Raw genomic sequence first — 72,089 nt, forward strand, 5'->3', positions numbered from 1 at the left:
CAACCCATGGGCAACTGACCACCTAAATACGGGTTTGCATAAATCACTGTCAGTGCAGCTGGTCAAGACTGCTCACATTTTTAAATTTTGGAACAAATCAGAAAAAAATCTCATGACTTTTTTGTGATTTCTCCCACCCCCCATATTTGATGTATACTAATTTTGAATAACAAACTTATAAAAAAATAAAATCTCATAAGGGATATCTCCTATGCCAGAGAGGAGGCCAAAGTCACTGGATACATTTTTTTGCTGTGAATAATTCATCCTATTCTCATACTCATATATTGTAGATATATTTAAATTATTTCAGTAAAAAATATGACATAGCTGATGGAGAAAAGTTAGAAAATGTTTTTCATTCCTTTTTTTTGGGCATATACTGCTTTTTGGTGGAATTATTACATGGAAAGATACAGCAACAAAGTGAAAATGTACAGCAATATATAGAATTACATGTACAGTGAACAAGTTTCTTACTTCCTTGTGCATTTCTTCTAAGTGACAAACAGGAAAGACTGGCAGATTCAAATTAGGGGTTAAACAAAGGGTAGCTAAGAAGAACAAGAAACAAATACCCTTGTTTAAAAATAGAATTAGATTGAACCTAGCAACCTGAGGGAATTGACATGAAGCAGATTATAAGAAAATTGAGAAGGTTCTTTTATTACAGTTTAAAACAGAGAAGAAATGAAAAAAGTACCTGCTTTACAAGATTCCAGCTCTGCCTTCAGCCATGCAGAAAAGCTAGTGGTAACAAACCAATAAAGATTAAAATGAAACTCGAAGACAAACAGAGATGGTCCATTCCACCATCTCTTTTTCTGTGTTCACCTTGTAACAATGCAAAGGTACAAAGCTTTATGGGATGTATTCTTGCCCCGCAAGACGATCGATTAAAAGGTTAAAGTGCATTAAAATTTTAGAATTAAAGCAGAAACTGAACAGCTTTTTTATTACAATTAACTTTAAGGGTTGATTATTCAAGTTAACTTTCCACACTGTTTCAGCTCCTCCTTTCATTTTCAAACCACTTGTGGTTGAATGCTGACATCTGAGAAGAGAATGGAGAAAGTGCAGTGCTGAATGTGAGAAGGCATTCACAGAAAACTCTCAAACAAACAGGCACCTTAGTTGTGTTTAATAATCGCGGGGTGGGGGGGATGTGAGAAAACCTGGATTTGTGCAGGAAATAGCCCAACTTGATTTTCATGCACATTGTGTAAAAAGTTGTCACTTTGGATGGGCTATCACCAGCAGGAGAGTGAATTTGTGTGGGGGGGTGGAGGGTGAGAAAACCTGGATTTGTGCTGGAAATGGCCCACCTGATGATCACTTTAGATAAGCTATTACCAGCAGGACAGTGGGGTGGGAGGAGGTATTGGTTCATATTCTCTGTGTATATATAAAGTCTGCTGCAGTTTCCACGATATGCATCTGATGAAGTGAGCTGTAGCTCACGAAAGCTTATGCTCTAATAAATTGGTTAGTCTCTAAGGTGCCACAAGTACTCCTTTTCTTTTTGAGGATAAACTGAAACGTTTCCGGTATACGATGTGGTTTCACAGTCAAGAAGCTATCTGCTTTGCTAGTCCAGATCATACCATTGATCCATCTAGGCTGATATCCTGTCCCTACAGTGTCTGTGCTAACTGATGCTTTAGTAGAATTTGAATTTCCTTTATAATGCACCTAGCCAATTGTGCAATGCTGAAGAGTGTGGGATTGGGTGTTTTTTGAGTGTCAATTCTTACACACCAGTGTAGATTAGGAGGATCAGGCTTTTTAGAAAGAGCTAAAGACAGCTTTGGGCTGACAAATGTTAGTTGGGCCCATTCATCCCATGGATGGCAAATATTAATGATGAAATATTGGGTTTCTTGTTGATGAAGGCTGTTCATTCTTAAGTGAGGACCGGGTATTGGTTTAGCTCAGATGGGTGTTTGCTAGACGGTAGGTCAATACATTATCTCTTGAGATTAGTAGTTTCTAGAACTGGCCAGAAAATTGAATTCTAGGGAAAATGTTTGCCTTTTTGATTAACACGAATTTTTTTCAGATTTCTGACAAAAATCCCGCCCCCCAAAAAAAAATTGGAGGAAAGCAGAAACTTTCTGTTAAAAAAAAAAAACAGTTTAGTTGAAAATCCAATATTCAGACACAAAAAGTTTATGGAAAAATTTTGACCAGCCCTAGCAAGTTCATTGTTGCCCTTTTGTCTAACTTTCCCTTTCTGAGAGAGGTTATTGAGAAGATGATGGAAAAGTCACTTTGGCAAAAACCAGAGTGTATGGTCCTCCATCCATCTCAGACTGGTATGGGGTCCACGTATGGCTTAGAGACTACACAGGTCTTAGTGACTGTTGATCTCCTAGCAATGGATAACAGTCAGATGGCCTGATCTGATTTTTTTTTTTTTGGTATATCATACTGTCTGCACCCTTTCTTATGGATGATTACGTAGAATTGATTACTTGACTGCACAGGCTGGCGGAAGTAGACAGGATGGCTCTTAAGTCGTTCCCGGCTTAAAAGTCCTCTCTGGTATGGTCCTGTAGGGTTCCTTTCTATCATCTCTCCAGGTCAGATAATAAGGCAGTTTGGGCTGAAGTGTATCAGCATGCTAGTGACACACAACCCTAAACTGGATTTTCACTGGCGCAGACAGTGTGATATCACAGCTTTCCCAATGTGTGGCTGGGACCCAAACAGGAACCAGCTGGCTGAAAATTTTTTTTTTGTAAGATGATTGATTGAGGAAAGCAGGGTGGAGTATGGCAGGGATGGTGTTTGCTCCCACAACTGAGAACTTTACCCATGGTCAGTTTTGGGGTACTTTTAGGTCTCCATTTGATCTTGGAGTCTTAGGTGGGTTTGAGGTCCAAAAGTGCCTTTGAACACCTGTGAACTCATCTGTTTTTCAATTTATGTGGAACTGCCGCCCACGATTTTGTGGCCTTAAGAATAGATAATCCTCCTGCACAAAACCTGTGGTTACCCTTGAAGACTGCTTAGAAGCTGCCAAATGCAGTGCCCTTGCAGCTAAGCACAATTGGCTAGAGGCCGCACATTACACTAATCCTCCATCTATGTCACTGGTTTCCTACTTGCTTCTGGGTTCAGTTTCCTAAGAAACAAAATACTTGGCATACCAAGGAGAAACTCTTATCCCATTATACATTAATAGAACTTAAATAGCAACAAAGCTGTATATCCAGCTAAATATAAACCTGAAAAATTGATGGAATAATGCAGAAGTTCATCTAACCACCCAAGTAATTGCTTTTTCCTCCCACAGCTATGAACAATAAATCAAACACCAGAGATCAAAACACGTATGGTTTGGTCCCTCTAACTGCCTTTGTATCTTGGCTTAGTTGCTGCCCATCTTCCTATGACACAGATACTTACTTATCCATTAATAATGGTTCTTTTTTCTAGATCGGTAAAAGGACAAGCTAGCTCCAAACTGGATGCCCACAACACAGATATTGGTTGAACCCAATGGGACACCTAAAAACAGGTAATACCACATCCTTAATATCTTGCACTGTGTGAGGAAGACCAGTATGAATTGACCTAAACTGAATTTTTAGAGCTTTCAGTGCAGGACTGTATAGGCCATGTACAACATTTATTTCAAAGGCTATTTGAACATGAAAGGTAACCTTTTTGCTTTGTACTGAATGCAAAAGTATCATAGAATATCAGGGAATCATAGAATATCAGGGTTGGAAGGGACCTCAGGAGGTCATCTAGTCCAACCCCCTGCTCAAAGCAGGACCGATTCCCAATTAAATCATCCCAGCCAGGGCTTTGTCAAGCCTGACCTTAAAAACTTCAAAGGAAGAAGATTCCACCACCTCCCTAGGTAACCCATTCCAGTGCTTCACCACCCTCCTAGTGAACAAGTTTTTCCTAATATCCAACCTAAACCTCCCCCACTGCTACTTGAGACCATTACTCCTTGTTCTGTCATCTGCTACCACTGAGAACAGTCTGGATACATCCTCTTGCTTTCAGGTAGTTGAAAGCAGCTATCAAATCCCCCCTCATTCTTTTCTTCTGCAGACTAAACAATCCCAGTTCCCTCAGCCTCTCCTCATAAGTCATGTGTTCCAGTCCCCTAATCATTTTTGTTGCCCTCTGCTGCACGCTTTCCAATTTTTCCACATCCTTCTTGTACTGTGGGGCGCAAAACTGGACACAGTACTCCAGATGAGGCCTCACCAATGTCGAATAGAGGGGAACGATCACGTCCCTCAATCTGCAGGCAATGCCCCTACTTATATAGCCCAAAATGCAGTTATCCTTCTTGGCAACAAGGGCACACTGTTGACTCATATCCAGTTTCTCATCCACTGTAACCCGTAGGTCCTTTTCTGCAGAACTGCTGCCTAGCCATTCGGTCCCTAGTCTGTAGCGGTGCATTGGGTTCTTCCGTCCTAAGTGCAGGACTCTGCACTTGTCCTTGTTGAACCTCATTAGATTTCTTTTGGCCCAATTCTCTAATTTGTCTAGGTCCCTCTGTATCCTATCCCTCCCCTCCAGTGTATCTACCACTCCTCCCAGTTTAGTGTCATCTGCAAACTTGCTGAGGGTGCAATCCACACCATCCTCCAGATCATTAATGAAGATATTGAACAAAACCGGCCCCAGGACTGACCCTTGGGGCACTCCGCTTGATACCGGCTGCCAACTAGACATGTCCCATTGATCACTACACATTGAGCCCGACGATCTAGCCAGCTTTCTATCCACCTTATAGTCCATTCATCGAGCCCATTCTTCTTTAACTTGCTGGCAAGAATACTGTGGGAGACTGTATCAAAAGCTTTGCTAAAGTCAAGAAATAACATGTCCACTGCTTTCCCCTCATTCACAGAGCCAGTTATCTCATCATAGAAGGCAATTACATTAGTCAGGCATGCCTTGCCATGCCTTCCCCTTGGTGAATCCATGCTGACTATTCCTGATCACTTTCCTCTCCTCTAAGTGCTTCAGAATTGATTCCTTGAGGACCTGCTCCATGATTTTTCCAGGGACTGAGGAGAGGCTGACTGGCCTGTAGTTCCCCGGATCCTCCTTCTTCCCTTTTTAAAAGATGGGCACTACATTAGCCTTTTTCAGTCATCCGGGACCTCCCCTGATCGCCATGAGTTTTCAAGGATAATGGCCAATGACTCTGCAATCGCATCTGCCAACTCTTTTAGCACTCTTGGATGCAGCACATCCGGCCCCATGGACTTGTGCTCGTCCAGCTTTTCTAAATAGTCCCAAACCACTTCTTTCTCCACAGAGGGCTGATCACCTCCTCCCCATGCTGTGCTGCCCAGTGCAGTAGTCTGGGAGCTGATCTTGTTCGTAAAGACAGAGGCAAAAAAAGCATTGAGTACATCAGCTTTTTCCACATCCTCTGTCACTGCGTTGCCTCCCTCATTCAGTAAGGGGCCCACACTTTCTTTGACTTTCTTCCTGTTGCTAACATAAGTATCATTTATTTTATATTCAGGAGTTTTATACTGCATTTTTTTTCAAAACCGTTAGTGAATCTGTTAAAGCTTAAAGAAAATATAACATTACATAAACAAAAATTGGATATTAAGGATAAGAATTTCTGATCCTCTTTCCCTGGATCTGCTAAACATTGTGGCTAGATACAAAAACTTTGTCAAAGCCTTTTTCATGGAGCTAAAAGGAAATGCAGTGAATTCTTGTTTTAACTAAATCAGCCCAAGTTATTATTCTATATCTGCAATGTAGAAAGGCCGGTTAATAACGCTGCCAGGATGCATTTCTTCATGTGCAGTAGTTTTTACAGTAAATATGATTTAACACTGGATTAGCCAGAATTTTCAAACATATTCCGAATAGTTTATAAGAAAAAGACTAACATGCTGAAAAGGGATTCCTTGCAATACTTAATGCCACTGAATGAGCAATTATGTTTTTTTCCTACTAGTTATTGGTAATTACTTTAGGAAGGCCAGAATAATATAAGCTTAATGCACTGCTCTGTACTCTAATCAAAGGCAAAAATTATATGTCATTCTAAAAGGTAAATATTTTTCTAACTGTTTTCCTTGTAGAGTTAGCCATGATAATCTAAACCAATATCAACTGCTTGCAAGCATTTGAACTCTATGGGAATCAAAGGGGCTCTCCCCTATGTGGAGTCCCTTGTAGGTTTGGGTTGTAGGATAAGATCTTTTTTAAGGGACCTGACTTCACCAAACATCCTGGTTTTCCCAGGAGTATCCCTTCCTGGACTGTCCTAGCCAATTGAAACTGGGGTTTTGTCCCAATTTTGATACATATCCAGCACCCAACCTAGTTACCAAAATCCTCCTAACCAGCTCCCCATCCCATGCCAATCTTGTTCCATATAACACTCCTCCAGATACCAAAACTTTCACACTACTCTGTTCCTGGTGATATTAACAATGTTGTCCCAACGTTCTGATTTTAAAACGTGGTTACCCAGCCTGGCTCTGCAAGTACAGCTCTGAATTCCTTTCCTGTATGTAAGTTCTTCCTTTCTTGTCCCCAGACTTTAGTCTGGAACACCTGGTTCTACTACCTTACATGCCTTCCCAGTCACTTGAGTCTTAAGTTTTTACAGTTCCACTGAGCATGCTACACAAATCATAATTTATTGCATGGACTATATGACTGAGGGAGGGAGGAAATAGGTTACTGTAATGAAGTTACACATTAATTCAGGTTTATTATCCACACATTTTGTTTGTACTCGATACCTATTCTAAGCGGCTTAACGTTATGTGTCCTCCTACTTTTTGTCTTTAGCCTGTTAACTACATTCCATGCTTTCAATTGTTCCGTACCTAGTTCTCAGCCCATTTGCTAACCACCCAGTCAGTTATCCACCTTCCCAATCCCTCCCCCACAAAATCTGTTATCATCGCCCCAGTACAGCTCTCAGAATTTTAATCTGCTTTCATCAGCTCTGGCTGCTGATATTGTTGAATCTAAATGGTCCCCATTGCAGACAAGTGTGACCAAAGGTTATTTCTTTCCTTTTTCCCCTATATTCTTTCAAATCTAAAAATGGGGCAGGCAGGACAGAGGGATATGGGCTGTTTCCCAGTATTTCCTCTCTCTTTTCTTTTCACTATTCCTATTCTCTTTCATTTGTTTTTAAAACGTACCTGCCTCTGGCTGCTCTCTGCACCTGGAGCCATCTGTCTGGAGAAGGAATTCAAAATGGAGGGCAAAGTATTTCTAATGGAAGCCTCCCCCCTCAGAGGAATTGTGGTAATTAGGGTAAGGGTCCTCAACACACAGCTCTAGTTGCAACAACCAAGGGCAGCTAGGACTTGATTTAAGAACGCACACATTTAAATGGAAGCTTTGTTGAAATGGGGGAGGAAGAAGGGTGGCTTTTGTGGGTAAGGTACTAGACTAGAACTCAGAACATCTGGGTTTAAGTCCTGGCTTTGCTACAGGATTCCTGTGTGACCTTGGGCAAATTACTTAATCTAACGTGCATCAGTTCCCCATCTACAAAGATGAGCATCATCTATTTAGATTGCATGCCTCTAGGAGGCAGCTATTTTTTCTTACTGTGTGTACTTGCTCGCATAGCAGGGTCATGGTTGTGGGGCTGGTAGGTGCTATGTAATACAAATAATAATAGCAAAGAGACTTAAACTGCTTACCTGAAGCTGGTCACGGCTATTGATCTTTTTGTGTGTATTCCCCTTTAGAAGTGTGGAGTATTTAGTCTTTATTCTTTATGTGAATTATCTGTGAACAGATCTTATTTTAATGAATTTGTGTATTTGATACGAGCCAGTGCTAACACTGGTGCTAACAGATTTTCACCATTTGGGATATTTGTGACAAAGGGTGAAATGTTATTAGAATCATAGAATCACAGAGCCATGGGATTAAGAGGGACCGGAAGGGTTATTTAGTCGAACCCCTGCCAAGATGCAGGATTTGTTGTGACTAAACCATCCAAAAGAGATGGCTATCCAGCCTTTTTTTGAAAACCTCCAGTGAAAGAGATTCTACGACTTTCCTCGGCCTTTGTTTCATTGTCCTACTGTTCTTACAGTTAGGAAATTTTTCCTGAGATTTAATCTAAATCTGCTACATTGTTGTTTGAACCCATTGCCTCTTGTCCTGCCCTCTGTGGTAAGAGAGAACATTTTTCTCCCTTTTTTTATGGCAGCCTTTCCAGTATTTGAAAACAGCTATCATTTCCCCTCTTGAGCTCCTCTTTTTCACATTAAACATAGCTAGCTTCTTCAGCCTTTGCCCCTATGGCTTGCATTCCATCCTTTTGCTCATTTTTGTCACTTGCCTCTGGATCCTTTCCAGTTACTGTACATCCTTTCTATATAGCAGTGACCAAAATTGGACATAGTATTGAAGCTGAGGCCTAACCAGTGCCAAGTAGAGCAGTATTATCACCTCTTCCGTTAATGTACCCCAGAATTGTATTTGCTTTTTTGTTGCAACAGCATCGCACTGTTGAGTCATGTTGAGGTTTGATACTCCACAAGCTCCTTCTCAGCAGTGCTGCTGCCAAGCCAGTTATGCTCCATTCTGTATTTGTGCATTTGGTTTTTTCTTTCCTGAATGTAGCACCTTACATTTGTCTTCGTTGAATTTCATTTTGTTGTCTACAGCCCAGTTCTCCAATTTTTCAAGATTCCTCTGACTTTGAGCTCTGTCCTCCAAAATGTTTGCAATCCCCCCTTAGCTTTGTGTCATATGCAAATCTGATCAGTATGCTCTCTATTCCAACATCCAGGTCATTAATAAAGATGTTAAATAACACTGGACCCAGAACACATCCCTGTGGAACCAGACTTACAATCATAGAATATCAGGGTTGGAAGGGACCTCAGGAGGTCATCTAGTCCAACCCCAGGCTGAAAGCAGGACCAATTTTTGCCCCATCCCTAAATGGCCCCCTCAAGGATTGAACTCACAACCCTGGGTTTAGCAGGCCAATGCTCAAACCACTGAGCTATCCCTCCCCCCCTTGAGACCTCCTTCCAGTGTGACATCATTCCATTAATAGTTACTCTTTGTTTTCAGTTGTTTAACAAATTATATATCCACTGAATGGTGGTTCTACCGAGCCTGCATTTCTCCAGCTTACTGATGAGAATGGCATATGTATATTATGTCCACTGCATTCCCCCTATTCAACAAACCACTTACCTTTTCAAAGAAGGAAATCAAGCTGGTTTGGGCATGATTTGTTCTTAGTAAATCCATTCTGGCTGCTAGTGATCACCCCTTTGTCCTTCAGGTATTTGCAGATTGAATGTTTTATACTGAAGCCCCAGTAACTTCTCAGGTATTGAGGTCAGGCTGACTGGTCTATAGTTCCCCAGCTCCTCCTTTCCCCATATTATTTAGCCATGTTTTTCAGTCATAGGCAAGGACACCATTTTGCTAGGTGCAGTACAAACAGAACCAAAAGACAGTCCCTGCCCTAATCCTTCCTACCCATATTTTCCCATTGAGTTAGCCCATCAATACCTCCACCATGACGAGTTATGAAATGAGGCCTAAACGAAATGGTGATACTGACATCTTACTGACAGAAGTAGTATTGCCAACCCCAAGCATTAAAAAATAATGAGTCAGGTCCCCAAGAAATTATAAAATTGGTTCAAAATCCTTGAGATTTTTAAAAAATAATAATTAGGTGGTGGGGGTCTTTTCCTTTGCCTTCTGGTTTCTGAGTCTTTGAGGTTCATGTTATCCAGCTTTGTGCCACAACTCTGAGGGCTAGGAACTTACTTTTATTTAAAAAAATCTGAGCTTCTCCAATAATTCAATGACTCCTGGAGCTGTGGCTTTTAGGAAAAACACATCATATGGCAAGACCACGATAAAATCTTGAGAGCTGGTGACACTGCAGGGATGATCGTGTCTTCTCCCTGGGCCTACTCACGTGCTTCAAGTTAAAGAGGTGATTACTTATCTTGCTGATACTTATCAGGTATGAGGACCATTTTCACACATTTATAAAGAATCCTAAATCTTAAAATTAAATATACCAGGATCTAGGAAAAGGACTTATATTTTATTCATTCCATTAATCACCTATTATTCAATTTAGCTTAACAAGACAAACAAACTACAAGGTGTGTCCTGTTAGCTTTTTATACTCCGGAAAAAAAAACAGATAATGTATGAAAAGTGTCTAAAATTGAGCAGCTTGTGGTTATGTTGCTATAGTTACAGGAAGTTCATAGTCTTTTGCCAGTAAAGGAAATGAACAGTTTCAAACAGTTTTGTATTGTGTGCATCTAGTTATTGCTGACATTTTCAGGAAGTAGGTTTTGATCTCCTTTGTGTAGAAGAAATTCAGGGGACAAATGAATTATGAATTACAATTCCTTGCACTTTTTGTCTAAGGATCTCAAAGTATTTTTCAAATGAGAATGGGAGATATTATAAATACTATTAATAGAGTTGTTAGAAAAAATTGTTTTTCCCTTTCCCCTCATTGAAAATTTTGATTTTTCATCAAACAACCCCAGGTCTGAAAATTTTTAACTGAAACCTGAAAACTTTCGGTTTTCAGCCAAAAATTTTTGTTTTCCACTGAAAACTCAAAATTTTCCATTGAAAGCAGATGACTTTTGTCAGAAAAGAAAAGAAATTGTTTACCTGAAAACCCAGTTTTCCATAAGAAACAGTTTTGAGGGAAAGTGTTCAGCTAATAATTGTCCCCTCTTTAGAAACTGGATAAACTGAGGTGCTGGAAGTATAAGTGACATGCAAAAGTTCACATACAGTAGTCAGTGTTGGAGCAGGGAGCAAATGTAAGAAGTCCTGATTTCCAGTCCCAGCTGGGACCACCAAAGGCTAAAAGAGACCAGGAGCTATACCAGTTTACACAACCTGAGAATCTGGCCCTGGACCTTAATGTCCCTGTGTATAAACATCCTGATGGCTATTTTTGCACCACTTTCCCCGAATGAAAGAAAGGCCTGTGTACCAAAATGATAAGGGTACAGAAATTTAAAAACACTTAACCATAATAGATAATATCCCTAATACTCTCAGCTCTACTTCATTGAATTCTCATGGTTTGTATGGTGGAAAAATGACCAAAAAAATTATATTTCTACCCCCGAGAGCAGATTTGGGGCTTTCCACAATCTCCACACCCCAGGGACATTTTCGGAGGTGAATGTTCATCAAAATGGTACCACCCTTCCCAGATGTTCCTAGTACATACAGGGGTCACGGGCGGAACCATCCTTTAGGATAATAATGCATTCTGCCTGATGTGTCTAGTCTCCTCTGCAGCTGGTACAGAGGAAAGCTCTTCCCATTCTTCTCCGCCACCTTTTGGAGTGATGTGGAGGAAGCAATGCCCTTGAACACAGGGACTGAAATTGTGACTGGCCCTTGCACTAGGCTTAAGGACCAGTGTCAATCCCCAATATGTAAAGTACTGTAGTCTCCCCTAGAGAGGTTAGCCTCTCAGGCCCAGATCCTCAGATGGATATAAGCATGTAGATCTCATTGACATCAATGAGTTAGGTGCCTAAATCCCTTTCAGGATCTCAGCCTCAGAAACCAATCCAAAGTAGCTGGCTGCTGGGCATTGTGAAGAAACTCACAGTGGAGCCACATGAATTTTAGGTGGTTTGAGCTGGGAAAAGCATCCCAGCATTCGTAAGTGCCCTTTCCAATAGCTTGCCCTTGCTGCCTGTGTTTCCTTTGGCTACTTCCATGAATACACAAGCCCCTTTAATTTATGCATCACAAATATAAAATGGTGGAGTAGCTTTACCATTGGGAGAACTAGGAGGCCATTTACAGGACTGCATTGTAGGTACATAGCAACTGCCGTAGCTGATCAGATCAGCAGTCCAACTAACACAGCAATCTGCCACCAACAGCATCCCAGCCCATACTAGATGCTTCTGAGGAGGTGCAATAAACCCAGCAGTACATTAAGGAATAACCCCCATCGTTAGAGACTGGCTTGTGCCATGAAACAAGTGAGTTTATATCCTTTCCAAAATGCATGTGCGAGTACATGAGGACTTGACGATAGCCTTTCCGGAGGGAGTTTGAGGTCACAAAAAGTTTTCCCATCTGAACACTCATTTAATTTCTTCTCTTTTTTCCCTAAAGTCTGAAGAAAAATCAGTTTTGCTGAAGCAGAAATATATAGGACCAGATCTTGTTGCTGTTGAAAATCAGTGGGAGTTTTGCCATTTATATCTCTTTTTTTTGTTGTTGTGGTTGTTGGTTAAAACTAACTTTTCCCTTTAACATATCGTTAAATAAATAAATATATAAATCAATAAAAGCACCACAATAATAATTTTGAAATAAAAAGTGTGCATGTGTCACCCGTAGAAATGTTCTGGCGGGGCTATAATTTCTTCGTGGCGGTTCCCTTGTTCTACGAACCCTGTTATTTATAAGTGAATTAAACAACATCATCAGATGACTTAACTGACTCTGGAAATTGCAGCGTGAAAAAAATGTGGAAGTGAAGTGCCAACCTACCAATTTAAATACAGCTCTAACAATGGCCAAGGCAATCAACGAACAAAAAAGTCCACACTTCTACTCCAAACTATCAATTAGGGAAAAGCCTCTCGTTCATTAACATGAACAAATTAGGCCAGAAATCTCCATTTGAGCTCTCTGGGGGCTTTTCAGGGCTGGTGAAAGTTACTAGATTGATGGGACAAGAAACTGAAGTCGTCTATTAATTTTGGCTAACATTCACCTCCTCTGCTGAGAGCCAGCATGTGGCCTATGAACCTCTTAAACACTTAAAATAAGACTTAAGTGCGACTTAATCAGTGCATAGATATTGTGCTCGGTGCTTTGAAAAGGGTGATATTTCACCCCAAAAGCAGATGCTAACAGTGCAAACTTTCATGACTCTGTCTCGCCAATGTATATCACCTTTGTTCTGGGGGAACCACAATTCCCATCTGTTACACTAGTGTAAAAACAGAGCAGCTACACTGGCTGCAAAGGAGTTATGCTGGTACAACAGAGATCAGTATCTTCCTTGTCTAAGGTACTTATATGACCACCACTTCCATAGTATCTGAAGACCTCACAATCTTTAATTTATTTATGCCCACCAAACCCCTGTAAGGTAGGTGTAAGCAGGGTCTGAATAAGCTCTCCCCTGCTTGCTAGTTGGGGAGGGAGAGAGACTTCAGGAGCAAACTGTATTTATATGAACACACCTGCTCTGTATCGGTATCTAGCAGACAAGAGCTGTGTAGCACCAAGTGATCAGCTTTGACTGGTTTTGGGTTAAAAATCACTTTATTACTGAAAGCAGGGGTAGTGAAATGTTGTTATCAATGTTGTTGTCTTTATTGTCTGAGTAAAGGGGAGCAAAACTGTCCCAAATGAGGGGGACACACTCAGCTGAAAGGACCTCATTAAGCCAGCGTCTTGAATGCCAGGCCCCTGTGAACATAAGAACGGTCAGATCCAGGGTCCATCTAGCCCAATATCTTCCAACAGTAGCCAATGCCAGGTGCCCCAGAGGGAATGAACAGAACAGGTAATCATCAAGTGATCCATCCCCTGTCGCTCATTCCCAGCTTCTGGCAAACAGAGGCTAGGGACACCATTCCTGCCCATCCTGGATAATAGCCATCGATGGACCTAGCCTCCATGAATTTATCTAATTCTTTTTTGAACCCTTTTATAGTCTTTGACTTCACAACATCCTCTGGCAAGGAGTTCCACAGGTTGACTGTGTGTTGTGTGAAGAAATACTCCCTTTTGTTTGTTTTAAACCTGCTGCCTATTAATTTCATTTGGTGACTCCTATTTCATGTGTTATGAGACGTACTAAACAACACTTCCTTATCTACTTTCTCTATACTAGTCATGATTTTATAGACCTCCATCGTATCTCCCCTTAGCCATCTCTTTTCCAAGCTGAAAAGTCCCAGTCTTATTAAACTCTCCTCATATGGAAGCCGGTCCATACCCCTAATAATTTTTGTTGCCCTTCTCTGAACCTCTTGATATTGCAAGCTTGCAGGATGGGATTTTCAGAAGCACTTAGTGCTTGCGTTGGCCTAACCATTGACGTCAGCAGGAATTTTATTCACTGAGTCCATGGGAGCAGAGGTAGGCCAAGAGGAATGCTTTAGAAAATCCCACCCTGAGGTGATTAATGGCCCCAACTTGCATTCCTTATGCCTCTAAAACCTTCACTGCACAAAGAATGCAGAACTAGGACAAGCATATCTGAAGTTAGTTTGGTACTTTATACATTATAGAGGGCATATATACATTTAAATCAGTATTCTTATTACAAATACCAGTTAGTGAGAACTGTGATGAGGTTTTTGGTCATATGAGCAGCTGTTCAAGAGGAACATGAGTTTCATCTCACATGAGTTTCTAAATAATTTTCAGATACCAATGATGTGTAGTCACTACAAACTAGCAATGGCCAGGTTGAGGGGACGTTGGCTATAAAACTGTGTAGGACCAGATTCACCAATATGTCCTTTGTGATGGAAAGCAACCAAGAACCCTGTCTGACTGGCCAGTTAAACTGGAGTAATCCTTACTCCCTCTGGATCTCTGGAAGATGGCATTTACCAAACTTCGTTTGTGACACAGTAATTGGTAGCAACCCCCAGGTGCACCATGACTTAGGGGCAAACACAGATCTTGACTCGATAGGTTCTAATACCTGACCGGTGCACTTCAACAGACATCTCAAACGAAAAGATGATTTACTCAGTGATAGAATGCATTGGGGAAAGAAGAAAGCAAAAAAATGCCACATCTCCCTTGCATTTTAAGGAGTTATATTGCCAAATAAATAAATAAATGCCAAAAATAAAACAACAAAAAATCAAAGTCCCACCAAAATGGAATTTGTGAACAGCCAAAGAAACACCCTGAAAAGTTGGGTGTATGAGAGAAAAACAGCAGATGGCATCCTCAGGTGGTGGAAAGATGGAAATGCTAATTTAGAAATTCCAAGAGTTCATGGCTGTGGAAAAGCATGACTGTTGAAATTCAGCAGCAGACAGTCTAAATGTCTGTTCGCAGCTTTAGGGAGGACAGCTGCTTGGTGGCTCCTGTCCTAGTTGTCTCAGCTGAAATCTAAAAATCCTAAAACCTTTTAGATAATCTAAACAAAAGGCACACACTTGCAATTGAGAATAATTGAGATGTGCCACACTCTAGAAATAATCCTCCAACATTCTGCAAGTAGTAGCTATGAATTACTGAGTCTTATGTTTGTCCATACACAAAGGGTGGACAAATACCGTTAGTAAGATTAGATTAAAGTAAAAAAAAAAACATGACAAAACAAAAGCAAAGTCTCAAGGAACTGTGTGTGTGTCTCCTTTGTGGCAGTCTGTGCTGAAATGCACACAAAACGGCCGATTGGGTCTACTGACAGTCGCCATTAGACATATGAAGGTTCAGTAGAAAGTAAAGAAAGATGTAACAGTTACACAGCTACTAGGACCAAACTCTCGTTCTGGCTCTGAAACTGACTCCCTAAGACAAGTCCAGTATTGCGAACTCCAAGTATTCAAAAACTTGAGTCAAGCCCCCAAAATCGTATGGTCGGATTTAAAATCATGAGTTTTTAAAAATAATCCATCTGAAGTTGGTTTTTTTTTTTTTGCCTTTTGACATTTGAACCTTTAGGACTCATGTTTTCGAGCTTCCCCCTGCAACTGTGAGGACTAGAAACTTAATCTTTTTTTCGTTAATTAAAGCTGAAATTCTGATGCAATCACATGACTTCAGGGTCTAGGGCTTTAAGTAAAACACCAAATAATGTGAGACCAATGATAAAAGTACAAGAGTTAGCAACACTGCAAGTTGGTCAGCAACTGTTCACTGCTCTGTTTCCTATTTGTAAAAGGTAGATAATACTTCCACCCCCCGATATTTTTACTATTGTGACTACTTTGTTATTATTTCAAATCAAAAACAAAATAAAACATCTTTCAATGCAATTTCTTGTACCACTAGAATTTAGGAATGCAAAAACCTGGAAAGAAATTTGTGCCAAATATTGAAGAAGCACAATAACTTTCAAGTGTTTCTCAGGAAAAAAAATAAATATGCAAAGTAAAACCACAAAAGATACTGTTGCCTGATTTTGTTAATTTTTAACCAATCATAATATTTACAGGAGTGCTGTGAGGATTAATTAATTAATGTTGGTACTAGTGCTTTGAAGATGCACATTTTATATACACTGGTCATGCTTAAAAAGTTGCAGTTTTACCTTTGATAACTAGATCACTTTCCCGGAGTAGAGGTGAACTTCACCCCATGTGCAGAGGGTCCTCAAAACAGGTCTTAAGTGGAATTTAAGCAGTGCACTGACCCTGTGAATTTTGTCACAGAGAGGGTGTGCCATAGATATTCATATTCTCTGGTATTCTTCATTTCTGAGGTAATACCCAAGGAAGTTAAGAGACCATCTGGTGCTTACTGCAAATACTAAGATAAAGTTATAAGAACATAAGAATGGCCATATTGGATCTGACCAATAGTCTATCTAGCATAGTATCTTCTCCTCTGACAGTGGCCAATGCAAGGTGCTTCAGAAGGAATGAACAGAACAGGGAATTGTCAAGGGATCCATCCCCTGTCGTCTGCTCATGCTTTCTGGGAATCAGAGGCTAGGGACACTCAGAGCAAAGGGTTGCATGCATCCCTGCCCATCCTGGCTAAAAGCCATTGATGGACCTATCCTCCATGAACTTATCTAAGCCTTGGTCTACACTAGGACTTTAGGTCGAATTTAGCAGCGTTAAATCGATGTAAACCTGCACCCGTCCACACGATGAAGTCCTTTATTTCGACTTAAAGGGCTCTTAAAATCGATTTCCTTTCTTCATCCCTGACAAGTGGATTAGCGCTTAAATCGGCCTTGCCGGGTTGAATTTGGGGTACTGTGGACACAATTCGACAGTATTGGCCTCTGGGAGCTATCCCAGAGTGCTCCATTGTGACCGCTCTGGACAGCACTCTCAACTCAGATGCACTAGCCAGGTAGACAGGAAAAGAACTGCGAACTTTTGAATCTCATTTCCTGTTTGGCCAGCGTGGCAAGCTGCAGGTGACCATGTAGAGCTCATCAGCAGAGGTGACCATAATGGAGTACCAGAATCGCAAAGGAGCTCCAGCATGGACCGAACGGGAGGTACGGGATCTGATCGCTGTATGGGGAGAGGAATCCGTGCTATCAGAACTCCGTTCCAGTTTTTGAAATGCCAAAATCTGTCAAAATCTCCCAGGGCATGAAGGACAGAGGCCATAACAGGGACCCGAAGCAGTGCCGCATGAAACTGAAGGAGCTGAGGCAAGCCTACCAGAAAACCAGAGAAGCGAATGGCTGCTCCGGGTCAGAGCCCCAAACATGCCACTTCTATGATGAGCTGCATGCCATTTTAGGGGGTTCAGCCACCACTACGCCAGCCATGTTGTTTGACTCCTTCAATGGAGATGGAGGCAACACGGAAGCAGGTTTTGGGGACGAAGAAGATGATGATGATGATGAGGTTGTAGATAGCTCACAGCAAGCAAGCGGAGAGACCGGTTTTCCCGACAGCCAGGAACTGTTTCTCACCCTGGACCTGGAGCCAGTACCCCCCGAACCCACCCAAGGCTGCCTCCTGGACCCAGCAGGGGGAGAAGGGACCTCCAGTGAGTGTACCTTTTAAAATACTATACATGGTTTAAAAGCAAGCATGTGAAAGGATTACTTTGCCCTGGCATTCGCGGCTCTCCTGGATGTACTCCCAAAGCCTTTGCAAAAGATTTTTGGGGACGGCAGCCTTATTGCGTCCTTCATGGTAGGACACTTTACCACTCCAGGCCAGTAATACGTACTCGGGAATCATTGTACAACAAAGCATTGCACTGTATGTTGCTGGCGTTCAAACAACATCCGTTCTTTATCTCTCTGTGTTATCCTCAGGAGAGTGAGATATCATTCATGGTCACCTGGTTGAAATAGGGTGCTTTTCTTCAGGGGACACTCAGAGGAGCCCGTTCCTGCTGGGCTGTTTGCCTGTGGCTGAACAGAAATGTTCCCCGCTGTTAGCCACGGGGAGGGGGGAGGGTTGAGGGGGTAGCCACACGGTGCGGGGAGGCAAAATGCGACCTTGGAACGAAAGCACATGTGCTATGTATGTAATGTTAACAGCAAGGTTTACCCTGAAAGAGTGTAGCCACTGTTTTATAAAATGTGTCTTTTTAAATACCGCTGTCCCTTTTTTTTTCTCCACCAGCTGCATGTGTTTCAATGATCACAGGATCGTCTCTTTCCCAGAGGCTAGTGAAGATTAGAAAGAAAAAAAAACGCATTCGCGATGAAATGTTCTCCGAGCTCATGCTGTCCTCCCACACTGACAGAGCACAGACGAATACATGGAGGCAAATAATGCAGAAGTGCAGGAAAGCACAAAATGACCGGGAGGAGAGGTGGCAGGCTGAAGAGAGTAAGTGATGGGCTGAAGACAGGGCTGAAGCTCAAATGTGGCAGCAGAGTGGTGAGAGGAGGCAGGATTCAATGCTGAGGCTGCTGCAGGACCAAACCAGTATGCTCCAGTGTATGGTTGAGCTGCAGCAAAGGCACCTGGAGCACAGACTGCCACTACAGCCCCTGTGTAACCAACTGCCTCCTCCCCAAGTTCCATAGCCTCCACACCCAGACGGCCAAGAACGTGGTGAGGGGGGCCACCAGCCAACCAGCCACTCCACCACAGAGGATTGCCCCCCAAAAAAAGAAGGCTGGCATTCAATAAATTTTAAAGTTGTAAACTTTTAAAGTGCTGTGTGGCATTTTCCTTCCCTCCTCCACCACCCCTCCTGGGCTACCTTGGTAGTTATCTTCCTATTTGTGTTATGAATGAATAAAGAATGCATGAATGTGAAGCAACAATGACTTTATTGCCTCTGCAAGCAATGATCGAAGGGAGGAGGGGAGGGTGGTTAGCTTACAGGGAAGTAGAGTGAACCAAGGGACGGGGGGGTTTCATCAAGGAGAAACAAAGAGAACTTTCACACTGTAGCCTGGCCAGTCATGAAACTGGTTTTCAAAGCTTCTCTGATGCGTACCGCACCCTCCTGTGCTCTTCTAACCGCCCTGGTGTCTGGCTGCGCGTAACCAGCAGCCAGGCGATTTGCCTCAACCTCCCACCCCACCATAAACATCTCCCCCTTACTCTCACAGATATTGTGGAGCACACAGCAAGCAGTAATAACAGTGGGAATATTGGTTTCGCTGAGGTCTAAGCGAGTCAGTAAACTGTGCCAGCGCGCCTTTAAACATCCAAATGCACATTCTACCACCATTCTGCACTTGCTCAGCCTGTAGTTGAACAGCTCCTGACTACTGTCCAGGCTGCCTGTGTACGGCTTCATGAGCCATGGCATTAAGGGGTAGGCTGGGTCCCCAAGGATACATATAGGCATTTCAACATCCCCAACAGTTATTTTCTGGTCTGGGAATAAAGTCCCTTCCTGCAGCTTTTGAAACAGACCAGAGTTCCTGAAGATGCGAGCGTCATGTACCTTTCCCGGCCATCCCACGTTGATGTTGGTGAAACGTCTCTGGTGATCCACCAGAGCTTGCAGCACTATCGAAAAGTACCCCTTGCGGTTTATGTACTCGGCGGCTTGGTGCTCCGGTGCCAAGATAGGGATATGGGTTCCGTCTATGGCCCCACCACAGTTAGGAAATCCCATTGCAGCAAAGCCATCCACTATGACCTGCACATTTCCCAGGGTCACTACCCTTGATATCAGCAGATCTTTGATTGCGTGGGCTACTTGCATCACAGCAGCCCCCACAGTAGATTTGCCCACTCCAAATTGATTCCCAACTGACCGGTAGCTGTCTGGCGTTGCAAGCTTCCACAGGGCTATCGCCACTCGCTTCTCAACTGTGAGGGCTGCTCTCATCTTGGTATTCATGCGCTTCAGGGCAGGGGAAAGCAAGTCACAAAGTTCCATGAAAGTGCCCTTACGCATGCGAAAGTTTCGCAGCCACTGGGAATCGTCCCAGACCTGCAACACTATGCAGTCCCACCAGTCTGTGCTTGTTTCCCGAGCCCAGAATCGGCGTTCCACAGCATGAACTTGCCCCATTAGCACCATGATGCATGCATTGGCAGGGCCCATGCTTTCAGAGAAATCTGTGTCCATGTCCTGGTCACTCACGTGACCGCGCTGACGTCACCTCCTCGCCTGGTATCGCTCTGCCAGGTTCTGGTGCTGCATATACTGCTGGATAATGCGTGTGGTGTTTAATGTGCTCCTAATTGCCAAAGTGAGCTGAGCGGCCTCTATGCTTGCCTTGGTATGGCGTCCGCACAGAAAAAAGGCGCGGAACGATTGTCTGCCGTTGCTCTGACGGAGGGAGGGGCGACTGACGACACGGCTTACAGGGTTGGCTTCAGGGAGCTAAAATCAACAAAGGGGGTGGCTTTACATCAAGGAGTATTTCAGGCAGGACTTCACGGAGGGTTCCAATAAGAAATGGTGCACCTAAGTTATTGTTCTTATTGGAACAAGGAGGTTAGTCTGGCCTCTGATTGATACATGGCTAGATTTACCTCGCTGCACCTTCTCTGTGAGTGACTGCAGTGTGACCTAGAGGAATGAGTCCCCTAGATGGGGGAGGGGAGGGAAGCAAATGAGTACAAAACAAATCTGGTCTATTTCTTGTTTTGATCCACTCCATCTATCTTTTACATCTTTGGCTGGCAGCAGACTGTGCAGAAGGACTGCATGCCATCCACATCTCATGGCTGCCCGGCAGAAGATGATGCAATAGGACTGCTAGAAATCCGTATCACCTGCCTGCTCACCATAAGACATTCAATAGGGCTGACTGCAGGACTAAAGAGAATGACCTGGTCAAGTCACTCCAAATTTAGTCCCTGCGCCCATGTCTGCCCAGGCGCTCCTGGCCGACGTGGCCAGGAGCACCTCGGACATGACGATGACGGCTACCAGTTGTACTGTACCGTCTGCTGCCACAAGGCAAGGGGTTGATGCTGCTGTGTAGCAATGCAGTACCACGTCTGCCAGCATCCAGGAGACATAGGGTGACGGTTACCTGAGTGGGCTCCATGCTTGCCGTGGTATGGCGTCTGCACAGGTAACTCAGGAAAAAAGGCGCGAAACGATTGTCTGCCCTTGCTTTCACGGAGGGAACGGGGGCCTGACGATATGTACCCAGACCCACCCGCGACAATGTTTTAGCCCCATCAGGCATTGGGATCTCAACCCAGAATTGCAATGGGCAGCGGAGACTGTGGGAACTGTGGGATAGCCAGCCACAGTGCAACGCTCCAGAAGTCGACTCTAGCCTCAGTACTGTGGAAGCACTCCGCTGAGGTAATGCACTTAATGCACTTAGAGCATTTTCTGTGGGGACACACACACTCGAATATATAAAACCGATTTCTAAAAAACCGAGTTCTATAAATTCGACCTAATTCCGTAGTGTAGACATACCCTAATTCTATTTTGAACGCTGTTATAGTTTTGGCCTTCACAACATCCCCTGGCAATTAGTTCTACAAGTTGACTGCATTGTGTGATAAAGTACTTCCTTCTATTTGTTTTAAACATGCTGCCTATTAATTTCATTGGGTGACCCCCTGGTTCTTGTGTTATGAGAAGGAGTAAATAACGCTTCCTTAATTACTTTCTCCACACCAGTCATGATTTTATAGACTTTTATCATATCCCCTCTTAGTCATCTCTTTTCCAAGCTGAAAGTCCCGGTCTTTTTAAATCTCTCGTCATAGGGAAGCTGTTCCATACCCTTAATCATTATTCTTGCTCTTCTCTGTATTTTTTCCATTTCTAATATATCTTTTTTGAGATGGGGTGCCGGGTAATACATGTGGTATTCAATGTGTCAGTATAACTTGGAGTGGCATTATGATATTTTCTGTTTTATTATCTATCCCTTTCCTAATGGTTCTGAATATAGTTAGCTTTTCTAACTGTCATTGCACATTGCGTGGATATTTTCAGGGAACTATCCACAATGACTCCAAGATCTCTTTCATGAGTGGTAACAGGTAATTTAGACCTCTTCATTTTGTATGCATAGTTGGGATTATGTTTTCCAAATATGCATTGCTTTGCATTTATCAGCATTGAATTTCATCTACCATTTTGTTGCCCAATCACCCAACTAAGTTATCCATCTAAGATATTTTTAAAGCAGCCACTGCTGTAGTGTTTTACTTACATTGTAAATTCTTTGGGGGAAGAGACCATCTTTTTGTTCTGTGTTTGTACAATGCCTAGGACAATGGGGTCCCAGGCCATAACTTTGGCTCCTAGACATTGCTACAATACAAATAATAAAAACAGTAACTTAAAGTCTCATGACAGGCACATCAGTTAGCACCCATCAGTATGAACAGACCAGTTATACTCCCCCTCACAGTTTGGAGAACAACTGAAACATCTCTCTCCTCCACTCCGCCATTTCCCTGGCTAGGCCTTTGTAAACTCCCATCGGACATGCTGGGCGTGCAGACCCCACGCTGACCTAAGGCAACTGACAAGTTTTTTAAGTTCAACAAGGGTAAATGCTAAGTATTCCTGCTGTTCTGAGGTGCTCTTTAAGACTGGAAGGGATTACGTTTCTGAATAATCAAGTAAAATTAATGCTTAACTACATGAACATTTTAACCATCATATCATAAGCTAAATATTGTCCTTTTTAATTACCTGAAAGAGTTGCTAACTTTTCCCCTACAAGGACCCCCTTTTCCATACCAGAAATGTCCTGGCCCCCCTTACACATCTCACTAGGATCCCTTTTCTATTTCTCAATATGGGAAGGGCAAGATGGCTGTGACTATGACCCCTGTTTGTGATTCCCTGGTTGAGAATGCCTGACGTAAAACCAGGTGGCAGCACTGTGCTTATTTTTACTTTAATTTTCTATTAGAAATGTTTATTTTACATTATATTTTCTGTCTATACTCATTTTATTTTATATGTTTATAAAATATTAAATAAAATCCAAAATATATAAATCAAATATAACAAATACAACACTGTGCATAAAATATAAACACAACAGCATAAGATACAATAAAACAAAAATTGTAAAAGGTTAAAGTCAAAATCAAACAGTTCTATTTTATCAAAACAAAATGTTTTGAGGAACACCATTTTTCTTTTGATGTTTCCATCAAAACAGCTTTTTATTGGAAAATAGCTGTTTCAACAAAATGGAAATTTTGGAACTAAATAGGTTTTTATTTAAAAAAATCATTTTTTTGATGAAAGCCCCAAATTTTTTGATGAAAAATGTTAATGGGCTACATTTTTCCTCAGGAAAAAATAATTTCCCAACCAGTACCAGTCATCTCCTCCACTTCTCTATTCTCCCATCTGCTATAATCTCTTGCCTATTCTGTTGCAATTTCTAACTCATTTAGGGTTCTAGTCTGCTGAGCAATCTGTCCCTTATCGAGTATTCAAGTATGTGCTTAACAGGTAGTCTAGAGGGGGGACTTGAACCAGGCATCTCCCATATTCCAGGTGAGTACCCTAACCAATGGGCAAAGTTATGAGGGAGGTCTCCCCTTCCCACCAGCTTCTTGCAAAAACATTATAGGTGCCTAATGCCAAGAGAGAGCTTGCATCTGAGAATGCCAAGCAGAGGGAGGCACCTCCTCCAGCCTGAACGTAGACGCTAACCTTCCAGAGGGGGACGGGGCTTAGCATCTCCTGTTGGCTATATTAGGGAAGGATCTGCCTAGCATGTTTGTTTTTGTAAATCCCATTCTGAGGCACCTATCTCTCCCCATTTATTGCACAGGGAGCTGAGGCACCTAACACAGGCTTTGTGAATATCAGTGATACTCTGGCTCAGCATCACCACCCCTAAGTTCCTCTGTGAATCTAGCCCTTTGATTTCTACTGCATTGTCTACCTTTTCCAAACCCAAGGTTAGGTAGATCTGACTTCTGTCGGTTTCTTTGGCTTTGATACCTCAATTGCCAGCCACCTCAAGTCTCGACACCGCTATAATACCTCTGACTAATAGTAAGCAGCTTCTCTTCTCACCTTGTCCGGTGGTCACAGTCACAGTCGTTGCACTCCCTGAACCTGAGGGATGGGGGAGTTTAACAGTGCTATCCATGCTGGACACATGGAAAGGGTCAGGGCTGTGACCATAGCTTTTCATGTCTTTTCTCACCAAATGAGAGGCTGAAACCAGTGAAGCCAAAAAGAGGTGTAGGAGCTGGCTCTGAGTACTCTACCCTTGTGCCAGTGGAAGCATCCAGTCATCTTGTTCCCCTAATAGGCAGAATGTCTCTGGGCACTGGTGCATTTGCACCTAACTCATAAGGCCAAACCTTATGACCCTACTGTATGGCCATACAAACCCTGGCCAAAGCTCCACCTTCAGCAGTAGGTTGATTGACACAAAAAATCCTTCCATTTCCTTAAAACTCATGTTGCTTATAATCCCAATTGATCTTTTGATTATTTTTCTCCTAACTTAAAGGACGAGGCTTGTCAAACTGCCAGTGAGTGCCATTGTTTCCAGTGTGTCAGAAAGCTCTCCAGGCTGTAGGGTATGGTGACAGTTACCATATCCCTTCCTTGCAGACATGACTGATAATGTTTCCCAACATTTACTGGTCCTAGAGTGATGAGAAAAATCAGACCAGACTATTGATATCGACAAAAAGCATGAGACTTTAAGGATGTCTCTATGCTTTGTGATAATTTAAGCAGAGAACACAGCAGAGTGACAGATTATCTTCTAAGAGTTCACAGATAGAGTCTGACGCCCTAACTCCCTCGAAAGAGTAAATGTGGGGAGAGTAGCTAATGAACACAAGTTCTAGAATCTATTGTAGCCATCTTATCCAGCAAGCATGCTGAAAACTAATAATATCTCTGTTATCCTTTACTGACCGATAACTTACAATTGTTGTGCACAGCTACTAGACTGATTATTAACCTTGCCCTGGTATTCACAGATCAGAGAAGATCTTCCCAGCTGATGGAGTATGTCATCTTTAATTTTCTATTTCTGACATAGATTTCATCATTTCCTTCTGAGGATCAGTCCTACTTCCATTGAACTCAGTGGGAATTTAATCATTGGCTTCAGAAGAAGATGACTTGGGACCCTGCATTGCAGCATACATGACTAGAGTTGTGCAAATAATGGATTTTTGTTTCACTGTCAATTCAAAATAATAATCATACAAATCATTTCAGGTTGAACTGAAAATGAAATTCTTCAAAAGTTTTAGTGAATTGAAAAGTTGAAAAAAAATTTTTGGGGTTACACAAAACATTGTTTTTGACCTAACCTGAAACATTTGCTTTTGCTTTTGAGCACTTACTGTTTTTTCTTCAATAATTTGAAGGAAATTTCCAAATGAAATCTCATTCCAAACCAAAATCAACCAACGAACCAAACAAAACTCCCAAAGTTTCATTCTAAAAATGCTGAAATGGAACATTTTGACTTTTGATAGAGTTTTTGTTTGTTTGTTTTTTCAATATGAACAATTTGGTGAAACCGACATGAATTTGTCAAACATCTTGTTGTTACCAAATCTGCATTTTTCATTAAAAAAAAAAGGATCTGTCAGAATTTTTCACCCAGTTCAATATGTGACATTAAAACACAGGTCATGTCTCCATATTCAAGACCTGATTCATATTCACACTAAGGTGCTGGCAGTGTAAAGGGGCCTTACAGTGAGTGTAGCTTGTAATTTACTTTAGGGCATCTTTATGATGCCAGAGTGCTATAAATTGGCCTTATGTTACTAAGAATTAGGCCCTCAGAGACCATTTCACAGCTACAGTGAATGTATGCTGCAAACCGGACTGATTTGCAACAGGTATCTGGTTTGCAGAATATATGCTGTTAAAGGTTGTGTGCGCTTTCAGAACAGAACTGGTTTAATGCTGTGTCATGTCAGTTCCAGGCTGCAAAATATGACCAAAATGCAAGAACTCTCTCAAGTCCAGTCTAATATAACAATTTACTTTTTAAAATAGAAGCCTTGCAATGTAACTTTTCATGAATCTTCAAAAATATCATTTCTCCCACTTGCTTTGCCAGCGTTGAGAATATGTTTTTAGTGATCTATCTATAATAGGGTCTTGTTAAAGAGATAATGGAACAGTCTATCTTGAAGCCAGATCCTACCATGCTTAATGATGCTGAATAGTAGCTCATTTCTTAGGTAGCCCCACTGAAGGCATGGCCTTTGGTCTTTAAGGGTGAATGCTTCCAAGGGCCTAGGAGAATTAGGAGCCTAATTCTCTGAGACAATAGGAAATATCACCCTGTAGCTGCCATGCATCAGTAAAATGAAGTGGCCTTCTCTGAAGTGCTAATACTTCAAGGGAGATGCATTTTGTCTGTCTTACCTGCTAACAGAGAAAAGGGTTAATATTGGAAAATTACTTCTACAAGGCCAATCTGTTGAGGGTATACGTAAAAGGTCCCCTTTTTGTCTTCTAGGTTCTAAAGTTAAAAAAAAAAGTTCTTTCTGTTTGTGTTATTGTCTAGAACAAAACTTTTCCAAGGAGATGATATAGCAAGTCTTTCACTGAGGTAAAGCAGGTTGTGAAGTACATAGATGACCTCCTATAATATCATCAGGGGGCAGTTTTTGCTAAGATCATTATGTAGTCTCAGTTTAATATTGGATATATCCTCCTTGGGAGACTATATCCTTTCCTTGGAGGGGGAATAGATTTGATGATCTAACTACTCTGATCCTCTGATAACAATAGGAGCACTTATTGTCCACAATATAATGCGACTCAAAAGAGCATTTGTGGTTCAGCAGAGGAAAAAAATAAAAAGGAAAAACACTAGAAAAGAGCATCCAATGGGGCTGGGTCCATTTGCTTGTTAAATGATGTAATAAAAACATTCTGGGTACAAATAAAATGATTTTTGCTTAATATTTATTTTTGATTATCTGCTTTTCATTGGACAAAGGGAGCAGTTTGGTAAATTGATTGAAAGGATGCCCAGTTGCACAGGAGGTTCTTTTAAATACCTCTTTAGCCTTTGCTTAAATCCCGTTCTGGGTAAACTGCTCACAGCAACAGCTCAGCAGTGAATCTAAACGTTCTGGAGCAGCAGCAACTGCTGCAGAGGTAAGGGTGAGTCCCACTTTCCATCATAAGCTTGATTTTAGTCACCCTCCCCTTCTAAAATCCCCGCTGGATGTCTTAGACAAGTCAATTAACCTCTCCGTGCCTCTGTTGCTCCTCCCAGCATTTCTCAATCTCTATTTAGATTGTAAAATCTTTGTGGCAGGGTCTGTCTTGCCCCATGTCAGTATAGCATCTGACACCATGAGACCCTGACCTCAGCTGGGAACTCCAGGTGCTGCCACAATATGAAAGTGTTTACAGCTTCAAATTTGCCATAAGAACATAAGAATGGCCATACTGGGTCAGACCAAAGGTCCATCCAGCCCAGTATCCTGTCTACCAACAGTGGCCAGTGCCTGGTGCCCCAGAGGGAGTGAACCTAACAGGTAATGATCAAGTGTTTTGTTCAATAACTTCATCAATGATCTGGAGGATGGAGTGGACTGCACCCTCAGCAAGTTTGCAGATGACACTAAACTGGGAGGAGAGGTAGATACACTGGAGGGTGGGGATAGGATACAGAGGGATCCAGACAAATTAGAGGATTGGGCCAAAAGAAATCTGATGAGGTTCAATAAGGACAAATGCAGAGTCCTGCACTTAGGGTGGAAGAATCCCATGCACTGCTACAGACTAAGGACCGAATGGCTAAGCAGCAGTTCTGTAGAAAAGGACCTAGGGGTTACAGTGGACGAGAAGCTGGATATGAGTCAACAGTGTGCCCTTGTTGCCAAGAAGGCCAAGGGCATTTTGGGATGTATAAGTAGGGGCATTGCCAGCAGATCGAGGGACGTGATCGTTCCCCTCTATTTGACATTGGTGAGGCTCATCTGAAGTACTGTGACCAGTTTTGGGCCCCACACTACAAGAAGGATGTGGAAAAATTGGAAAACGTCCAGCGGAGGGCAACAAAAATGATTAGGGGCCTGGAACACATGACTTATGATAAGAGACTGAGGGAACTGGGATTGTTTAGCCTGCAGAAGAGAAGAATGAGGGGTGATTTGATAGCTGCTTTCAACTACCGGAAAGGGGGTTCCAAAGAGGATGGATCTCGACTGTTCTCAGTGGTAGTAGATGACAGAATGAGGAGTAATGGTCTCAAGTTGTAGTGGGGGAGGTTTAGGTTGGATATTAGGAAACACTATTTCACTAGGAGGGTGGTGAAGCACTGGAATGCATTACCTAGGGAGGTGGTGGAACTCCTTCCTTTGAAGTTCATAGAATCATAGAATCATAGAATATCAGGGTTGGAAGGGACCCCAGAAGGTCATCTAGTCCAACCCCCTGCTCAAAGCAGGACCAATTCCCAGTTAAATCATCCCAGCCAGGGCTTTGTCAAGCCTGACCTTAAAAACCTCTAAGGAAGGAGATTCTACCACCTCCCTAGGTAACGCATTCCAGTGTTTCACCACCCTCTTAGTGAAAAAGTTTTTCCTAATATCCAATCTAAACCTTCCCCACTGCAACTTGAGACCATTACTCCTCGTTCTGTCATCTGCTACCATTGAGAACAGTCTAGAGCCATCCTCTTTGGAACCCCCTTTCAGGTAGTTGAAAGCAGCTATCAAATCCCCCCTCATTCTTTTCTTCTGCAGACTAAACAATCCCAGCTCCCTCAGCCTCTCCTCATAACTCATGTGTTCCAGTCCCCTAATCATTTTTGTTGCCCTTCGCTGGACTCTCTCCAATTTATCCACATCCTTCTTGAAGTGTGGGGCCCAAAACTGGACACAGTACTCCAGATGAGGCCTCATCTGTTTTTAAGGTCAGGCTTGACAAAGCCCTGGCTGGGATGATTTAGTTGGGGTTTGGTCCAGCTTTGAGCAGGGGGTTGGACTAGATGACCTCCTGCGGTCCCTTCCAACCCTAATAGTCTATGATTCTAAGTGATCTCTCTCCTGCCATCCATCTCCACCCTCTGACAAACAGAGGCTAGGGACACCATTCCTTACCCATCCTAGCTAATAACCATTAATAGACTTAACCTCCATGAATTTATCAACTTCTCTTTTAAACCCTGTTATAGTCCTAGCCTTCACAACCTCCTTAGGCAAGGAGTTCCACAGGTTGACTGTGGGCTGTGTGAAGAAGAACTTCCTTTTATTTGTTTTAAACCTGCTGCCCATTAATTTCATTTGGCGGCCCCTAGTTCTTAAATTATGGGAACAAGTAAATAACTTTTCCTTATTCACTTTCTCCACACCACTCATGATTTTATATACCTCTTTTCCAAGCTGAAAAGTCCTAGCCTCTTTAATTTCTCCTCATATAGGCCCCTTTCCAAGCCCCTAATCATTTTAGGTACTCTTCTCTGAACCTCTTTTAATGCTAGAATATCTTTTTTGAGAGGAGAAGACCACATCTGTACGCAGTATTCAAGATATGGGAATACCATGGATTTATATAAGGACAATAAGATATGTCCATCTTATTCTCTATCCCTTTTTTAATGATTCCTAATATCCCATTTGCTTTTTTGACTGCTGCTGCATGGAAGTCTTCAGAGAACTATCCACAATGACTCCAAGATCTTTTTCCTGATTAGGTGTAGCTAAATTAGCGCCCATCATATTGTATGTATAGTTGGGGTTATTTTTTCCAATGTGCATTACTTTACATTTATCCACATTAAATTTCATCTGCCCAAAATTTCATTTTGTTGCCCAATCACTTAGTTTTGTGAGATCTTTTTGAAGTTCTTAACAGTCTGTTTTGGTCTTAACTATCTTGAGCAGTTTAGTATCATCTGCATACTTTGTCACCTCACTGTTTACCCCTTTCTCCTTTCCCCATTTATGAATAAGTTGAATAGGATTGGTCCTAGCACTGACCCTTGGGGAACATCACTAGTTACCCCTCTCCATTCTGAAAATTTACCATTTATTCCTACCCTTTCCCCCCTGTTTTTTAACCTGTTCTCAATCCATGAGAGGATCTTCCCTCTTATCCCATGACAACTTACTTTACGTAAGAGTCTCTGGTGAGGGACTTTCTGGAAATCTAAGTACACTATGTCCACTGGATCCCCCTTATCCACATGTTTGTTGATCGCTTCAAAGAACTCTAATAGATTAGTAATACATGATTTCCCTTTACAGAAACCATGTTGACTTTTGCCCAACAATTTATGTTCTTCTAGGTGTCTGACAACTTTATTCTTTATTAATGTTTCAATTAATTTGCCCAGTACTGACACTAGACTTTCCAGTCTGTAATTGCTGGGATCACCTCTAGAGGCCTTTTTAAACATTGGCGTTACATTAGCTATCTTCCAGTCATTGGGTACAGTATCTGATTTAAAGGACAGGTTACAAACCATAGTTAAGAGTTCTGCAATTTCACATTTGAGTTCTTTCAGAACTCTTGGGTGAATGCAATCTGGTCCTGGTGACTTGTTACTGTTAAGTTTATCAATTAATTCCAAAACCTCCTCTAGTGACACTTCAATCTGTGACAATTCCTCAGATTTGTCACCTAAAAAAGATGGCTCAGGTTTGGGAATCTCCCTAAGATCCTTAGCCATGAAGACTGAAGCAAAGAATTCATTTAGTTTCTCCACAGTGACTTTATCGACTTTAAGTGCTCCTTTTGTATCTCGATCGTCCTGGGGCCCCACTTATTGTTTAGCAGGCTTCCTGCTTCTGATGTATTTAAAAAACATGTTGTTATTACCTTTTGAGTTTTTGGCTAGCTGTTCTTCAAACTCCTTTTTGGCTTTTCTTATTACATTTTTACACTTAATTTGGCAGTATTTATGCTCCTTTCTAGTTACCTCACTGGGATTTAACTTCCACTTTTTAAAAGATTAAAAAAAAGCCTTTTTATCTCTCACTCCATCTTTTACATGGTTGTTAAGCCAAGGTGGCTTTTTTTTTAGTTCCTTTACTGTGTTTTTTAATTTGGGGTATACATTTAACATGTGTGACCAATGAACAATTTTGTGACCAAATCTGAGTTCTCAGTTTCGTCATTTTAACAAACTGGAAGGTAGAAAATAAATGATAAAATAATTACAATTCTAATTTGGAAATTCTTCTTATGCTTGTTTCTTTGATCATATTCTAGTTACAAAACAACTGGTCTAGAATGTTTGAAAAGATGTTTATTCCAAAAAACTGATCTACGTAAGGTATGATCTCCATTAATGTAGTATTTCAGCACCTCACAGCTTTTAATGTATTTTTCCTCACAACACCCCTCTGAGGTAGTCAGTGCAATTATCCCCATTTTATAGATGGGGAACTCAGGGAGATTAAGGGGAAATTTTCAAAAGTGTCTTAGGGCCAGATTTTTAAAGGTATTCACGTAGCTAAGCACCTAGTGAGATTTTCAAAAGTTCTTAGGCACCGACCTCCCATTGAAATTGCAATTAAAGGTCATACTAGGTGCTTATCTGCATTTATAAACAGTGAATACCTTTAAAATCTGTCCCTAAATGTCTTAGGAGCCTAAGTCTCATTTTCAAGAGTAATTTAGTAGCCTAAGTCTAATTGAAAAATCAATGGGATTAGGCATTTAGGAGCCTAAGTCACTTCTAAAAATGGGTCTCAGGCTCATAAATCAAATAAGTGTTTTTGAAAATTTGAAGCTAAATGACTTGCCCAAGGTCACACAGGAAAACTGTGACAGAGCCAGGAATTTAATCCAAGTCTCACAAGACCCAGCCTGGCAGCCTAACCACTAGACCATCCTTCCTCCTTAGAAAGATGTAATGCAAGGGATCTACTTGAGCTGTTGTGAGCCATGACTGCATGGGAGAGGCACTTCTCATGAGCCTGTACCAATGCCATGGGTCTTTTAGGGCATGTCTACACTGCAACTAAACATCCGCAGCTGGCCTGTGTCAGCTGACTCGGGCTTGTAGGGCTCTGGCTCTGGGGCTGCTTAATGGTGGTGTAGACGTTTGGGTTCAGACTGGAGCCCTTGCCCTGGGAGCTCCAGCTCAAGCCCAAAAGTCTACATCACAATTAAGCAGTCCCAGAGCCTGAGCTCCACAAACTCAAGTCAGCTGACATGGGCCAGCCACAGGTTTGCAGTTGCAGTGTAGATGTACCCTTAGTCATCCTATCTTTGCATATGGTGGAAGGCTGCCGGATGCTCATATTTCCACTGTGGTGGATCTTAGGGTGTAGAAATTTCTTATTTTTGACATCCATCTCTCCCCATTTTCAGAACATCCTTTAAGACTTTTCATGTCAAAGGTGTTTTTTTTGTTTTGTATTTTGGCCATTATTGGCCCTATATTTATTATCTTCCTTCAGTGCCTTTCCTCCCTTCTCTTTGTATTGAACTTCCCCCTTTGTTTTTCTTCACTTTCAAACTTGCCCGGTTGATTTTTTTTTTTTTTGCTGTATTTTAATCTGTTTTGTACAGCATCCACAGTGCCTGCTTAGAAAACAGGTAAGGACGGAGATTCTTAATTTGAGCCAATGGAAGAATGGAGACAATTTTCGGGGTGGAACCCTGTGAAACATAGAATCATAGAATATCAGGGTTGGAAGGGACCTCAGGAGGTCATCTAGTCCAACCCCAGGCTGAAAGCAGGACCAATCCCCAATTTTTGCCCCAGCTCCCTAAATGGGCCCCTCAAGGATTGAACTCACAACCCTGGGTTTAGCAGGCCAGCAAACCCCTGAGCTATCCATCTCCGCCAGTTTTTTGGGAGGCAGAGTCAAAAATGTGAACACTTTTTACTAGCCCTTTCATTCACTATGATGATGATGATCATATTAGTATTCATGTTGTGATAAACCCCAAAGGGCCGGATCAGCATCAGAGCCCCACTGTTTTCGGTGCAGTTCAAAAACATAGGGGGATGTGACCCTGGCCTCAAAAAGCTTACAATCAAATTTGAATCACAGTGAGACACAGTAGGAGGGAGTCAGGAAGGAAGGATGGGATATGTCATACGGGAGGCCTTTGTCTATCTACAGCCCCTTGTGGCAAGATGTGGAGCTACACCAACCTGGGTCCATCTCCCATGCCCAAGTCTATGGTTGTCAAGTCTTTGTTATGCCCTGAGCTCATAGTGACTAGGTCCTCAACAGTCTCTGTCCCTTTCAGGATAGTGGGGATTCAGAAGTTTGATGGCTCTAGCAAGGGATAATTAGCCCTAGGTCCCCTGGGTTTAAAAACTTCTTCTTCAAAAGTGCTTGGCTGGAATAGGTAGGAGAACTCAGTGCCCTTGTTTGGAAGAATCAGACCCAGTCCTTCTCATAGGGTGACCAGATAGCAAGTGTGAAAAATTGGGACAGGGTGGGGGGGGTAATAGGAGCCTATGTAAGAAAAAGCCCCAAATATCGGGATTATCCCTATAAAATTGGGACATCTGGTCACCGTACCTTCTCAGTCCCTTGCTGCTCCCTGAATGGCTTCCTACCTCCCCTCCGCTGTTGGCTTCCCGGGCCTCTTGTCCTGCTATTCCTCATTGGAGTGTTAGTTTGTCTGATAGCATCTCACTAGGGTTAGCAGTATTGGTTGGACATATTCCTGGAGGTTTCATCACATGACATAATCTTTCACTAAAGATTAATCTTTAATTCCTGGAGACTTCAGGACAATCCTGGAGGGTTGGCAACCCTACTTCTCACCAGTCTGCTGGACGGATCTTCTCTGTGTAATCCCTCTGCCTCCCTATTAGCCACCCTGCCCTCCTGTCGTGCAGCTCTTTTATCCTCACAGCTGCTGTGGGGCTGCCAGTCAGCTCTGGCTGAGCAGGCAGGCAGTTGCTTCGTTAGCCCTTTGCCTGCATGAGGTGTCTAGAACCCAAGACAAGGTAACAACAATAAAAAACATATTTGCATGGGCCTGATACAAAAGACATTTCAGACAATGAAATCCTTCCATTGATTGACGTCAGTGACATCTTTCTGCTGACTGAATTGGATGTGAATCAGATCCTAGGTGCAAAACTAGGTATTCTATCTCAATCAGAAGTCATTGTTTTTAAAGTTAGTAAACAAAAATATCAGTGATCCCACTACCTAGCTGTTGGAGTTGGCAATTCCTGTAAGCTTCATGGTTGAAGAAATGGGTCTTGGGGAGGGATGTGAAGGAGGAGATGATAGTGGCTTTATGGGCTTGTTTGGAAAGGACATTCCATGCATAGGAAGAGACGTCAAAAAGTGAAAAGATTCTTATGAGAGATGCTTTAGGGTTCTTTGTAATGTGATGGGGCATTTGCTATGGGGACACTTTTCCTGCGAAAAGCGTTCATTCCAAAGTCATGGTGGGGCGCTTTAATAATCGCTCTATCCAAATTGGAGATGAAAGCCAATCTATCACGTCAGCGATTCTCCCGCATCACTTTGTCTTCAAGCCAGCATTCTCTTGAATGATTGTTAATGAGTCAAATCCTGCTCTTAATGAATAGTCAATTTCTCTTATAGAAACCTTGTTTCTGCCCACTGCACAGTACCACTGAACAGGGTTTCCCACTAACAACTCACATAGAGAATGGCTTTCAATCAAAGTTGAAGATTGGTGCAGGTTTTTATTGATCCAGGAGCTGCATATGAGACTTTATGTCATATAAGAATTTTGATGAAAATATCAGAACTGCTGTCATGTTGGATAGCACCAAAGGTTAGCTTGCTGATCTCTAATCAAAAGTTTCAGGTATGTTTCAATGAGAAATCCAGGCACGCATAAAGACAGTTTTCCCTGGGGTCCACTGTCACATCAATCACATCTACCTAACTGCTATTCCAACTACATAGAATAAGCACAGCTTCATCTATACAGACTATATACATCCTTCAGCACAGACACTTTTGTCTCCTTGATCATGTCCCAGAATTATTGTCATCATCTACTTTTCTTTTCTGACCCATCTCTTGTGTGTTTATAGCTCTCACATGCTTTGTCATATTGAATTTAGTTTACAAGTGCTTTGGGGAAGAAAACAGTGATTGCCTTATAGTGATAGACTCAAGGAGCTCAATGTATAAAGCTTAACAAAGAGAAGGTTAAGGGGTGACTTGAACACAGGCTATATGTACTGAAATGGGGAACACATATTTGATCATGGGCTCTTCAATCCGGCAAACAAAGATAAAACAAGATACAAAGGCTGGAAGTTCAAGCTAGACAAATTTAAATCGGAAATAAGGCACACATTCTTAACAGTGAGGGTAATTAATCACTGGAATAATTTATGAAGAGGCGCGGTGAATTCTCCATCACTGGCAATCTTTAAATCAGGATTGCATGTTTTGCTAAAAGATGTGCTCTAATTTAACTAGGAATTGTTTGGGGGCACGCTCTATGCCTGTGCTATACAGGAGGTCAGGCTAGATGATCACAATGGTCCCTTCTGGCCTTGGACTCTAGGAAAATGTGAAGGGGTTTTTTACATGTTCTACGAGGCACCTCACACTTTTTTGAACATTGGGGAAAAATAAAACTCACAAGATTACTTAGGCTGGCACGTTCATATTAAGATGGCTCAATTCTTTCTTCATGTATATGTGTGCATTGCCTTTCCTTCTCCTAAGTGCTCAAGGGCTTTACAGCAAAAGCCAGGTTTTAGGGGAGATTTGTATGAGGTGACTTGGCAAACAGGTTGGGACTTGCCCCCCCTCCCCCCAGATATAAGGATTAGCATGGAAGAAAGCACAGAAATGTTAGCAAAAGAAGTGGCTATCAAGTTTGGTATCACTGGCACAGTGGAGAGCATGGTGAGATATAGGTATGCGCTGCATATTGTTTACGCTTGAAGGAAAGGACCCTGGAAAGCAAGGACGAAAAGTTTCAGTTTTATGTGCAGCACAGTGGAAAGCCAGTAAAATAATTCAATCAATAATTCAACGACTTCCATCATTTTAAAAAAAAAATCATTGATGTAAATCAGATTTCTAAAACTAATTTTCAAAATTGAGTTATTATTTATATTAAAATGTATTATTAACTAAATGATCAATGCTGTCTTTTTAATGTCACTATTGGTGAGGTCTCTTATTTGAAATGTATGAAACTGCTAAAGGCAAAAAACTTGGGGTCTTGATCCTGCAACACACAAGCCAGTATGTAAACTTTATTGCATGAATAATCTAATTGACTTCAGTGGGACTACTCCTGTGTTTCAAACACCTAAGTGTTTGCAGCCATAGTACTTTTGTTCAAAACATTTCTTAGTGGCATAAAATCTGTATCACTTAAAAAGTTGATTCAGGGTTAAGAAGAGAAAGTTATTTAGACTTTCCATATATTAACAAAGTTATTGTGAACGTTTTCATGTACACAGGCCAGAAGTTTCAAAAATAGGGACCATAAAGATAGGCTCCTAAGCCCCTATGTAGGCACAAAGCTCCAAAAGCCAAAGCTCCATAATGACTTAGGAGTGCAAGTGTTGTGGATTTCATACTGGGAATACTGATGGAGGAGAACAGTCTGGTAGAAGCATTTCATTTTTCTTGACTTATGTAAGTTCAACATATTAGAAGTTCATGTTGGTTACAAATATAGAATAAGCTGTTTGCTTATGAGTTCTGTGTTTGAGTTCATGTTGTTCTCACAGTAAGGATGTTAATGAAGTCCCGCACTTGTCTTATTCAGCACAGATGAGCTTGTTAAGTGTGAAAACTCTTAGTAGAAAAAATGTCTATGTAAAGTCTGAAATTCTGTTGACAATTGGGAAACTAATTAAAGAACCAAGTACAAAACTTCCACTTTAGAAATTTAAGACTATAAAGTGGGAAGAAAGTAAAGAAGTATAAAATGTAAATCAATAATTTGATTTAAATTTTACGAAATAATGATTTAATTTTAATTTATTTTTGGAGGATTTTTTTAAGTCCACCTTGAATTCAAATGATTGAACAATGAAGTTCAGATCCTGACAAAAGTGGAGTCTCAAATCTAGTCGGATAAAATTATTAATATTCATTATTTTCATTGCAGAAGCATCCAGGAACCCGAGTCAAGGGCCAGGACTCCTCTGTGCTTGGCACTGTACAAATACAGAACAAAATGATGGTCCCTGTCTCAAGGAGCTTACAATCTAAGTATAACATGAAAGACAGGTGGATACAGACAGTCTGAGCAGTAGGAAACAAAAAACAATATTAGTCGGCATGATAGGCAGTTGTCTCAGTACATCAGTACATCAGTACATCTGTTGGCAAACATCTTGTAGGCATCACAGCAAAGGGGAATACTGAGGAGGGATTTGAATGAAAACAACGAGCTGGTTTTGTTGATGTTTATGGGTTGCTCCTCCCATGTGTGAGGAGCAGAATGGGAGAAAACATGAAGGTACGTGTTTGGAAATTTAAAAAGTGGACAGTGAAGGCTAACATCACTGGCAGATCAGAGGCAGGAGCTGACATCTCAATAGCATATGAGAGATGATAGGTAGCATGGGGATAGACTGTGAAGGGCCCTGAAAGTGAAGACAAGTAGTCAATAAAGAACAGAAGCAGTTGCTTTGACCTGTACCAGAGGAGCAGGATGTCATCTTCAGAGTGAGAGATCCTCTCTGCACCAAGCACCTCGTTATCTTCATGAGCATATAGAAAAACAGGCAAGAAGCTGAGAATATGAAACAATGTATTTTTCTACGCCTGCAAATAGAGTACATAAAGGGAGCTGATGTGATACAGAAGGTGGTGAATACAGCAATTTTCCCTGCAACTATTCATTCTAAATTTCAATTGAATTTGCTTCAGCCACGTTTGTTAGCCTTGTGTGTTCACTTTATGTGAACATTTGTGTAATTGAATTTTGTTCGCAAAAAGCTCCTGAACACTCATATGCAAGAAGTAAATTTCAGCCCATGTGTCTGAATACTTATGAGAAGTTCATTTGAATCTAGCTTCCCATGAGCATTAATTCAGAAACCTGATTATATTTAAAAGCCACACTCATCCAATCATCTATCTGCATAAAATATTCAAAGTCAAATGGACTGATAGAATAAGCAATGAAAAGGTTGAAGAAAGGTATCTACAAAAATACAAATAGTATGGAAGAAGAAATGGACATATCTGGGACATCTTTTAAGAATGCCTAATAATAAGCTACCTAAACAAGCCTTTTTGGGAAACCTCAGAGCAGGGGACAGAAAAGCCAACCTAGAGACAGTTTAGCCATTATAATGGCCGAAGCACCAGCATCACATCTGAATATAAAATGTCTGGCAAAACAATTCTAGGATAGGGAAAATTAGAACTGTTCGACTTGTGCCTTCTGCATCTGATGGTGCAGGAAGGATGATGGTGATGAACATAATGTAATCATTGTTGAGCCACACGACTCAAATTTTGGAAGATTTAATTTTTGAATAACTAGCCAGAGAATGAACAACATTGACAAAAATACCATCAAAGAATGAAGACGTTTAAGAACTGTGATCTATTCCCAGACTTTCCACACACAGAAAAAGGGATGAAATTAATTCAATACAACTACCTTTTGAATTATTAGCTTAACAGCAATGCTAAGAATTGTTTCTGATGTCATGGATCCTGCTCCTGTCTGGAGCTAATGAGTCTTCTGCAATATTTGGGATAGTCTATTGATATGCCAATGCACATCAATACATGTTGTATTAAGTACATCCCAGCTCCTTACTGGACTGCCCCACATCAAACGCATAATGAATCTGTGGCAACAGGACACACAGGGATATTTTCAGTCCTTTTGTGGACTCTTTGAAACCTTGTCAGCTCCTGTGCAGCTCCATAACTTCCACCAAGACTCATTCTTACATCTTATTTTTGTTGAGGCAAAATGGCATCAAGTAGAGTGAGGTTACTGGAAACAGTAACTTCATTGGCCACCCAGTACACATGTTCCAGGATCCAACCTCTCTCATTGGTTGTGGTTTCTGCTGTACCATTTCTGCCCAAGTAGAGTCTTTATTCAAGTGGGTTTAGTAAGATCATGCCTGCTACTGTTGCAGGGATGAATTTTTTGGTAAATAATTTGGAAGACTGATATTGCTCCCTGCAAGAGAGACAGATGGTAGAGGTCTGGTGTGCTAACCAGTAGTCCACCTGGCCTTCTGAGCACCCTATCACAGGCAGTAAAGCCCTACAAAGGCCAATTTGTCATTTTGAACTTACGTTACACCTTGCTTAATCCCAATGAAATATTTCAGTTAGTCACTCATGCAGATATACTACATTAATCTGTAGTAATGGCTCCATACCCTCTGGTAATTGTATTGTAAATACCCTGTGACTGGTTAGCTGTCAGATGTGGGTTGTAAAATCTTAGGCAACAGTCCTGAAAAATTAAAGACTCTTTATTGCATAAAGATCAGCTACATTAGTTTGGATTTAGTTAGACAGGGAAGGTATTAAATCTGTTCTATTTTCCTCTAGGGTTTAATGGGTGGCCTGCAGCAACTGAGTGAGATGAAACCATTGTTTGAAACCATATTACAGACCATTCAGATTTGGAAAATAGCTTTTACACGTTGGGGTGATTCTTTGCATATTGACTGCTCTGCGGCTGTATCTACAGGTGACCCATTCTGCACTGTTTAAACCGCACAGAGCATGAGGAAAGGATTTCCTTTTCCTTTGAACCCTGGATTTCATTTTAATAGCTGAATTTCTGGCCAAGCGTATCCTTCAAAATGTTGCAATTAGTGGGGTTCTTCCAGGAAGGATTCAGTGTCTAGTATTTGCTATAATGGCCTACCAATCAATACTGAAAGTCCCATACAACTTATCCGAGAGCTAATCAAAACATATACGACCTATTCCAAAGTCAATTGAAGATAATGGAAAGACTCTCAGTTAGACTTTGGGTCAGGCATCTATTTCTTCTCAAGATACAAGCTCAATTGTGAGTAATTGAAATTAGTTCCTAATAATTAAACATTATGCTACTATTGTCAAATTCTTTCTATCCGATAGTATATAATCTATCTTGGGACTGAAGAATGCACAAGCATTAAAGGTGATTCATCTTTTTAAGGCCACTGGATGACCCAGTGTTCCGTTTAAGGCAGGGGTGGGCAAACTATGGCCCGTGGGCTGGATCCGTCCCCTCAGGGCTTTGGATCTGGCTTGCAGGATTCCCCCCATGGTGCTGCAGACCCCGTGCCACTCTCAGAAGCTGCTGGCTCCACGTCCCTGCGGCTCAGGGAGGGGGGGAGGGGGCAGAGGGCTTCGTGCATTGCCCTTGCCTCCAGGCATTGCCCCCCGCAGCTCCCATTGGCCGGGAACAGGGAACCGCAGCCAATGGGAGCTTCGGGGGAGGTACCTGGAGATGTGGCAAGGGCAGCGCAGGGACGTGGTGCCGGCCGCTTCCAGGAGCGGCGTCGCATGGGGACAGGGCAGGCATGCAGGGAGCCTGCCCTGGCCCTGGTGCACACCTCTGCCACCCTGGAGCCCAAACCCCTCCTGCACCCCGCCCCCCAACTCCCTGCCCTAAGCCCCCTGCCTGCACCCCACACCCTTCCTGCACCCCAACTCCCTGCCCTGCGCCCCCTGCTGCACCCTGCACCCCTTCTGCACCCCTGCCCTACGCCCTCTCATACACCCCACACCCCTCCTCTGCCCCAATCCCTTGCCCTGAGCCCATTCCTGCACACCACACCCCCTCCCACAGCCCGCTCTCCCTCCTGCACCCCAACTCCCTGCCCTGGCCCTGCATACAATTTCCCCACCCAGATGTGGCCCTTGGCCCAAAAAGTTTGCCCACCTCTGGTTTAAGGCATAAGTTACACATTCCCTTGCCCCTTTATGTAATTGAAAAGGCTCTGTCCCAAGAATATTTTAAAACTGTGTACAGTATATACTCCTCCTCTTGCAAGGCCTCATATAATGGCTTTCTTCTAGACAGTTTCACTAATCTGTTTAACCAAGTGGCAATGAATGTTTAAAAAAGTTATTTAGTTTACTAAAAAGCCCAGAAAAAAATAATAAGAAAGGAACTCAGAAACTTGATTTTGGACGGATATTCCTGAATTGTGACAAGGTGTAAGAGCTGTCACTGGCATTAAGTATGGCAAGGCAATTCAAAATAATTCTTACCCAGTCAAAATTAGCAAGCCCTTTTCCATGGATTTACAGAATTGTGAATAATTTTCCATTTTCACTTTAAGCTTTTTTCCAAATACAAAATTCATACCACTATTTTGTTCCCTGCAGAAGCCACCTTAGCTCCTAAAATAGCAAAATTTCTGATAAAATGGTATTTTTCACCGAGTCTGATTTCAAACAATTAATGAAAATGTCTGTTTTTAAAAGCAAGTATTCATGAATCCAAAAGTGGGAGTTTTGCTCACATCTATCACTTCTTGCTTAATTTGATGGTGATCTCCTTGGTTTTAAGAAAAGGAGTACTTGTGACACCTTAGAGACTAACAACACAAGTCCTCCTTTTCTTTTTGCGAATACAGACTAACACGGCTGCTACTCTGAAACCTCTCCTTGGTTTTGTAGCTCATTCATGGAATATACAGAGTCTAGTGAATATTCTACGTAAATGAGTTAGCTTTTATTCCACCCTATGGAATTCTAGTTTTATGTACTTGAGCAGTGACTAAGAAACCTTACTTAAGGTAAATTACCTCCATTTATCCTTCCTTTCTTTCTGGTTCAGAAATAAGTACATTTCCTAAATGGACTGTTTCCAACAGTTGTCCAGAAGCCCCTCTCCGTCCTTAAACAGGCAAATTCATTACTAAGTATATTGTGTCAAGTGTTCTGAGTCACCTCGAGAGAATAAGCTGTTTTATGTGATTGGTATTATGGGCACACAAATATCCTTATATTGTTCTTTGGTTGTTTAAGGTTCTCAACAACAAGAACAAAATTATTCTGTGTTTCAGATTATGAGCTAGAGCAGAGCAAATAATTTGTGATAACTAATTTATTTGACAAATGTAGCCTGTTTTCCTGCTCACAGAATATCCACAAGGGGATCACAATTTCCTTGAATTTATCATTTATTTAAATTTCTTTAATGACGCTCTTGTCAAATGTATTACTCTGTGGACTGACTGAGCATATTAAAAACTAGATTGGGGTGCTTCGTCATCATTGGTCAGATAAAACAGATAGTATTGTTTCCACTTCATATGGATTTTGGTACCTTTCTTTTGTGTAGTCAATTGACTTAAAATATTTAAGCAGGGCTGTTTGTTAACTTTGTAGAATTTCAGTTTGAAAAGAATTATGAGTGCAACTCAGTTTGGTCTGTAACCCTAGTTTTTGACTGCCAAATTTGAACATATCAATCCTAGTGGAGTACTGAGCATAGCAGACGTGCTGAGAATCTGAAGGTCCCATTAATAGCAGGACAGGGGCTTACTGACAGCCTAATTTGGCCTGCAGAATCTTCACTACGCAGTAAAGAACCCAGGGTGACTCAGGGGGTGTCCTAAATCCTGCTCCTGTAAGGGTGTTCAGCTCATAAAGCCAAGCTACAAGTAGGTGCCTCCCTCCACTTGGATTTTCAGCCGCAAACCCTCTCAGAATTAGATATCTATGCTGCTTTTACAGAGGCTGGAAAGGGGGAATGTAGGGGGAAAAGAGGCTGACCTCCCTCATAACTTTTAGCCCAGTGGATAGGGAACTCACCTGGGATCTGGGAGACCTCTAGCTAAAGTTCTCACTCCACTGGAGGGGAGAAATGATCTACCCCTCTTCGGTACACGCCCCAGCCACTGGGCAATGGGATGTTTTGATCTGGGGCTTCCGCCATCTCTCCTGTTAAAGCAGTTCTATTGTGACTAAACAGTAAAAGACTCTTGGACCAGAGAAAGCACAAGACAGAGAGAGACCACAAATATGAGAATGATTCTGTAACCTGGTGGGTAGAGCACTCACCAAGGAGTAGGAGGCCAAGGATCCAATTCCTTTGCCGAATGACTCCCTACGCAGAGTAGAGCTGCATTTTATAGCTGAGTCTGTCTCTCAGCATCCTGGCTACTGATACAGGGCCATATCCTGCCATCCTTACTCCATCCTTAACCTGGCAAAAGTCCCACAGAGCATAGAAAGGTAATGCTGCCACTGCATTCTGTGAAAGGATCTGGGTCTTCAAGGCTATCAATCCAGCGCCATTCACAATACCAAATAAAGTTTAAAAATGGGAGTCATAACAGATGCTGACAGACTGTTAAGTATAGCGGCACTAACAAGTAGAATATCTCAAATAATGTAGCTTCTAGCCATGGGAAATTATTCTACAGTCTGCTGGAACTTGATGTAAGGAAGGGTTTTCTGATATTTGTCCTAAATTTTCCCTCTATCTGTATCACTCCGTTCCTCATCATTATACACTACATTACTCAACTCCTTTCCTGCCTGGGAATAGCTTATTCCCTTCAAATAGTTACCAGGACTTCTTATAGACAGTATTTAGCTAAGCCGTGACTACCTGTTTTATATTTTCTCACCTATGTCAGATCTCTGCTCTCCCCTGAACTTTCTTCCAATTTATATCTTTCTAGTATCAATATGCCCCAAATTATTTATCAGAATTTGTAAAGATCAGGCCTCAAAGGGCTGGACTATATAAAGAGGACGTCTCAGCTTTCTCTGTTGTGATTACAGTTGGCTGAATAATAGATTTTTCAGTTTGCTGGCAATTTGAAAAATCTAAAGAAAAAAATTGCTTAGGGTACACAAACTAATGTTTTTGAATTTTTTGGCAAGTCAAAAAGTAAAAAATATTGTTTGGTGTTGAATTAAACATTTCGTTTTGACAAACCTGAAACATTTCATTTTGATTTTGGCTATTTACAAATGTTGTGTATTGGTTTCAATTTTAAAAAAAAGTTTGGAAACAAAAAGCCATTTCAAACCAAAAACTGAAAAGGACTGTTTCAAAAAGGTCAACACAAAATATTTTGACATTCATCCCCAATTGAAACAATTTGGCAAAGTTGACACAAATTTCCTTAACATTTTGTGTTGCTGATTCAGCATTTGGCACGGAAAAAAAAGTTGTTTGAAAAATGTCACCCATCTCTAAATGTGATGTCTCTTCTTTGCCTCTGCTGCCCAAAAGTCACATCTAATTTGCTCCAACCCCTCAGACAGAGACAAACACCTACAAGATCTCTATCAAGCATTCTTACAACTACAATACCCACCTGCGGAAGTGAAGAAACAGATTGATAGAGCCAGAAGAGTTCCCAGAAGTCACCTACTATAGGACAGGCCTAACAAAGAAAATAACAGAACGCCACTAGCCGTCACCTTCAGCCCCCAACTAAAATCCCTCCAACGCATTATTAAGGATCTACAACCTATCCTGAAGGATGACCCAACACTCTCACAAATCTTGGGAGACAGGCCAGTCCTTGCCTACAGACAGCCCCTCAACCTGAAGCAAATACTCACCAGCAACCACATACCACACAACAGAACCACTAACCCAGGAACCTATCCTTGCAACAAAGCCTGTTGCCAACTGTGCCCACATATCTATTCAGGGGACACCATCACAGGGCCTAATAACATCAGCCACAGTATCAGAGGCTCGTTCACCTGCACATCTACCAATGTGATATATGCCATCATGTGCCAGCAATGCCCCTCTGCCATGTACATTGGTCAGACTGGACAGTCTCTACGTAAAAGAATAAATGGACACAAATCAGATGTCGAGAATTATAACATTCATAAACCAGTCAGAGAACACTTCAATCTCTCTGGTCACGCGATTACAGACATGAAAGTTGCGATATTACAACAAAAAAACTTCAAAACCAGACTCCAGTGAGAGACTGTTGAATTGGAATTAATTTGCAAATTGGATACAATTAACTTAGGCTTGAATAGAGACTGGGAGTGGCTAAGTCATTATGCAAGGTAACCTATTTCCCCTTGTTTTTTCCTACTCCCCCCCCCAGACATTCTTGTTAAACCCTGGATTTGTGCTGGAAATGGCCCACCTTGATTATCATACACACTGTAAGGAGAGTGATCACTTTAGATAAGCTATTACCAACAGGAGAGTGGGTTTGTGTGTGGGGGGGAGAAAACCTGGATTTGTGCTGGAAATGGCCCAACTTAATTATCATATACATTGTAAGGAGAGTGATCACTTTAGATAAGCTATTAACAGCAGGAGAGTGGGGTGGGGGGAGAGAAAACCTTTTGTAAAGTGGTAAACACCCATTTTTTCATGCTTTATGTGTATAAAAGATCTTCTATACTTTCCACAGTATGCATCCGATGAAGTGAGCTGTAGCTCACGAAAGCTTATGCTCAAATAAATTGGTTAGTCTCTAAGGTGCCACAAGTACTCCTTTTCTTTTTGTGAATACAGACTAACGCGGCTGTTACTCTGAAACATCTAATTTTTTGCTACTATGCAAGTTCTTCTCAAACTTAATGAGCACTATCCTCTATTTTATACCTACATTTTTTTATTATCCCCCCCATATGTTAGCTTCTGTTTCTGTAATCTCACTGTCATACTTTTCCCAGCAATATCTCTCCATTTCCTAGGGCTTTTTTGCATTGTTTCACCCTTCTCCCGATCATTAATTATGGTAAAATAAGACCAGTTCTGTCACACATCCCTAGTGACCGCCCGCTAAAAACTGCCTCCAAATTTGAAATATTGCTGTATATCATCAGTAAAGCTGCACTTTTGTCACAGCTGTCATGGGAACCATAAATTAGATACTTTTCATATTATATATCCTGGTGCCTAAAAATTCCAAAAAGTCAGAAGTTAATGTGGTGGGGTAGATGTGATGATAAACGGTTGAATAATTGTCAGTGAAAACCTTGAGAGCTGCAAAAAAAAAAAAAATTCTAATGAATGAATCCTAGGACTAATACGGCCTGGTCCAAAGCACACTGGAGTCAATAGCTTAGAAACAATCATGTGTTAATATACAGGACCAGGCTGGTGAACTCTTGGTGAGAATGCAGATTGTAAGCTCTCTGGAGCAGGAGTGTATCCATTTTTATGATTGCACAGCACTATCCTCTGTTCTCTTTGTGTTAAAGTTGGAATAACTGAGCCTTGCAAGTCTTGCATTGTCTGTGTATAATCATTGGACTTTTGCCAGTATAGAACCCCGACTGCAAACTGAGTTTGTGTCTGCTTTACACTGCTGCAACTTTGAACCCTGATAGAAGTTCCAAGAGCAAGGCAGATAACAGTATAGCACTTCTGTCAACTTGGCCCACTGTTTGTAAAACATGTGGGAGATTCTTCTATGTAAATGGAAAAGTATCACTGTTATCACTATTAATAATAGAATAAAGGAAACAGCAGTTCATTCCTCACTCATGTTGGACAAATCCATACCTGCACAGGAGTGCATGGTCATGGTTTGGAAGGGTTCCTTTTGACCTCATCCTGCAGCATTGAATTCCATGGATGCTTTGCCATTAACTTCAATGGATACAGGATCAAGGCTTAGTGCATAACTCTGATTGGCTTCAGTGAGCACAAAGCAGGAGAATGACCTCTATTACATGCATCTGGAACATAATCCAAAGCCCACTGAAGTCAGAGAGCCTTCCAATCAACTTCAATAGTCTTTGGATCACATCCCACGCTAGAATTATTACATGCATTTAAAGCTGATTTGTGCTGAAAATCATGCATCTAGATGGCCTGTTGGACAAAAATTAGAAGGAAATACAAAGTACCACATATTATAATAGAGTCTTTAGTTTGATTAATGCCACCTGTGCAGTTTCTTTGCACGGTGTTTGAATGGCTGGTACTCATTTTCCATAATAACTTTCTGAACCATATTTTACTTTGATGTTTCTGTGTCATATAAAACCAGTTTAAATGATTCGCTGGCTCATTTTTATGTTAAATATTTTAACAAGTGCGATTTGCTTGGACATCAGGGAGTCAGTCAGACATAATGGAGTTCTGCTAACAAGCATCATACAAAACAAAAAAGAAAGCTACAGAAAGCTGAAACTCGCAATAATTACATTATTTAAAAAAACAAACCAACAAACGTAACATTTGACTAAAATGGAACTAGATTCCCAGTTAAGGATGAAACGCTATCCTTAACTCACTTAATTATACAGCACTTAGGAACTGGAGAACATGTCATGGAAATGTATTGTGGTGCCTTGAGGGTAATTCTGTTTGTATTACATGCTGTCTCATGAGGAGTTACGGCTCCAAGCTATGGCTTACAGAGCAACACTGAACAGCTTTACCCTGGACAGCCTGACCTTTTCATTACTGGTATAATTGATTGTGTTATTAGTATCGTTTGTAGAAATAATGGTGATTTAGTGATGCATTTTGGAACTTAAATCCTTACTAAGTCTGGAGTAGTCCCCTAGGCCCTGCAGTTGAGGATCTAAGGGAGTGTGGGAAGAGAAACACTTCCATCCAAGTCATGCAGATTTTTTTTTTTTTTAACACATGAAGTAGGAGGATGTTGAAAAGAGTTTGTGTTTGGTTTGGTTGAGCTTGCTCCTCAACTCTGCTGAGTTCGCCATCTGTCAGATGAAAGTTTGTATTGTTCTAAAGGTAGTTTATTTGGAATGTTTAAAACAAGTGCAGCAGGGAGCTCTCCTGCCCTGGACTGGAAGCGAAATGGACTCGATGACTTAAGTGTTAGTATTACTATCATTTATTATTTGTATTGCAGTAGTAGCCAGAAGTCCTGATCAGGATCAGGGCCCCATTGTTCTGTGCATTGTACAAACACATGAGAAGAGACAGTTCTTTCCCTGAAGACCTTGCTATTAGGAAATAGGTGTTTTCCATCTCTGCTTCTATGAAATAATGGGACAAACAAAATAAACCAGCAGTACAGAGAATGAGTACACACAGGTCTACCAGATCCTTCGGCTCAGGGCCACTAAACTATGACAATGCCACATACTCTATTTCCCTTTGGAATTCCCACTTACTATTCTCTGAATTCCAAAGGGAAATAGAGTATGTGGCATTGTTCTGCGGAAAAGGACCTAGGGGTGACAGTGGACGAGAAGCTGGATATGAGTCAGCAGTGTGCCCTTGTTGCCAAGAAGGCCAATGGCATTTTGGGATGTATAAGTAGGGGCATAGCGTGCAGATTGAGGGACGTGATCGTTCCCCTCTATTCGACATTGGTGAGGCCTCATCTGGAGTACTGTGTCCAGTTTTGGGCCCCACACTTCAAGAAGGATGTGGATAAATTGGAGAGAGTCCAGCGAAGGGCAACAAAAATGATTAGGGGACTGGAACACATGAGTTATGAGGAGAGGCTGAGGGAGCTGGGATTGTTTAGCCTGCAGAAGAGAAGAATGAGGGGGGATTTGATAGCTGCTTTCAACTACCTGAAAGGGGGTTCCAAAGAGGATGGCTCTAGACTGTTCTCAATGGTAGCAGATGACAGAACGAGGAGTAATGGTCTCAAGTTGCAGTGGGGAAGGTTTAGATTGGATATTAGGAAAAACTTTTTCACTAAGAGGGTGGTGAAACACTGGAATGCGTTACCTAGGGAGGTGGTGGAATCTCCTTCCTTAGAGGTTTTTAAGGTCAGGCTTGACAAAGCCCTGGCTGGGATGATTTAACTGGGAATTGGTCCTGCTTCGAGCAGGGGGTTGGACTAGATGACTTTCTGGGGTCCCTTCCAACCCTGATATTCTATGATTCTATGATTCTCTGAATTACAGTGGCATCTATCTGTGTCAGATGGGATTAGAGACCCATGGAGCCAAACGCTGTACAAACACATAGTGGGAGATAAAGTTGACAGTCTAAACAGCATGGGAAGAGCCATAGCCCTAATATGGGGGAGGCTAGAACCCAAGTCCTTTGATTTCCAGCGTGGTGCCCTACCCCCTACACCACACTGTGTTCCATGAACAGACTCTCTTCAGCCGCCACCTCCAACTCTCTCTGGCAGCTCCTGGCGACAAGCCTCTGCTACCGAGTTGAGTGAACAACTTCATTTCTCCCCAGAGAGTTAGACCATCATCACTTTGATGCTTTCACGCTTGAGTCTCCCACACAGCAGCACCAGCTTAGCGTTTAATTTTGTTTCATTAGAAGATAATTATTTTTAATTATATTTCGTTATTTCTCTTAATATTTTCAAGCCTGGCACTGATGGAGGCTTAGCAAAATTCAATCCCTTTTTCATTAGATAGCGTAGGTTTGCATTCATGTCACATCTGCAGTAGAGGCCATCACTGCTCCATGCGCAGCGATAATGTCCTAGAGAGGTGCTCTCATAAATATCCAGCTCATGTCTACAGACAGTGGGCCCCTCATGCTGAAATCACATGTACCACAAGACCCCTACAGAGTCAATGGATGTTCACGGTGGGTTAAATACTACCTTCCTTCCTCTGGCACATCTCCCAGTGTTGCCTTGGTAAGGATTGAGAAAAAGTGGCAGGATTCAGTCCTCCGAGCATAGCTTCAATTTGCACTATGTAAGGCACTAAAATTCATTTGAGATTTTTCTGCTTCACATTCTACAGGCAGAATCAGGAACTTCCCTATACCATTGTGTAGCCTGTCTAGGGGCCTTGTAGGATTCCAGTCCCTGTGTTCAGTGTTCCAACTCCCAAAGGGCCGAGAGAAGGGATGGAGCTAGGTCCCCACTTCCCCATCCCTTGCTGGGAGCAGCGTATGGTGTTCCTTGTTAGAGGGCTTTCCCTTCACCATCTCCCCTGGTTCTAGTCACACAGACAGAAAGTGGAAGACCAGAAGTGTGAGGTGCAGGCAATGCAATGTTTATTGGGGTTAGTTTCCAGCAAATATGTATACCATAACTCTGATGCCACAGAGCCTTGTTTCCCAGTGTCCCATCCCCCACTCCTTAGCAGGCATATTATACCCGAAATGCATGCCCTCTGTCCCACCCCTTACAATTTATGTTCCATTTTGGGGGAGTCGTAAGTCTGGGGTCTTTGTCCCACCTCTTTTGTATCCCATGGGGTGAGGAGTGAGGTTGTGCTAGGGTCAGGGACAGGCATTTCTTTGGCCTTTTAGTGTTTTATACCTTCCCCCAATCCCACTTGCCCCTCCTGACTGGTTGCTTGACCTTGCCCTGAGATAGGAGTTGAGGCAGTCTTCAAGTATGTGCTCATATATTATATTCCCACCATGCTCAGTAACACTTTAACTGCTCTTATCTGTTCCCATTATACTAACAAACCCATCTGGCTAGGCAGAAGCAACATACACAGGGTCTTTGTCCTTTGTTTACACATATTAGTAAGAATGTAAGTGTATCAAAAATCAAACAGTCAAGCAAGACCCAAAATTCTATCTCAGGTGAAAATACCAGCCTGACTCCTACATTGCTACAAGCACTCCTAACATACCTCATGAAAAGGCATACCAGTGCACACACAGCCCTGCACTCCAGAGAGCTCTGGGCATTTCCAAAATGCACACTGTTGTTCATTACATCTTTGCTGCTCCACATCACCCTTACCATGTGCTACGTGCAGTGTGCAAATGCTGGTGCTCTCGTTTTTCAGTACACTAGTAATCACCACAAAATTCTCATTCAGCATCAAAAGGTTGAAATGGAAAACACGTTGCCAAACAAAATGTCTCCATTGGCCATGAAGCCAAAAAGCAGGGTGTGAGTTAGGGCAGGGGATAAGCATGAGGATTCCACCCTGACTCAGAAATGGCTGCCTTTCAATTTTGCGTAGAGTAATTCTGATACATAAATGATCTAAAGCACTTTACACTCCTTTGGGAGGATAGGAAATATTGTAACATAATATATTATAAGTACTGGGGCCAAATTCTGAAGTCTTTATGAGTGTGAGGTATGTGTGAGAGAGGGCTGAGTAAAATATTGAGTAAGTACTAGATCTGGCCTCTGAACGTATCTCATTTCCCCTTGGTGTCTCGCATTTCTATATCTAGAGCAATTTCATGTGCTGTACATTTCAGCACCCGATTGTGAGACACAAATTCATCTGGGTGGGTGTTTCATGTTAAAAGGCACACAGAGATATAGATCCCAGGCAGGCAGGACTTTGATCTGACTAGGGAGTGTATTCGGTCCCTGGGGCCAGTAGGGTCAGAACACTCTGTGAGAAATTCTTCAGCACTGTTTGTATAATAGCTGTGACTGGAGCTGGCTCCCTTCTCTACGCTTGCGACAGCAGGTAAACGGGAATGATATGCACTCTGGGAACTGGCTCTTGTTCTAAAAGCTGTCGATTTCTATGTTGAGAACACCGGCTTGGGAACTCATCTGTGCTTATTAGCACAGGGACGGCCAACGAGTTGAATCATTCTTGGAGCAAAGGAAAACAAAGAACAGCAATGCACTTCCCTCCCACTGCCAAAATTCCTCCCCCATTTCCCCTCCCCTGCACGTTGAAAAACAAGCATCAATGCCCAAAATAACATCGCAGCAGCATTGAGGGATTTTTTTTTAAATTTATTTTTACTGCATGTTATTCTGCAGCACTGTTTCCTCATTAAAAGTTAAGCCAGGAGACAACCAACATAAAATCAGAGGAATATTAAATTCATAGTGTGCTGTTGCCTTGTAGAACTCTACATGGCTTTGACTAGTTTGACAATGGTTAAACAATAAGGACCATCAAATTTAATTTGTAATGATTATACACCAGAACAGTTCAATCAAGAGGAGAATGCCTATAATTTGCATTGTGACAGTAGCTTTCAAGTAAAAGCTTATTTCGATCTCTTGGAGGACTTGATCCAAATTCAGGGTTTATTGCACCTTGAGCCTTAGAATTTTATCAGGCATCCCAGAGTCAAGAGAAGTGTCTTCATATCTTCAGGTTATTCTGTAACTGCTGTGGGAACCTTATAATCTTGCACAACATTGATTGATTTCAGAGGAAACCACAAAGATACCTATAGGCAGAAGTGATGCCTTTAAAACTGAAATAAACAGGGGGCCTTGCACTAGGTCTTACTGACCACACTCATATAAGCAAACTAACAGCATCATAACTGGCACTGACTAGCAGTCTGATAAACAACTTCCAGAGACAGCTTTAGGGCTGAATGGACAGGGAAGAGATGCTATCCTTCACTTACCAGATGCTTAACTTTAAGCATGTGCTTAAATGACAATGGGACTGAAGTGTATGCTTAACTACTTTCTCAAATACAGATGGGTGACTGAATCAGGGCCCACTAGAGGTGATCCCTCCCGGTCAATTATATTGGTTAGGCGCATATTGGCAAGCTTGAACTCCTTCTGTCTACAACGTACAGGTACCTGTTTTGTGGCTAAATTACAGACTCTGATCTCCAGGGCTGTCAAACTAGCACCTTTTGCCAGAATATAACTCACTTTTACAGCACATCTGGAACTGATTTCACCACAGTGTGTTTCCCTTTAAAACAACTGGCAGGAACTTTCTCTTACGTTGACATTCATACAGAAAAACCTTTGACATCAAGGGAGAGTTTCTAGCCATGCTCGAGGACAGGATCAAGTTAGATGCAAAATGCTACTTCTCTAATAAAGCCAATCAAAGTCTTTTATTCAGATAAATATGAAGAAATTGTAAAAAAAAAAAAAATCAGTAAGGCTTTCAAAATTGCTATAGATAATTCTGCATCTATAATGCCCCACAGGTGCTCTTTCATTTGAATTGGGTATTAATAAGCATAATTCCTCACAATCCAGGGATGAGATATTCCCACTCTGAAGAACCAGCTCATCAAAAAGTAGTTTTCCTGCCTGGAATCTACTTGTTTCTATGCAAAAGAAAATAGCCGTGCTGTATAATCTTTCCCTTTGAAGGCTATGTGCATGTGATCCTGATTGAGAAGCTGTACTAACATGGTGTCAGGTGAGCGTGTGGCATGATCATACATACCTTGTTTCCATTATATTCAGTGATCTGATCACACTTCTGTAAAGAAACCCTGCGAAGCTGAGAATCTGGATGGGTTTTTGTGTAATTATCCTGCTGTACAGTACAATACATAAAGGTGTTTAAAAAAAACAAACAACCAAAAAAACCACCAAAACACCATCTGAATAAATGATGTTTTAAAATATATTCCTTTAATCATCTTTCAGGACGTTAGGGGCCTGATGAAAAGCCCTCTGACATCAATGGGAGTCTCTTCATTGACATCAGTGGGCATTGGATAAGTCCCTAATGGCTTGATCCTGCATCTCCTGCAGTCAGTGGTAAAGCTCCCTTCAGCAGTGAAGATTCATGGCTTCTGTGCACAAGTATTCTCCTGTACATGCAGGACTGGGTCCCAAGTGCCTACTTACCATCCACAAGGGCACTGATTCAGCAAAGCTCTTTATGCACATGATTTAAGCATATGTATCAGTGTTTTGCTGAATCCGGGCCTAGCAGTTGCCAATTTTTTAAATTAAATAGAACACCCTCCCCAACCTCCCCCTCCCTCCCCACACATACATATTTATCTCTTTGCAGTTGGGTGTAATTCAGATATTGACCTGGGAAGGTTATTTTCCCCATCTGGCAGCATATTTATCTCCTTACTCAACTCTTTAGACAGCATGGTCGTTTATTTGGCAATTACAGCTGTTTTCTGTCATGTTCTTGTTGCACTCTTTCGGCTACTCTGTCCACCTTGCCTCCATATACCCACAAGATTCATTAAAAGACACTGCATGTTTTCATCTGTTTCAGATTAAGCTTTTATGCAATGCCAGCCTTTGTTACACTAAAACCCTGTTATGAAGGGTTGTTAGGTAAATGTTACTCTGTATCAAATTCACCCAACAGCATAATGGGGCTAAGAAAGGCCCCAAAGAAGAAAAGCGCAGAGGGTGGGTGGCTCTGCAGAGTTTCCTTCCTGCTGCACCCACTGTGCATTGTAGAATTGGGCTTCATGTGAGTTTCAAATAGGCCAGCATGGAAGGGAGAGGGGACTCAGTGGATGGGAAAGTGGCCACTGTGTTCAGAATTAGGCATTTGCAGTGGCCAAAGCTGTCTGTGTAGAGACATTACGCTAGGGGTCATCATGAGAGCTGAGCAAATTGATTTTTCAGTTCAGCAGCCAAAACAAAAACCCGGGCAGGGGAAAACATTTTTGATCAAAAAACATTTGAAACAAAAAGGAAAAAAATGATTTTTTGCAGGGGGATTGTTTTCTTTGTGAATGTTTTCCACCCTTTGGGGGGCTTTGATAAATACAACTAAATTTCAAAACCAAATGTTATTTTGAAATGGTCACAATGAACCATTTGACTTTTTCCCCAATAAATAAATAAATAAATGAAATAAATGAAATAAAAGCAAGCCCTTATATTTCCAGCTAAACTATTTGCTGAATTCACAAATAGTTTCAGCATCCTGAAAAATGCATTTTTCAATTAATTTACTGTTCGTCAAACAAAATTTGCCCAGCTCTCGTCATCATCGTGACCCCTATTCCATCTGAGAGTCTGGAGGAATGGCTGTGGAAGGGGCAATCCAACACCCTGCCTGTAAGCCAGGAGTTGGATTCCTTTCCCTCAAATCTGCATGAACCCTGTTTACTTCAGCTTCATGTGTGTGTTTGTGTGAGAATGTAACCTTGGTGAAAATCCCACATGTGCAGTGAATTTCCTTTGTGACTTGGGGGGATACAATGCTCTTTCACAGCATTAAAGCAAACGCAGGCTAACATTTGTATTTGCAAGAACTGATTTATAACTAAGGCTCCTAGAAAGATGCTTTTAATGTTCAGCTGTATTTTACTTACTGCTTTATTTTTTTCTTTACCAAAAACAAAATTGCTAAATAGACAAGAACCAACATTTCAAAAACATCAGCGCTTTCCATGAGCCTTATTGCTACCTGAAAACATCAGCATCAAACCCATCCTACATCAAAACAATAATTAAACAATAAAAATAGAAGAAAACAAAAATCTTACTTTGACATTTCCGTGAAAATTGAATGTTCCCCTTATACAAACACAGATGACTGGTTTCATTACTGAATGCCAGGGGGGTCATGCATCTATAAAATACCAAAAGATTCTGCCTGTCAATCAATCTCGGTGCCAGTATTTCTCCAACAGGAACTTGCTTTTTGTAGAGGGAAAATATTGTATTGGGGCTTCATGTAATGATAAGTGAGCAATGAGCAGGCAGGCCCGTTGGAAAGGAGGTGCAACCCTTATTAACTGCATGAGCAACCAGCTCTGACCAAGACTGCTCAGGATTCAGAAAAACATCTGGGTCCAGATTCCCAAAAGAATTTGGTTTCCATTTAGACACCTAAATAAAGTGTTCGGAGTTTCAAAAGTCCTCAGATCCTGTTGCTTTCATAAGAACATTAGCATAAGTACTCACGATAACGTGGTTCCGAGGATAGGACACTGTACTAGGAGACAGGTCTCCTCAAAAGTGTTGCCAGTGTTCACTATTTTATCGTGACCCCTGGCACTTTCTTAGAAGCCCCTGTTCCTGGAGTCCATGATTACATGAGAATCTCAGTTTTCATTTCTATAACAAGTTTCTAGCCCTCATGGTTGTGGAGAAAATTTTAGAAACGTGAACTCTAAAGGTTCAGAAATCAGAAGACAAATAAAAACACCTTTTTTAAAAAATGCTCATGATTTTGAAGCCCATGTAGTGCTGGGGGGTGCGGTGGGGGCTTAACTCATTATTTTTGATACCTGGGGTTGGCACTACAGTCTCCGTTCTATCCCCAGCTCTGCTCTTGACTTGCTGTGTGATCTTAGATAAGTCACCTCTGTGTGAACTGTTTCTCTATCTGTAAAATCCAGTTAATTATACTTACCTTCCTTTGTAGAGAATTTTGAAATGAAAAATGTTCCCTAAAGTATTATCCTTATATCTCCTTTTTATGTTATTTTTACTTCTCCCAGACAAAATTTAACTTTTAAATAATAAAAGCTATAATGAGGTTAAAAGACTTTGAAACACTTTTCTAAGTCACTACATTAGTTAATTATAGTCTATTATAGCCTTGTATGCACAGGGCAGGTTTTCTCAAAATACACTGGCTAACATGACTCATTACAGCTTGACGATGTTGCAGTTTCAAAGTCCTCTTGAGCCTGGCAATTCTGGTGAGGCTAGTATCTGCAATGACTCTGCTGACACAGACTCTCTCTGTTCCTTGAGAAACTGAGTTTTCACATTTTTCTCCTGTATCAAGGTATCTGAGATTTTTCCAGGATTTTCAAGTGAATCTCAGTAGTTTATCTTAAGCCTCTCTGACTGTCCATTTCCAGAAACAGCATTGCTTTGGTGCAAGGGGTGTGTGTGTTTATTTTATCCTTTTAGCTGGGCACTGCCAAGTCATCCCTCCTAAAGTGTTAGAAACTGGATGATAGGCCATCTTGCCTAGAGGATAAAGCAAGAGTTCAGCTACTGGGTGGAGCAGAGTCCAGGAACGAGCCGCAGGTCAGTGCTGGAGGATCAACCAGAGTTGGAGCTGAGGATCAGTACTGGAGAGACAGGAGCTGAAAGGGAACTGGGCCTGGAGCAAGTCCTCAAGGAATCTATTTTGAAGTGCTTGGAGATGAGGAAGGTGATCAGGAACAGTCAACATGGATTCACTAAGGGCAAGTCATGCCTGACCAACCTGATTGCCTTCTACGATGAGATAACTGGCTCTGTGGATATGGGGAAAGTGGTGGATGTGATATGTTTTGACTTTAGCAAAGCTTTTGATACGGTCTCCCACAGTATTCTTGCCAGCAAGTTAAAAAAGTATGGATTGATGAATAGACTATAAGGTGGATAGAAAGCTGTCTAGATTGTCAGGCTCAGCGGGTAGTGATCAATGGCTCGATGTCTAATTGGCAGTCGATATCAAGCAGAGTGCCCCAGGGGTTGGTCCTGGGGCCAGTTTTGTTCAACATCTTTATCAATGATCTGGATGATGGGATTAATTGCACCCTCAGCAAGTTAGCAGATGACACTAAACTGGGGGGAGAGGTAGATACGCTGGAGGGTAGGGATAGGGTTCAGAGTGACCTAGACAAATTGGAGGATTGGGCCAAAAGAAATCTGATGAGGTTCAACAAGGACAAGTGCAGAGTCCTGTACTCAGGAAGGAAGAAACCCATGCACAGCTACAGGCTGGGGACCAACTGGCTAACCAGCAGTTCTGCAGAAAAGGACCTGGGGTTTACAGTGGATGAGAAGCTGGATATGAGTCAGCAGTGTGTCTTTGTTGCCAAGAAGGCCAATGGCATATTGGGCTGTATTAGTAGGAGCATTGCCAGCAGATCAAGGGAAGTGATTATTCCCCTCTCTTTGGCACCGGTGGGGCCACACCTGGAGGATTGTGTGCAGTTTTGGTCCCCCCACTATAGAAGGTATGTGGACAAATTGGAGACAGTCCAGCGGAGGGCAACAAAAATGATTAGGGGGCTGGGGCACATAGATTCATAGAATATCAGGATTGGAAGGGACCTCAGGAGGTCATCTAGTCCAACCCCCTGCTCAAAGCAGGACCCATCCCCAATCTTTGCCCCAGATCCCTAAATGGCCCCCTCAAGGATTGAACTCACAACCCTGGGTTTAGCAGGCCAATGCTCAAACCACTTAGCTATCCCACCCCCCAATGACTTATGAGTAGAGGCTGAGGGAACTGGAGTTATTTAGCCTCCAGAAAAGAAGAGTGGGGGGGATTTGATAGCAGCCTTCAACTACCTGAAGGGGGGTTCCAAAGAGGATGGAGCTCGGCTGTTCTCAGTGGTGGCAGATGACAGAACAAGGAGTAATGGTCTCAAGTTGCAGTGGGGGAGGTTTAGATTGGATATTAGGAAAAACTTTTTCACTAGGACGATGGTGAAGCACTGGAATGGGTTACCTAGGGAGGTGGTGGGATCTCCTTCCTTAGAGGTTTTTAAGGTCCAGCTTGACAAAGCCCTGGCTGGGATGATTTAGTTGGGGATTGGTCCTGCTTTGAGCAGGGGGTTGGACTAGATGACCTCCTGAGGTCCCTTCCAACCCTGATCTTCTATAATTCTATGACTGGGGCAGAGCTGGAGCAGGGATTAGAAGATCAGGAGCACAGGCTGGAGAAGGGACTGGAATAAGGGCAAGTACAGCTGCGGGCATGGTACACGCTGAGCAGTCAGAGTTAAAAGCCAGACAGCTTCCCTCCCTGACCAATCAGGCGATGCCGTGAACGTAGCCTGCTGCAGGCCAGCTGTGCTTGTTGGGCTGACAGGAGACTGACTCTGCTGCAGGCTCTGATCCCTGTCATAAAAATGTAATCCCTTTGGGGCTGTGAAGAGCTCTCCGGATATTTTTCAGAAGCCCAGGGTAAACATTCTGAGCACATACAGCTGATATAAATTTGGTTGCCAAGTAGTGCTGTAATTGATCAGGAGTAATAATCAATGAACTGTTAATAGGTTTCTCTGCCAAATTCAGAGCATGGAACTGAAACTGAAGTGGTTCCATTGTTTCTATCTAATTTAGTCCATCTAGACATTCACGCTGCACTTATCACCGTGGTATCTGAGTGCCCAGTGTTGTTTGTGTCCTTCTAGCTGTGGATGAAGGGCCAGATTCTGCTAGCTCTGTGAGTAGCCTGGTTGACACCAGTGATACTACTTGTAAAGCAAGGCTTGTACCCAAGGTGCTCATTCTTGTAGTTCAGTCATCAAGTTTAGCTGATTTTTGGCTTTTTTTGGTCCATCCATGGTCCCCAGCAAAGGGAGGCGCAGCTGCTTGAGAACAGCTGCACCCTTATCTTTGTGAGAGGGTCCTGGGAATATCTTTGCACAATTGGAAGTCAATGGGAGCTGCGGGTTTTCAGCATCTCTGAAAATCAGGCCACTTCATTAGGCACCTAATTATGAATTTTTGCCGCCTAATTTGGGTCATTCAAGTTAGAAAATGAAACTCTGACTCCACTGAAGTCAATGAGAGTACCATTGACTTGAGTGAGACCAGGATGTCACCCCAAGGCTTTAGTAACTTATCAAAGATCACAGAAGGAGACCCTGTGTGAAAGGAAGTTAGAATTAAGGGGTGGTTGTGTCTACTACCCTGGGAGACATAGACCACATTTCTCTCCTGTAACACTTGGGATAAAATAACAAAGATCCATAATTCTTAATGAATCAAACCTAAAACTTTCTAGAAGTTCTATTTTTTTAAAAGACAGTGTGAGTACTTGTATAACTCCTTGTTTCCACTGGAAGAAGAGGTGTTGAAATACCCCACTCACAGATTCCAAGGCCAGAACGGACCATTGTGACGATCCAGTCTGACCTCCTATATAACATAAGCCAGAGAACTTCCCCAAAATAATTTCTTTTGAATTAAAGCAGCAATTCTCAAACTCTGGGTTGGGACCCCAAAGTGGGTCAGGACCCCATTGTAAGAGGGCCACCAGGCTGGTGTTAGACTTGCTGGGGCCCAGGGCCAAAGCTTGAGCCCCACCGCCCATGGCAGAAACGAAAGCCCAAACCCCACTGCCCAGGGCCAAACCTGAAGCCCAAGGGTGTCAGCCCTGGATGATGGGGCTCAGGTTTTGGCTTTGGCCTCCCTGCCCGGGAGTCGGGGCTTGGGCTTTGGCCCCTCTGCTAGAGGCGGTGGAGCTCAGGGCGGCTCAGGTTTCAGTCCACCCTCCTGGGGTCGTATCATAATTTTTGTTGTCAGAAGGGGGTCGTGGTGCAATGAACTTTGAGAACTCCTGAACTAAAGCATATCTTTAAAAAAAAAATCCAGTCTGGATGTAAAAATATCCAGTGATGGAGAATCTACCACAATCCTTGGTAAATTGTTCCAATGTTTAACTACCTTCACAGTTAAAAATGTACACCTTATCTCTAGTCTGAATTTGTCTAGCTTCAATTTCCAGTCATTGTCTGGTAGACTGAAGAGCCCTTTATCAAATATTTGTTCCCCATGTAGGTACTTAAGCACTATAGTCAAGTCATCCCTTAATGTTCTCTTTGTTAAGACAATTACACTGAGCACCTAGATTCTATCAGCATAAGGCATGTTTTCTAATCCTTTAATCATTCCTGTGGCTCTTCTTTGTATCCTCTTCAGTTCATCAACGTACTTCTTGAATTGTGCACACCAGAAATGGAAACAATATTGCAGAAGCAGTCACATCAGTGTCAATTACAGAAGTAGAATAACTTCTCTACTCCTATTCGAGATTCCCCTGTTTATGTATCCAAGGATTGCATTGGACGTTTTGGGCACAGGGTGGCATTGAGAGTTTATGTTCAGCCGATTATTCACCACGACCACAAAAGCTTTTTTAGAGTTACTGCTTCCCAGGGTAGATTACATCTTGTAAGTATGGCCTACATTCTTTGCTCTCAGATGTAAACATTTACATTTAGCCACGATGAACCATGGATTGTTTGCTTGTGTCCAGTTTACCAAGCGATCCAGATAACTCTGTATCCGTAACTTGTCCCCTTCATTATTTACCGATTTTTGTGTCATCTTCTGACTTTAGTAGTGATTATTTTGTTTTCTCTTCCAGGTAATTGATAAAAATTTTAATGAGCATATGGCCAAGAACTGATCTCTGTGGAAGAAAATACACCCATTCAATTACATTCTGAGACCTATCAGCCGGCCATCTTTTAATCCATTTAATGTGTGCTATGTTAATTTTGTATTGTTCTAGTTTTTTAATCAAAACGACTTGTAGCACCAAGTCAAACACCTTACACACATTTAAGTATGTTACATCAAAACTATTACCTTTATCAATCAAACTTGTAATTCATTCAAAAAGGATATCAAGTAAGTTTGACAAGATCTGTTTTCCATATACCTGTGTTTATTTGCATTAATTATACAACCCTCCTTTAATTCTTTATTAATGGAGTCCCATATCAGCCTCTCTATTATCTTGCCTAGGATTGATGTCAGACTGACAGGCCTATAATTATCCGTTTAACCTTTTTAGATATTGGCAGAGCATTAGCTTTCTCCCAGTCTTCTGGAACTTCCCCAATGTTCCAAGACTTGCTGAAAATCAACATTAAAGCTGAAAGCAGCTGGTCTTGCAATATATCTAGGCATTGACCTCTGGTGAGAATTTTTGATTTCTCAGCTGATTTTCACACTGGAGAGGTGTGGATATGATTATATGTGCCTGAGGTGACCATAACAACTTTTGGATATCGGTCTGAACTGAAACCGAGAGCTCCAATCCTTTTGGCATTCGCTCACCACTAGTAATGGCTAGCTTAATGAAACATGATATTAATCTCTCCTTATCTTACTAAATATATGGCTTTTGTTTATAGTATGGCGGTAACAGCATTAAAGTTTCCATGACCTAAATAGTAAAGACAAGTTTCCTGATTTAAAAAAGACAGTCTGATAATCATGTAAACCCGATTTATATCCTGGTTTAAAATTGGAGATTAAGGGCAAAGTTTCAGATAAGATCAGAACCCATGTGGGGACCTAACCAAAGTCTTCAGATTCTCAAGAGTGCTCAGATGATAACAGCTCACATTGAGCATTCTGTTGCATAGATTAGAACAGCAGGGTCCTGAGCTTTCTTGGAAATCTGGTCAGATGTCTTGAAACAATCAGGTAACGTGCCTGTAATAACAGATTCTTTTCAGCACACGCTACTTTATTTGATCTCATAGAGGTCATTAGGAATAAAAAAACTGAAACTATATCCTGTTTTTTTTTCTCTCCCCTCCTCCTCCCCAAATATGCCAATATAGTTTTACACATGGAGTTTCTCTTTCCCGATACCAGTAGGTTTTAAATGCTAGTGACTATATTGGCCATTCCATAAGACTAGATAGAGTATAATGGGCAGAAAGTGGTAGCATGGGCCAGCATAATGATTAGCAGATAAAGGAGTAATCAAAACAAGGAGGATGGCAGCTGCCCGGGCTCTTGGGTCCCTGCTCCCGGTGGGGCGCACCTTGCCTGGAGCCTGGGTAGCTGCTGGGCTCCCAGCGGGGAGCAGGGAGCCTCAGAGCAGCAGGGTTCCTGGCAGGGAGTGGGGAGCTGGGTAGGCACAGCCCAGTTTGGAGCTGGGAGCCCTGGGCAGCAGCCCAGCTGGGAGCAGGGAGCCAGGACCCCAGGCCGCCGCCTAGCAACCCACTTGGAACCAAGATGTCCCTGGGGTCTCGGCTCCCTGCTCCCAGCTGGGCTGCTGCCCAGGCTCTCGGCTCCCCAACTCCCAGCTGAGAGCCCAGCTGCACTGAGCCTCCCTGCTCCCCATTGGAAACCCGGCAGCCATCCAGGCTCTGGATGTGGAGCTCCCTGCCAGGAGCCCAGGTGGCTGCTGTGCTCCCGGTGGGGAGTGAGGAGCCAAGAGCATGAGGCAGGCAGCTGGGCTCCTGGTGGGACTCAGGGAACCAAGCGTCTGGGTGGGCAGCCATGCTCCCTGTGGGGAGCACGTAGCCGAGAGCCTGGGAGGGGACAGCCATGCTCCCGGCGGGGAGCTTCATGGAGCTGAGAGCCTGGGCTCTCAGCCCCCCTCACTGCCCCTTTGAAGTTGGTGGAAGCACTCCTGGTGAGGATGTGCACCACGGACAGAAGGAGAGCAGCATGGACATGAATCACCACAGTAATTACTGTGGTGGCTGTAAGTCGACCTAACATAGGTAAACTAAAGTTTACAGTATAGACATGCCCTGAGTTTCACAGTGCCCAATACTAATGAGGGCATTATAAATGCAGACAGATATGATACAGTTTCACCACTACATTTTTGGCCTCGTTCAAACCTGACATTGCAAATGAAACTCAAGGTGTGTAAAATAACAAACTAATACCTAAAATTGGGCATAAAGTAGTTTTTATTTCAGCAAAACTTTCAACTTTTCTGCGACTGTAAACTAAATATGTTTGGACAGAAACTTGCGGGTTTGTTTGGTTTGGTTTTGTTCTCCAGTGAAATCTTAAAAAAAAATTGAGGAAAACATGAAAAAAAATCGTTTTGCTGAAAAGCCAATTTTCCATTAAAAAGTATGGAAATATTTTGACCAGCTTAATTAAAATTATAAAGAAAGATTGAGAGGGTCCATGTGTTCTACCACTGCCAAGTTCCACAAAGGTCTAAAGTTACAGTAACTCATGATAGGGTAGTGAGTAGGTTGCAATACAATTAGGGTTCAATTGATGAGGATTCTGAGGAGGTGTCTACTCACTTCTGGATATTAGTTCTCATCAATTGTTTCAGATAATCTTGGGCATAGAGACATCCCTGCCCCCAAAGACAGGCATCTGATGGGACAAACAGCGATGTATCCTGTTTGTACCAGGAGCACTTGAATATTCCTAAGCATCAAAATAAAATATCTACCAAAGATGAGGATTCACCAGCTATAGTGAATCCTGAAGAAACAGGCCTCGTGGAATTTCTCACCATTGTGAAATATACATATTTCTGAAGAATGACTTTGCATTTGGGAATCACCAGCCAGTGCAAAATGAAGCATTTCCTGGGAACATTGGGGAGAAGTGCCCAAGCAAGGACTAGAATGATGCTGAACTATCCAGCTGAGTATCTGGCTCAGATTATCTTCTCCTGCCTCCTTGACAGTTCAAATCCAGAAGGTGTGCTGTTTTAGGCTCTTGCTCTTTCAGGGAATCAGCTACCAGCTGCCAAATAGGCTTGATAAGAAAACTGCCAACTTAATCCCTGGAGTAACTCCAGTGACTTTGGCAGTAATATGCTAGCAATCAGTATGGCCTCAGGAGATTCTTAGGAGAATGTTTGCAAGCATATTTTCTGGCAACAACTCTAGCGCTTCTTGAAGCCCAAGGCAACCTCCAGCTTGTCAGATTCCAGGTAAGGTTCATCCATCCCTAACACTGCTACTATCAAAAATTGAGCCTTAAAAGAGAAAACTAGCTTCACTCTCAACTCTGGGGCGTTACCTTCTCGCTGTAAAATGGGCCAGATCCTCACATGGTGTAAATTGACATTAACTTTCGTGGAATTATCAGCTGAGGTGTATGGCCCATTATAGCTTAGCAGGCCTGATTCTTCTCTTTCACATCAGTGTAAGTCAAAAGTGTGAGCTAGTGCATAGAAACAGCGCTGGCATGTAGGAAACCAGGATTCAATTCCTGGCTGTCAGTGATTTGTTCAGGAAATTCCTTCCCCTTCCTGTGTGTCACTTTCACACAGAATACTGTGTGTAAAATGAGGTTTCTGATTACTGACCTCCCTCAGTAAAGCATGTTGAGATGTATAAATGAACAGCTAGGTGTAAGAGCTAGGTGGTATTATGGGTAATTCCATGGGTTCATTAGAACTGCTCTACTGAAAAACCATGTAAGTGATGGGAGAATCAGACATATAATTATTTATTTTAACTTGTTCCTCTTAATTATTTCTTCAACAGGAAGGAAATGTTCTCTGGAGTTAAATACCATATGATCAGATAAAACACAAATATCACTGCAAAGTACACTGTGGCCTTCATAGGTTTTTGCATTTGTGGATCAGCTTTTCTACTGCATAACTCCCTTCCCTGCTTATGTTGACCTAATTGCTGTATCACTGCCCAAGATTTTCCCTGCTTGGCTGTCTCATTTTTTAAATTTCACAGTAGGAATTGCTCAGCTAAAATGAGATGCCATTTTTAGTGTAAGCCAGGCTGTTCAGTCCTTTTAAAAGTTGACTTTCCTTGAAAGAGGCTTATGTATATTTTCACTGTGGGTATGTAGCTCAGGAATGCATCATGTGAAAGTTGGTGTATTCTGTCACAAAAATTTGCTAAGCTGCAATTTGAATCAAGTATCACAAGTCACGGGAACTTGGCAAAAACATTAAGTTATTGCCCAGTAAGGGAAAAAACCTACAATAACTAGATTCAGGGAGCCTTAGGGATTCTGGGACACCATTAGGTTCCCCCTCTAACTGTTGAGAAGGGATTAAGTTAAGATTTTTGTTCTGGAAAGGTCATAGCAACTTGCCAATAAGAAGCTGCTTAGTGAAATGGATTCAATGCTTTCAGATCTGCAGTACTACAGCACACGACAGCTCTGGAGCCAAGCTGACTTAAAATATATTATATCCAGTGTGGCTGTCAGTCCCAGGATATTGAAAAGACAAGGAGGGTGAGGTAATATCCTTTATTGGACAAACTTCTGTGTGGGAGAGAAGAAGAGCTCCGTGTAAGCTCAAAAGCTTGTCTCTCTCAGCAACCGAAGTTGGTGCAATAAAAGATATTACCTCGCCCATCTTAAAGTATATTATACATTTCTAGAGGGGAAATGATGGAAGTGCTTGTGAACAAGAGAGTCTACATTTTTAAAAGCAACTAGCTATTTTGGGTATTAAATCTGTGACATGTTAGACGGGGTGCTGGACCAATTTGTACAGTGGAGGTGGGGCTTAGACCCATTGAACCAAACTGTAACCCCCCTGTATATGATGGAAATTGCTTCAAGACAGGGGGTGCAGTAGCACCCCTTGTTCCAGTACCTCTCACTTAGAGGAGATTTATTTTCAGAGGACGGGTGCTCAGCACTTTCTGAACAGCAGGCTCCTTAATGGTGTTTGAAGTTGGAGACCCAAAATATTAAGGCATCCAAAATCACAGCAACCGTTTGAAAATTTAGGCTGAAATAACTTTTTTCACATAAAAACCATGAATACTAAACTCTTACATACTGCTTTTCATCCATTGACCTTACAGTGGTTTATAAAGATCAGTAAAATTATCCCCGTTTTACAGCAGGAAAAACTGAGGTATGTAGAAAAAAGATGTCTTCTTCAGTCTTTCCCTTTCTCAGCCCAAGTCACTATTGATTTGAACCTTATGGAATCATTTTCACCATGGTAAAGTGGGCCGGGAGCACTACCAAAGAGGAATGGTATCATTTTACACACACTTTGATGATACAAGTCTAACTCACGCCTGCTCGGTGTGGCACTCTGTCCCTCTCCACTGGCAGCTAGACCAGCTAGAGACGGACGATCCTGGTACAGTCTTGGGTAAGGGAGATTCATCTCTTAGGTCAGGCAGTAGCGGTTCATGCATTAAGCTCCAGAAGTTCCAGGTTTGATCCCAGCTGCCAACAGACCCATCAATATTATGCAAGGTTCTAGGTAATGGTGAATCAGGCTCTCTGACCATTTGTGGGTATATGGGCCAAATTCTGTTTCCCTTTGAAGTCAGTAGGGTTCCATGAACAAACCTACAATCCTATTTTGTCTGACAGAACTTAAATCCTCTGTCCGTTAGGGGAAAATAATCTCCATTAATAACAAATCCTAATACAGCAACATACTGCAGATTCTCTACAGCTAGGCAAATTGTTTGTGTCATAATAACGGCAGAGCTCAGCTCTGTACAAGCGTGAATCCAAACTATCTGGGAAGTTTGTAAAAGTTGGAGATCAAGTTAAGTGCTAAGAGACCTTACATTACTATAATAAAGGCAATATAATATTTCTGTCTCTACTGAGTCCAAGAAACAATAGAAATCTTATATCAAGTCAGGTCTTGTGAGAATCTGAACTCTGCATTCTACCAAGAAAGCATCACAAGCATCAGAAGCTTGGATCCATAGTAGCATAATTCAGACCTGGCACCAAATCCTGCTTATTTTCCTTATGAGAGTTTCTCATGAGGTCTGAAGTGGAAGTGGTCCATTTATTTACACCAGACCTGAATTTGGTCCTTTGTCTACAGTGTGACAGTAGTGCCAGTGTGTGGTATGGAGTTACACCGTGGATTAATTTGGACCAGTATGTTTTAAATGCAGGACCTATTGGTCCTTTACCCTGAAAGCCAGTCCCTTTCTTCACTCGTGTGGAATCTGATGAAACATCAAAGCTCAGAGAAGTGCTGTGCAGAGTGCAAAACCACTGGAAAGTAAAACAACGTTCCAGTCTACCTTTAAGATGGTACCGCTGAAGTCATAGCCATAAACGCCGACTTTCCAATGTGCTGGGGGGTGCTCGATCCCTGGCTCTGTCCCAGGCCCTGCCCCCACTCCACCCCTTCCTCCAAGACCCCGCCCCAGTCTGCCTCTTCCTTCCCCTACTCCATCCCCACCCCACTTCTGCCCACCCTGTTTCGCCCCCGCCCCCCAGCACGCTGCCTCCTTGCTCCTCTCCCTCCCTCCCAAAGCCTCCTGCACACCGCGAAACAGCTAATCGTGGCAGGCGGAATGTGCGGGGAGGGATGGGGAGGCACTGATCATCGGGGCCTGCTAGCAGGTGGCAAACATTGGGGTCAGGGAGGAGCTGACAGGGGGGCTGCCAGTGGGTGCTCAGCACCCACCATTTTTTTCCTTTGGGTGCTCCAGCCCCGGAGCACCCACGTAGTCGGCGCCTATGGTTATAGCTAAGTACAGGGTCTGATGACAGGGTCTAAAAACCTTTCATTTCTTACAGTTACTGATTCAAATAGGACAAAGCTGGGAGTAATGTAGTGGCGTCTGACATGAATTTGTTATCATAAGCCAGCGGCCAGAATTACAAAGGTATTTAGGCACCTGAAGATGTAGATTGGCATGTATTAGGACTTGCCAAAGTGCTTAAGTCAAGTGAGTTGCGTGCCTAACTCTCTTTGGCACTTTTGCAAGTTCTACTAGGCACTGATGGGTATCTTTAAGTGCCTAAATACCTTTATCAGTCTGGCCCCAGCTCCTGTGAGAAAATGTCTATATCAAGGAACCATCACAACAACTGGGATCTTTGTTGGAAACAATAGCAGACAGAGGTCAAGAGCCCATGGGGCATGGAGAATGAATGAATGTTCTTTTCAGCCTTTCACATCAGGGTTGAGGCACACGGATGAAAAAACAGAATGGAGAAGCACAGCTGCTTTCAGGTCTGTATTTATTGGATGCATAAGTGGGACTCCAGCATCCAGGGTTGGCAATCCATCACCTTTCATGAGCACTATTGCAGGGGGTGTGGTCAAGGGAAAGGGGCTGTGCCCTGGAAAACCTTATGTGATGTCCAGATGCTGGAACAGCCACTTGGGGACCAAGGGCAGCTGGCACAAGCTAGAGCAGGCCATTGGTGAGACAGCTGGGGGATTAAGGGACTAAAAGCCACCTTTGCATCCTGGTTCTTCATCTGCACTCTGAGTGCTCCTCAGCAACAGTATCTGGGCCACAGTCTTCTATTTTGACAAAACAAAATGTTGGTGAGGAAATGACTGATGTCACGAGGATTATGGGCCAATTTCTGTCACACCCATGTGATCCCACCGAAGTCAACAGGGGGCTTCATAGGTGTAATGCAGGGCCGGATTCAGCCCACAGGGTCTAAACTACATGGATTGATACTGTCAAACTCAAAGAAAACTTTATGCAAAGGTTGTGTGAGGTAGCTGCTGTCACCTGGTTGAATGCGCGCACCATACAGTCCCCTTCTTATTCTAAATTATATTTTTTCAGTGGATCATTTTTTATTCTTTTCTAATGTTTCCTTTTGTGCTATGCAGATCTGAGCTTTCTTATTGTGACAGATGCCAGAACTTATAGGATCTCCACCTATTTAAATGAAGATGCCGAGAACAGCTGCAGAAACAGCTTTTACTCCTACATGCCGCTTTCCACATTTTGATGCATTCAGTGCTACTTGTCTAACACGTACAAGAGTGCCATCTAATGCTGTTTGCAAAAACTATTGGTCTTGGCTTTGCGATAGTGTAATGCCAAGAGGACACCTGCAGCAGCATAGCAGAATTCATTTTTAAGACAATGCCCTGAAAGGAATTCTCTTTAATTTCATTATGCTACCGCTGTTTAATCCCCTGCTGGGTTATGTATTAGGAAGTAAGCAAAAGTGTTTTTTTTTAAATGATAACTCTGATTAGAAGTCTCTTTACAAAGCATTCTGCAAGGTTGCATTATATAATACGATAAACATCAATCTTTAAACATGTATTTATGCATTAAGAATATGTGCTTACATTTATCAGATAGCTGACCATCCATACCAATTTCAAATCCTTATCTGACCTAGTTTCTAAACACTACTGCCAATACAGATGGTAGTGCACACCATGACAATGTCTAACCCTGTCATAAATATAAAGGGAAGGGTAAACCCCTTTGAAATCCCTCCTGGCCAGGGGAAAGCTCCTCTCACCTGTAAAGGGTTAAGAAGCTAAAGGTAACCTCGCTGGCACCTGACCAAAATGACCAATGAGGAGACAAGATACTTTCAAAAGCTGGGAGGAGGGAGAGAAACAAGGGGTCTGTCTGTAGTCGTCTTGGCCGGGGACAGAACAGGAATGGAGTCTTAGAACTTTTAGTAAGTAATCTAGCTAGGTATGTGTTAGATTATGATTTCTTTAAATGGCTGAGAAAAGAATTGTGCTGAATAGAATAACTATTTCTGTCTGTGTATCTTTTTTGTAACTTAAGGTTTTGCCTAGAGGGGTTCTCTATGTTTTTGAATCTAATTACTCTGTAAGATATCTACCATCCTGATTTTACAGGGGGGATTTCTTTATTTCTATTTACTTCTATTTTTTATTAAAAGTCTTCTTGTAAAACACTGAATGCTTTTTCATTGTTCTCAGATCCAAGGGTTTGGGTCTGTGGTCACCTATGCAAATTGGTGAGGCTTTTTATCCAACATTTCCCAGGAAAGGGGGAGTGCAAGTGTTGGGAGGATTGTTCATTGTTCTTAAGATCCAAGGGTCTGGGTCTGTAGTCACCTAGGCAAATTGGTGAGGCTTTTTACCAAACCTTGTCCAGGAAGTGGGGTGCAAGGTTTTGGGAAGTATTTTGGGGGGAAGGACGCGTCCAAACAGCTCTTCCCCAGTAACCAGTATTAGTTTGGTGGTGGTAGCGGCCATTCCAAGGATAACGGGGGTAATATTTGTTACCTTGGGGAAGTTTTGACCTAAGCTGGTAAAGATAAGCTTAGGAGGTTTTTCATGCAGGTCCCCACATCTGTACCCTAGAGTTCAGAGTGGGGGAGGAACCTTGACATGGTGGCACAGTGGTGGGATTAACCTGAAATCATTTTGAGATCCAGTTGAGATTTTTTGAACTAGAAATACAGATTTTAAAAAGGAATTTTTAGGAAGTCCAGAAGGCAGCTTTGAAACTGAAAGCAGCTTGGTTTCTCTCTGCTTTGTGGCCAAGCAGAGACAAAAGGGGATTATCTTGTGAATTGCAGGTTTTCTTGCCTGGAGGCAGGGTACTTAACTCCTGCAGGGAAATTCACAGTCTTCCAACCCAGAGGTTTTTTTTTTTTTCTTTTCTTCCTAAAAGTAAATAGGGGGTGTGTGCTCTACCCATTTGCCTGGAGACAAAAGTGGCAGGGTTTTTTTTTAGGATTTTGATTTTTTTTTTTTTGTTTTACAAGGAGCACAGCTTTGAAAAGAAATTTTTTTTTTCTTTGGGCTGGGTAAGCAGTTTCCCAAGTAGTTGGAGGTTTTTTGCTTTAATTTGAGCCCAGAGCAGAGACAAGGGAATTGTCTTTTTCTGTAGGCTGACAATCACTATCAGAGAATAGGTACTCTATTCCAGCACAGCAAAAGTTTACAGCCAAGTTTTGTTTGTTTATTTCTAAACCTCGGGTGTAAAGTTAGTTAAAAACAGAGAGGTTAGAATGGCCAAATCCTCAGCTCGACTACAGCTGGAATTAGCCAAATTTCAGGCTGAGGAAAAACAAAGGGAACATGAAAGACAGATAGAACTCATGCGGCTGAAGGAGAAGGAAAAAGAGAGGAAGCATGTGGAGGAGATGGAGAGGATAAAGGCCCAGCAGAATATACCAACAAACCCTAGCAATCCTTCTCCAGGTACCACTTCCCATCCCAGAAAGTTCCCCACCTACAAGGCAGGTGATGATACTGAGGCCTTCTTAGAAAACTTCGAAAGGGCCTGCCTTGGGTACAACATCTCTACTGACCAATACATGGTAGAGCTGAGGCCGCAGCTCAGTGGACCCTTAGCTGAGGTGGCAGCTGAAATGCCTAAAGAACACATGAACAAGTATGAACTGTTTAAATCCAAGGCGAGAGTCAGAATGGGGATAACACCCGAGCAGTCTCGTCGGAGGTTCAGAGCCCTAAGGTGGAAACCAGACATGTCATTTACCCGACATGCCTACCACATTGTAAAACATTGGGATGCCTGGATATCAGGAGCAAGTGTTGAATCTCCAGTAAATTTGCCCTTCCTAATGCAAATGGAACAATTCTTAGAGGGTGTTCCTGAGGAAATAGAAAGATACATCCGAGATGGGAAACCCAAAACTGTAATTGAGGCAGGAGAGATTGGAGCCAGATGGGTGGAGGTGGCAGAGAAGAAGAAAACTGGTCGCAGTTGGAGCGGAGACCAGAAGGGACCACCCCAGACCACACCCTATTACCGGGGGCCGCCCAAAGCCCCACCTACCTCCCAAAGAACCCTCCAGACCCCTTATCGTCCCACCACCCCGTTCTCCAGCAACCCACCTCGCCCCGGTGACCCGTCAGCTGGACGATGTTTTAAATGTAACGAGCTGGGGCATGTAAAGGCCAACTGCCCCAAGAACCCCAACAGGTTACAGTTCATTGCACCGGAATCACACCAGAGGTCCACAGGCCCAGATACCTCCCAGATACCCTTGGAGCGGAGGGAAACTGTGAGTGTGGGTGGGAAGAAGGTCACCGCGTGGAGGGACACCGGAGCACAAGTGTCAGCTACCCATGCTTCCTTAGTGGACCCCAATTTAATCAACCCAGAGATCCAAGTGACGATTCAACCCTTCAAGTCCAACTCTTTCAATTTGCCTACAGCCAAGTTGCCTGTCCAGTACAAGGGCTGGTCAGGAATGTGGACTTTTGCAGTCTATGATGATTATCCCATCCCCATGCTGTTGGGGGAAGACTTGGCCAATCATGTGAAGCAGGCCAAGAGGGTGGGAATGGTCACCCGCAACCAGGCTAAACAAGCCGTGAGGCCTAGCTCTGTTCCGGAAACTTCTATCAGGACCCAGTCAGAGGTGATGGACCTGGACCCCAGGCCAATGTCTGCAACAGCAGTAGTGGATCCAGTCCCAGAGACCCAGACGGAACCAGTCCCAGAACCGGAACCAGCCAAACAACCAACACCAGACCCCGTGCCAGCACTGAATCCAGTACTTG

This window comes from Lepidochelys olivacea (genome assembly GCF_965140295.1).
Source record: "Lepidochelys olivacea isolate rLepOli2 genome assembly, chromosome: 1".
NCBI lineage: Eukaryota > Metazoa > Chordata > Testudines > Cheloniidae > Lepidochelys > Lepidochelys olivacea.